Source organism: Adiantum capillus-veneris, chromosome 22 (assembly GCF_014529385.1).
Source record: "Adiantum capillus-veneris isolate H3 chromosome 22, ASM1452938v2, whole genome shotgun sequence".
Taxonomy (NCBI): domain Eukaryota; kingdom Viridiplantae; phylum Streptophyta; class Polypodiopsida; order Polypodiales; family Pteridaceae; genus Adiantum; species Adiantum capillus-veneris.
This window is the reverse complement of record NC_140952.1, coordinates 115,980,721-116,052,809: the sequence shown is the minus strand read 5'-3', so window position 1 is coordinate 116,052,809 and position 72,089 is coordinate 115,980,721. Positions and strand designations below refer to the sequence as shown.

The 72,089-nt window shown below is 42.9% G+C and overlaps 1 protein-coding gene and 1 pseudogene across 2 annotated transcripts; both read left to right on the top strand.

The window, feature by feature from the left end:
- The first annotated feature begins 25,077 nt into the window (after positions 1-25,077).
- LOC147430073 (uncharacterized) lies at positions 25,078-29,251 on the top strand. 2 transcript variants are annotated; one of them, XM_086496257.1, is made up of 5 exons: positions 25,078-25,547; positions 27,673-27,795; positions 27,951-28,026; positions 28,248-28,381; positions 28,891-29,251. In XM_086496257.1, exons 1-5 carry the CDS (start codon positions 25,176-25,178, stop codon positions 29,089-29,091), a joined length of 906 nt encoding a protein of 301 aa, XP_086352383.1. In that variant the 5' UTR covers positions 25,078-25,175; the 3' UTR covers positions 29,092-29,251. The 2 variants fall into 2 exon arrangements, with proteins under 2 accessions (XP_086352383.1, XP_086352384.1); XM_086496258.1 differs by having other exon boundaries at positions 25,089-25,547; positions 28,894-29,251.
- A 12,078-nt stretch (positions 29,252-41,329) lies between these two features.
- On the top strand, positions 41,330-48,525 carry LOC147430072 (callose synthase 11 pseudogene; annotated as a pseudogene).
- The last annotated feature ends 23,564 nt before the right edge of the window (positions 48,526-72,089 follow it).

Here is a 72,089-nt window from a genome sequence, read left to right as displayed (position 1 = left end):
TGGGGTTTTGCATCTATGAGTAGAAAAACGCTCCACTGCCACACACGGACTAGCAAACGCTTTTATCACCTCATAAAGATCTCGACCACCACAATAACTACTCTAATCTACAAATCCTCACTTAATCTACCTAGTTGCAGACCCTCGGCAAGACACACGCTTCCTGGCTATCCACTTGATCTCGGAATACCCTCTTCCGGATCCACTTGAGAAAAATGCTTTCTTTAGCCAAAACTAAAGCAAGCAACCATCACACGAGTGTTAGTAGAAATACCTACCTACGTCCTCGTGTCCCCGGCAACGACGCCTATGTTGCGGGAGCAAATCACACCACCCATAAAGTGCACGCAACACAACCTAGATTAACATAATGTCAATCGAGGACACATAGGAAATCTCTTTAGCTTGTCAGGATGAGACCGTCCTACACATACAACACTCTGGAAGGCCAACTAGACCACAATCTAGAATCTCACTACTCTCAACTACACCACCCAACCCACATGCACACAAATGAAAGGAAACTCACTAAATCATGGCAGAATCGTATGAAACTCAAGGAACACCATCCCCTCACTAGGATACACTAGTGTATTCCAAAGCCTCTACACTCAAAACCCTCGCTCTAAGGCTGGGTTCAGACTGAACCGGCGAAAAAAAGAAGTCTTTGTAAATCTGTCGCTGCCTAGTGTGAACAGTGTGGAGGTGGAACAGTGAAAAAGCAAAGGGGGTTGAGAGAGGCCATCAACTATTCTGGGGGGGGGGGTCGAAAGAAAAATGGAGGGCCCGATGGAAGAGTGCCTCAACTTCAACCTTCCGCCCCCTAGTCTAAACCCACCCTAAGCGAATCTGTGAAAAAACGCGTATAAAGACAACAAAATTCTGAAATGCCAACAACTGAAATCTATGAGTACTATGTGTAGCTTATGTCGCCACAATTCTAATGACTGCTTGCACGTAGAAAACAGAAATCATTTGATATACTTATAGCCGCAAATAGCTCGTAGATGCACGAGCGGGTTCGCTCCGTTCCACGAGGAATGCTTGGCGTTGTCGCATAGCTCTTGGCGAGCCTAGCACGATGGTGAAGTTGGATCTATAATGTGATGAATGAGTGGGGAGTAGCGCCAGGATGAAGCTCACACTCTCTCTCTTTTCCTCTCTCACACACAGTAGGCAGCAGCGCTAAACTTCAATTATGGCTAAGTGTCCTTACAAAAGTGACCTAGGTACCTTATATACTAAGGCTACCTTAGGTTAACCAAAAATAGAGTTTGAGGGGTCAAATGGCTTGGTATTTACAATCTGGAAGTGCCATTGCACCCTGGCTTCTACAACTAGACTACCTACTTATTACGGATGATGTTTATAACCATAATTCTTAGCATTCTATAACTCTCAGAAAATAAGTCTTTGTTGAGTTATATATAGTTGTTGACCCAGTGGTCAACAACTCTCCACTAACTTCTCAAGTTTTACATGCCTCTCATTGTGTAGGCCTTGTGTGAATTTTCTTTGCATGTCATGCAAAATGCCATCACTATATGTAGCTAGTATAAAAGTGCTTCTTTGAGATTAGAGGTTGGCTAAACTATTGCTAGTAGGGAAATGTTTAGGGAGTTTATACACAGCTATCTGAAATTGGAAGCCCATCATTCAACATGGCATCCATTTTCAAATGGTAAGAAAGAGACTAAGGCAATCAGGCAGTACCCTCTGGTTGGAAGGTTATGAATGGTGGAAAAGAGATTTGTTGAAGCATCCTCTCTCTCTCTCTCTCTCTCTCTCTCTCTCTCTCTCTCTCTCTCTCTCTCTCTCTCTCTCTCTCTCTCTCTCTCTCTCTCTCATGCCTTTTCTCATCGTTGGACAAGGTTGTGAGGCTCCTTTTGCTACCAAGGCAGCCCCCATGGTGAAGGCATAGAGGCCATGCGGGTGCATCTCTCTCTCTCTCTCTGTCTCTCTCTCTCTCTCTCTCTCTCTCTCTCTCTCTCTCTCTCTCTCTCTCTCTCTCTCACACACACACACACACACACACACACACACACACACAAGTACGAGTACCACAACCTCTTAGTGCTCAAAATCTTTCCCCAAAAACATTAAAAGGCATGGAACTTCTCCATCCTACGTGGGATACTCTCCCTTTGTTGGTGGTTGCCCTTGGGACTTAGTCCTCATAGAAGTCCCTTCCTAAGAAGAGTGTGAATCTTTCTCTACCTTGGGAAGCAAGCCGCACATTATTCCCCCAAACTCTCTGTACTCCTCTGCGTCGCTGCACTTTGCTTTCAATTCACTCCAAGCACACCTAGCCCAACAAAACTCACCCCCACCCCCCCAACTATTGGATTAATCTTGGTGGTTGCCGCTCGATAGTATTCTCCTTATGATGATCACGATTTGCCTTGAAGGTAGCAAATTGGGCATTTATAACCAGGTGAGGGTTGATCTATGCCCCTCACTTAGCCTTGGCTCTTGCGTTTCCTGTGTGTGTATACGAAAGAGAGTTTTTGAGGGCTTGAACACTTGCTTATTGTGTGGCTATGAAGATGGTTGAACACAAGGAAATCACAGGTTGGCACTAGAATTTTTTTATTTTTTTTTTGCAAACTACATTCTCTACAGTACTTTGCACCGCCTCAAGGTGGTTAAGATGTTGATAATCCTTGGCATTCATAGCTAATGGTGATTGGAAATTACAATTTGTAGGGCTTGTTAGCAGGTCGCCGCCGCGACGGACGTCTGCAACATAGCTTTTTGGTACTAACATAATGTCAATACTCAGGGAAGTGACTCAGATGGGGCACTGAGACTCTTTGAGATCGTCAATCTCAAGAAGTGAACCTTAACAAGAAAACACACCAACTCAACAAGCAAACCAACAGTCAATGATCAGGGAAATCTGCCTATGTTCTTTCTCACATCTCTAGGTCATCACGCCATTTCGGCACTCGAACGGACTCGAAATGCAACGAAACTTCAGGAGGAGGTCTAGGACACCTAGGGACACTATCCTAGCAAGTCTGATCGCAATCCAACAAGGTATCAAAATCACAATCCATCATGAAAAAGGTCCTGAAAACTGTAACAGAACATACCAGAAAGGTCTCCCTATGGTCTAGGAACACTCTCCTATGGTCAAAATGACTATAAACAATGATTTAAGCACTCAAATCTGCATTTACAACTCACAAACACGTAGTCGCGAACCCCAACAAAGTGACAATGCTTACATTCAATTAAAGACTAAAGAGAGAGGAACACAATGCAAGTTTTTGAATCAAAAATGGATTACCAAATCATTAGCTGCGATGATTACAAGTTGAAGGAGCTCGTAGCTTGAGCATACGTTTTCAGAGCTCCTTCCTCTTTTAAAAATAAGCTTGTCTTTCACATTAAGTTTATTGACATTTATACCTAGGGCATTCTAAATGGCCAGTGGCCAATTCACATGGACCTTTATAATTGTCATGACAGAATTGCAACTCAAGGAATTGATTCACTACTCTGGAATTAGGATTTACGCAGAGTATTGCTACACTAGCTCGGCAAAATAATAGACTACAAATGTGGTGTCCAACTTCGTGGCCGACCAATTGGGTGGCCGTTCGATCTGTCCTCAAACATTCCCCCCTTCCTAAATCTTGTCGTCCCTTGACACGACCTTGTGCAATCTTGTCATAGGGTTGTCTTCAACTTTATCTACAAGGTTTGGACTTCAGCTTGGGAAGTACTTTGTCGTTGATGACACTCTCCCCTTCCTTGAATGATTCATATCTGCCGTGAAGAGTTCTTTTGATGTTTCTGTCTTTGTCATTGACTCGCAATACTTCACTTGCTTCAGCACTATGGAACTCCTTATGTTTTGTTGTTGGGAGCTTTTTTGCTAAAGTTATCATTGTTTGTCCGTTGTCTTTGTATGACATTCTTCGTCTTTCCATTGATCGTTGTTTGTCTTCAAGGTTGTTCTTTAGCTTTGGAAGTGCTTTGGCATTGATGACACTCCCCCCTTCCTTGAATGATTCATATCTGCCATGTTGTTGATACGTGATTTGATCTTTGATCTTTGATTTTTGAGGCAACTTTTCTTCTTGATGTGCATTCGCCTCTTTGTTGCCAGTCTTGGCCACCATGAAGATGGATGTTGATGTGTCTAAGCTTTTAGAACTAATCCTCTTTGGGCGTGGACTTTATGATGGACTTGCTTTCAAGGTCCACTGCAATTTGAGTTTTCCACAATAGGTAGCCAATGTTGAAGCACTGTGTGTTGTTGTGGATAGCTTGCTTGCGGAATTTGTCATTGTTTGTCATTGTAGGCCATTCTTTGACTTGCCATCGTTTGAGGGAGGTTTGTTGTTGCCCTTCAAGATAAAAGATGCTCTTGATAAGCATATGGAGACCTGCAGTTGTTTCTCTCTTTTACGAATGACTTGGGTAGCCATTTCCTTATTGTTGATGTAGAAGGAATACATACAAGAAGTTGATGATGAAGGTTTCTAGATAACGGTCTTAAAACCTAGATGACCAAAAGGAAAAAACTCGGTGGGAAAAAAGTGCCTTTGGTATAAGCTCTTATTGGAGGAGCATTTGGTCTTGAAGTACCTGTCATGCAAGGTGAGTGCTTGGGAGAAACAAAGGAAGAGTGCCTAATGCAAGTGCCAAATATGGGACACTCTATATGCTTATGAGAAGTTTTCAAACAAAAGCATGTAGTGTAAGAGATGGAGTTGAATGGTGCTTCAAGGAATAAATGTAGCACATGTGACATCAAAGGATGTTTCAATAGCTTCCACGTTTCCAAGAAGGGTTTTTGATGTAGAAGCTTCTCCACTCATTCCTCACTCCGTTGAGTGCATGAGTGTCTTTTGAACTTCCTTTTTCACATACCACTATACTACAATGACTTCGACTCTTATGCTCACCTATACCAGCATGAGCTACAACGTAATTATGCTCAACTCTTTCAGCTTGAGAAGTACCTAGAATAGCTAAGACGCTTAGATCACATATAATATTACATGAAAGTTTGGGACTAACACCTTGCCATGTATGTTTAATGGCGACTTGGACATACCTGTTCGAGGCCAAAAACCCAGTTCCATAAGTTCTAGAATTTTAGGCCTCTTCCATTGTTTTGGTCACTGGATGCCACCATTTTGTAGAGTAGGTTGGCATATTTTGGCTCCTCTTGACTTTCTTGTCGTATGTTCACACTACTTTGTCAAACAAGTTCTTCAGCTGATGTAGAGACTGATGGAGCCTTTGCTTTATCTCCCATGAGAAGCGGTTGAATCTGTGTGTGGGTTCTTTGTGATTGAGTTTCCATGAGCGATTTTGGAACCCATCTTGTTTTTGGTCCTTTTGTGACCGTCTTTTGCATTCGCTCCTTTTGCTCAATGACTTGATGGACACTAGGCTTTGGTATCCATATTTGATGATTTCCTTTGTATAAGCCTTGATTTTGGAGTTGATGACGAGGTATCCATCTAGAGATTGCAGTAGTATTGGTTGCAATTGGCTTCTCTTGGATGTTGGTTGTCTTTGCTTGCCTTTGGGTAAAAGCTTGTGCTGCATGATTTTTCTTGGTTGTCCAGATTGAGCTACAATTTTTGGTAACCATAATGAATTGTCCTTGTGCATTGAGTAGCTTCACTGGAATCATTCACTGCTTCACCTGTTTGTGTTGGGTAGCTTGATTTAAGTATGACTTTAGTACCCATACTTGTCGTGTTGCTTGTTTGAAAGTTCTTTTCTTCTGGCCTTTGTTATTGTTCTTTCTCCTGCTAGAGTTGTTTCTGTTCCGTTGATAGCACGTCTTGTTCCTTGTAGAACTTGTTGGTTGAGGTGGGTAGGTCCAAGCTATTACTTTAGGCTTTTTGGCCCAAACACTAGCATTTCCTTGGAAGTAGCCCTGAGCAATGATTGACTCATTTGATGCTACCCACCCTGTTACCTTTTGTTGTTGAGGCTGAACTTGTGCTTCATGTATCCAAATTAGGTCTTTGACTTAGATGTGCTCTTTGGATACTAGCACTTGGTTGACATTCTTCGGTTTCTTCTATATGCTTTTTTGTGATGGAAACTTTGGTTGATAGACCTTTTGTTTCGGTTTCCATTGCATAGCCGATGGTTTGGCTCTTGATGTAGAGGATTTGCGAGAAGTTTGATGGAAGCTCGTTGAGGGTAAAGTCGTCTTGTAGGTTGATATACTTGAGTATGTACCTTAGCTTTACCCTTTTCTGCTATGGTTGGTTACTCCTTCTTTGCAGTGACTTGAGGTGCTTTTGGAGGTTTTGATGGTGTTGTTGGTGAAGATTTTCCTTGTGGTTGAAAGAAGATGTTCCTCCAGCTTTTTGTCAAGACCATACTCTCCTTGATGGGATGGGATTTGATTATTTGGAAAGTATCATTGTACTCCCCAATACTCAACTTGAGTACGGCTTCTGCCATGCCAAAGCTAGGAATTGGCATTTCTGAACTGGTGTACACAATCTCCTCTAGCTCGGTGATTGGTGGCTTTCCCATCATGACCTATGTTCAATAAGTCATTAGATTCTCTGTTGCTTCTGGATCTATCACAGTTGAACATGTGATTTGTTTGAGTCCCGTTTCTCCACATATGTTGAATTTGATTGTCATAGAAGACAGCCGATTATTCTCTCATAGCCTTGTTCTTCTCTTGATCTTGCGTTTGTTGAACATTTGACATTGAAATTGGAAACTTTTCTCCATCATCTGGTTTCATTTGCACTTTTTTTGGAGTGGACTTCTTTGAAACAGCTTTTGTCGATTCTTTAGGTATGTCAATGATGACATATTATCGTGGTTGCTCTGCTTCCTTCGTTTGCACTTTGGCACCATTTTTGGTTGGGCAAAACTGATTCAAATTCAAAGAGATTTGTGGAGCAGGCTACAAACATCATAAGCTATCAACACACCAAAAATTCAGATCCAAAAGTGGTGGAACATGGATCGCGATCCATGTATCTATGAGAAATTTTTGGAAAAAAACTTTTCAAGTCTGTAGCAAAGACCATTGTGAACAAAAGTCCCCAACAAATTTTGTAAAAAAGGTCCACAAATTGGGTCAAAAGTGCCAAAAACAATTCAAGGTGAAAACCCTAAAATAGATATGTGAATTGACTTTTGCTTGACTTAAAGTGGTCCAAATCACATAAAAACCACATAGCAGTGATCAGTGGACCAAGGGGAAGTTGTGTGCCAAGTTTCAATATAATCTGACACAAAGGTATATGGATCACAATCCATGTTCCTTTGTCACAGACTAATACCAAACTTGCACCATAGCTAGAGGACATCGCAAGGAGTTTAGTGGTCTTTTCAAAAGTGAATTTGGATACCAAAAACCAACCAAAAGCCTTGAACTGCCAAGTACTTTGACAAAGTGACAGAACTGACCTAACTTTCAATCGAGAGGTCCATTTTCAAAAAAATTCATGCCATAGGACCTACTAATCATGCTGATTCTGATGGTACCAAGAGAAATCAATTTGGGCTCCAAACATGGATCGCGATCCATGTACCCATAGTGATAGCTTGACCTAAAACTTTCCAGATCAATAGTGCATACACAAGAAAACATATCCCCAAGTTCAGTTTTGGAAAAAATTGAGCAAATTTGGGTCAAAAGGGAGCAAAACAAGTGGCAGACAGAAAACTGCAATGCAGACCTTGTATGTGCATTTGACTTGTCAAAACAAGTCCAAATTCAAAAAGATTTGAGATTTAGCTTGTGGACATAGAGTGCAATAAGCCCCTAAGAGATCAAGTCCAGATGTGGTTGAACATGGATCGCGATCCATGTACCTCAACCTCAAAATTTGATGAAAATTGGTATAGAGCCTGCACATGACCTTGTCTACACATTGTCAAAATTTGGAAAGAGTCAATACTAAGCAAATAGGAGGCTTATAGGAGGCTTGGTGACTGCCCAACACTCCCTATCGCTTGGTGTTGACCTTGGTGTTAAAGCCATTACAAGCGATAGTAAAGACCTTGGGACATGATAACCAACAACGGGACCCTGGGGTGATGTGATTACAAGTCAAAAAGGAGAGTCAATACTCGGAGAATAGGAGGCTTGGTGACTGCCCAACTCTCTCCATCACTTGGTGTTGACCTTGGCAAATGGACGTCAGCCCAGTTAACGTCCACGGATATCACCTTGTTTTGAGTCAAGGATCGGGCTTGTTGGTCCTATAGGTGCTTGGGTGATCATGAACCATGTACCTCAGCATAGTGGGGGTATCTGCGTTGAAGATCTTGTAGACATACTTGAGTACATCCCAAATCTCAAGTTTGAGCTAAAAATACCTTCTTGAGACCACGATACAAGCCAAAGTTCTTGTGTTTTGGTCCTAGAACTGTTTTGAGTGCTGTTTCAAGTGCAGTTCACTAAAATTTCTCTAACTTTTGATAGACAACTCCAAATTGAGTCAGGTATAGCCAGGAAATCCAAACTTTTAGGGTACCTAGAACTAGTTTCTAGAGATCAAAAAGTCACAAATTCCTGACTCTTGAGAGACCTTACCAAGGGCAAAAAGGGATAAGTTGCACTATGCCAAAGTGGGCTTGTAAGAGACTATCTTGAGAATCTTGAGTGAGCCTTAACCATGCAAATCATTCACCGCCAGGGTTCTCTACTCCACTCAGAGACATGAAAAACACAACAATGCTGCAATATCGACACCAATGGGATTGGGAGAATCCCTAGAGGATATGCATCCTCTGATCAACAAACCAAACGTGAGATTCATCAAAGCCAATGAATCCATGAGAGTGCTTACAGATTATGCTCATGAGGGCTTGTACAGGTCCATAAACGAGGACCAAAATACATCTTCTATAGCTGGTGTGTAGAACCCTATGCTGAGGAGTTGACCACCCATAAGAACCTCTACACATTCACGTATACAGATGCCCATGAAGTTCAAGTTTTGATGGTAGATAAGTATGGAAGAGAGTACAAAACTTGTTGATAGAACGATACACATACAAGGGTACTCCTACTTGCTTCCAAACAAAAACGATGCCAGAGTACACATTAAAGGATTCCACCGGGATTCTCTCCAAGACGAGACGAGAGAACGAGAGACATATTTCCACAAGACCATGAACTAGTTAGATTGGTGACTGGACCACAACGATTGAGACCATATCAAGTGGCTCAATGTGTCAAGACAAATTACAATGGGTCAGGGGATTCACATGCTCATGTCTCTCTCTTCAAACAAGTCTTGAGAGTTGAACAGATTGCAATTTCCATACGCAGTATGAGGGATTTGGGTTGACATTGGAAGGAACAGCTTTTTGACTTGGTTCCAACCACTAAATAGAGATGAATTCCAAAACATAGCACAACTCTTACAAGAGTTTGTAGAGGAGTTCTCAAAGAGGAAAATCAAACACAACACAGTGTCCCAGATCTACACTTTCAAATAGACAAAGAACGAGAAAGTGAAGGAATCTTTGCTTCACTTCAAACAATACATAGATAGATGTCCTCTGAGAGAGCTACCGCAAGATGAGAGATTATCAGTTCTCTTCATAGAGGGCTTGGTCAATAAAACTCTCAAAAAGGACCTGAAAGGATGCACGACATTTGATCAAGTCACTAGAGAAGCTCTATATCTAGTTGACAATTGCAAGACCTATGGAGAGGTGAGTGAAGATACAAATAACACGACCAGTACTGCCTCGTCTCCAAAGAGCAAATCAACAACAAAGAGAGATGTTCAAACTCCTTGGGAACCAATCATTCATCAAGTGGTCGAGGGGGTAATTAGAAGAATAAACTAAGGCTACAAACAAAACCTGATTGTACAACAACCTCAATTGAGGAGATGCAATACTTTTGGAGGGGATTATCTCACTCCATGATGTAGCACTCAACCAAAACCGCTACATATGCTAGGGCAACAACCACCTCTTCAGAATGATGGTAGAGTAGTAGTCAACTATGCTCAAGCAACGTATGTTCCACAACCCATGAGAAACCAGTACTCCATGGATACGAATACGCTCATGTTCATAGCCAATCAGGAGTATGGTTCAAAGAATATTCTCACCAAGCAAGAACAATCATTAGCTAGATCACCAGCTGTGAAACGAGAAGGTCCATGCTATGAGTGCGGAGGTGATCATTGGGCATGAAGTTGTCCAAACAAGGGTCCACAAATAAAAATATTTGTATTCTGTGAACGTTGTGGGATAGACTATCTACGCCAAAACTATGCGAAAACCCAAACTACAAGGGGAAAGCAACAATGAACATTGTAGGCATGATGCCTTCTTCAAGCGAATCCGAGGTAGATTTTGCCATTCCTTTAAAGGTGATGACTTGAGCTCAAGCTCAAGAAGCTGCCAAAAACGCAATCGTTGAGAAGGAAGCCACATTGCCTGTTCAAACAAAAATTGAAAACTTATAGGTGAGAACAGGAAGAAAATCATGGAAATCCAAACGAGACAAAATGAAAGCGAAGAGGCTGAAGGAGAAAGCTGCTTTGGAAACTGAACTGAATCAAACAAAAGAACAACTTAAACACGAGCAAGAAAGCAAGAAAAAAGCAAAGGGACCTAAAGAGTCAAAGGCTAACTCGGGAGGTTTAGTCTTGGTCGACAAAGTCTTTGAACCTTTGGATGTGATCTTGAAAGCTTATGATGCTAGGTTAAAGACCAATCAAACCCAAGAGGATAGATGGTTGACGTATCCTCATCCAGGGTTTGAAAAAGAGAGGTTGCAAATATGCAAGGAGCTCATCCAGAAGGCCCAAGCTCTTATGGAACCAGCTCCAAATGCTCCAAAAACATAGGTGCTAATCCACGAAAAAATCCAAGAATTGGAGAGCCGTGGTATTGTAAACAAAGAGGAAGATCCAGGAGTTGAGGCACCTTTAGATACAAGGGAAGTAGCCAATACCACAAATGATGGGGTGGGTTCACAAGCAGTGATGCCTACTTCGGAGGTAGAAGAACCATGGCCACAATCCTTATGGGAATCAATCAAAAACCAAAAAGATGATAGTGCTACTTTATGATCGTCACAGATCCTTGAGATAAACATGGATCACGAATTTTCCCCAGGGGATATAAGATATTTATATGGGGATGTCGGGTCTGTCGCATCTCAAGAGAGTAAACCACACTCTCTATAGACTTTGCCATCTTTCATAGGAGAACTTGAAACAAAATCGGAGGTTAAAATGGTACCTTCTCAGTGGAAAGCCACACCAAAAATGATGGATACCAAGAGCTTGCATGGATTGATGTCTTCTCCTATACACTGCACACTTTATCTCTCAGAGCTATTAAAAATTAGACCGCATCTATGGGGCCAAATGGGCAAAAACTGGAAAACATGGGGTTGAAAATCCCTTCACATGACCAACCGACGAACAAAAACATGGATGACACCTCGCCTAAGAAGCCACAGACAAAGCCAGTACTAGTAAATAAGGTGGGTGACTACTGTGAAGGAGAAGAAGGAAACACCACCTTACCACTTGAGTACAACGGAGTAAAGACAATTGCTATATTAGATAGTGGGGCGGGAATTGCCATTGCAACCAAAGAAATATGGAAAAAATGGGGAAAGCCTGCTCTTACGAGAACTCAATAAAACTGCAATTAGCGGATGGATACGTGGAGAAACCGATTGGAATATTAGAATAAATCATTGTATCCTTGTGTGGCATCAGGTATGAGCACACCTTTGCCATGATAAATTTTGACGAGAGCAGCAACTTTGATATCATATTGGGCTGACCATTCATGCGTCAACTCAAAATGGTACATGACTGGGGCTATGACTATATCTACCTGAGACACAAAGAGGTCACTACAAAGATCAATGTCAAAGATCATAGTTACAGAGATGTAGAACGAACCCCAGGGGAAGAATTAAACTCCACAAGTGGTTTCGAAAGCAAAGCGCATATTTGGATGTACGGAGCTCCTGAGAGTGGAAGTCTTAGAAAGAAAGATTGCATCCTAGAGCGTCCAATAGAAGACGAGGCATATGTACCAGAGCCATTTCGAGAGGAGTTATCTGAGCCCTTTGGACGTGATCAAATACTGGCAACTCTTGATGTGTGTGTGAATGAGGTGACCCTGACTAAATTATGTGATGAGGAAGGATATGATATAATTTCCTTGTTTACGATATAGGTGTTGAAGGAAGCTAACAAAACTTGTGAGTATGAAAGCAAAAAAGTTGAGACAGATAGCTACATCATGGACAAACTGACTTCTACTGTCTGTTGTGATAGTTTTGAAAATGTTTTGTTTTTGGCTCTTTTGACCACTTTTTGTAACTTTTTCCATATAGTTCTTTTGGGAAAAGTGTTTATCTACCTACTGATCAAATCTCAGGCAAAAAAAAAAAAACAAAACTTTTTCATGAGGTACATGGATCGTGATCCATGTTTGGAGCCCAAAATGACTTTTCTTGGTACCATTAGAATCAGCATGTTTACTAGATGCTAGGGTATCAAAAGTTTTCGATTTTGACTAGTTTTTGTTATTCTGTCTTGCAAGTTTTTATGTCTGTCTTGCAGTTTTTGACTAGTTTTTGTATTGGCTATTTTGACCAACTTTTTTCAATTTTTTGACATGGTCCCTTTTGGCAAAGTTGCTCCACTAGTTATCACGAATGTACTTGTTAAATATTAGCCCCAAATGTCAAAAAGGTACATGGATTCGCAATCCATGTTTGGCAGCATTTTTTCATGAATTTTGTTATGTAGGTTCTCTATGCCCTGTAGAAGCCAAATCTCACTACTTTTTGAATTTGGATCCCAAAACCTCAAGATTTGCCCAATTTTGTGTCTAAATCCCTGTTTTTACTGTTTTTGCCCTAACAATCAATTTGATGTGATTTTTGAATTTTTCTTTCAAGCAAACTTGATCAGAGTAGTATCCCACTGATGCTCAATGTCACTGATCACTTTTCACCAAAAATGGTCTCTGCGGTACATGGATCACGATCCATGTTCCTCCACAAAATCTGGCCAAACTTTCTAGATTGCTTTTAGAGAGTCTGCTGATGCCTTTGATCCACAAATTTTTGAATTTGGATCACTTTTGAGGTCTCTACCATCAATTTTTCATAATTTCAGAGTTATGGTCATTTCGGCCAAAATATGGTTTTCAACTTTTTTTCCCTCAATCTTTTAGCCCAAATTTGATGGTGGTAGTTTCTACTTACCCTACTCCTAAGTACTAAAATGAAACATGAAATAAAATCATACAAAATGGTACAAAATAAAGTTGAAACGGAAAACGGAACAGCACTCTGAAAGCATAGAGAAAATCGGAGAATGAAATGCTTTTGGTTATCTCATTCACAACCCTCTTTACTTCTCAAGAATAGATCTAGCAAGTCCCCGACTTCTAGACTCTATCAAGCACTAAACCCCGTGTCTAGCACCTTCACTGCTAAGGCGTAAATGGAATGGAAGACAAATCTTCAAAAAAGAATGCTCTAAATATGCACTAGGTCAACCACCAACTAAGGATCATATCCCTGGCAATGGTACCAATGTTAGCCGGTTGCCGTGACGGACGTCTGCAGCATAGCTTTTAGGTACTAACATAATGCAATACTCAGGGAAGTGACTCGGATGGGGCACGGAGACTCTTTGAGATCGTCAATCTCAAGAAGTGAATCTTAACAAGCAAACACACCAACTCAACAAGCAAACCAACACTCAATGATCAGGGAAATCTGCGTATGTCCTTTCTCATAGCTCTAGGTCATCATGCCATTTCGGCACTCGAACGGACTCGAAATGCAACGAAACTTTAGGAGGAGGTCTAGGACACCTAGGGGCACTATCCTAGCAAGTCTAGTCGCAATCCAACAAGGTACCAAAATCACGATCCATCATGAAAAAGGTCCTAAAAATTGCAACAGAACATACCAGAAAGGTCGCCCTATGGTCTAGGAACACTCTCCTATGGTCAAAATGACTATAAGCAATGATTTAAGCACTCAAATCTGCATTTGCAGCTCACAAACACGTAGTTGCAAACCTCAAGAAAACTGACAATGCTTGCACTTGAATTAAAGAGCAAAGAGAGAGGAACACAATGCAAGTTTCTGAATCGAAAATGGATTACCAAATCATTAGCTGCGATGATTACAAGGTGGAGCAGCTCGTAGCTTGAGCATACGTTTTCAAAACTCCTTCCTCTTCTAAAAATAAGCCTCCCTTTCACATTGAGGTTATTGATATTTATACCTAGGGCATTCTAAATGGCCAGTGGCCGGTTCACATGGACCTTTACAATTGTCATGACAGAATTGCAACTTAGGGAATTGATCCACTACTCTTGAATCATGATTTACACAGAGTATTACTACACTAGCTCGACAAAATAATAGACTACAAATATGGTGTCCGGCTACGTGTCCGACCGGTTGGGCGCCCGTTCGATCTGTCCTCAAACAGGGTTTGGATTGCTGGTGTTTTTCTGTACAAAGTATGTTTGCGTCCTTTTGTCCTCTGACATGATACAAGTCACGCTGATGTTTATTAACCAACTCTCTCTGACTTGGTATTGTGTTAGGTAGTTTGTTTTACAAATAGTGAGTTATGTTTCATTGGTAGTTTTGTGTAAAATCTTATGGTTTGGTTTCGTGAAAGCCCTACATAAGCATTACATAAAGCTATTTTTTGATGGCCAAAATGGGCTCATTGGTTACTCGTTACCGCCGTGATTCTGGTAGGATTCTGTCATAAAAAATCTATTTTAGAGAAGTAAATGGGGTGGTATAATATAACCTTGACACTTGCAGGAAAGGTAATGGGGTATTGGGTACTCCTAACCCCAAAGGGCGATTGTTATTTGAACTCTATTTTGTGGACTGTTGTTTGCATACCTTGGAGTAACCTTTGTTCCATCTAATACTGAGTTCATATCAGGCTACCAACATAATGAAGCGTGTCACTTTTTATGTTGTTCACTCAGGTGCGATAATTTTTTAAAACTGTATTAAGGCTTAGTTGATTGGATTTAGTACGGCTTCTTCTCATTTGGCATACAAACTGTCCTAATAACTAATATCTAATTCTCCTAAATGATTTTCTCATGTTAAACTGATCATTCAATATGGGGAAGTGCCAGGGGAGAAAAAGATAGAATATTGGTTACGCTGGAAGACCGGCCACAGTAGGGATCCAAAGGATGAAAAATAGGGATCCAAAGGGGGGGCCATTTGGAAAAGAGCAATGTGCAACATTGGGCTTTAAAGACCCTAAGGTTCACCCCATTAAGACTTCCAAAATGCTAAGGTTCCAAAAGTCAAAGGTTGTGTCCAATGGTCAAGTTTAGAAAATTGGATGCTTTGTGTGTGTGCAAAAAAGTCTTCATGATTCCTACATAGGAGGGGGTGAGCCCTGTAAGTAGGGGATGAGAGAGAAACACACACACACACACACACACACACACACACACACACACACTCACAAGCTTCCTTTACACAAAGGGAATGAGGGACACATGTCAGCTCTCTAGCCCAGATGCCCACAAGGTGCACTCGAATCGTATTGATGGCCATGGAGGTGGACCAATGAGAATTATGCTAGAGTAAACCTAGTTTAATTCATTTAAAAACACTTAATAAAAGAACCAATAAGAATTAAGCTCTCTAGAAGACTATTGCAGAGTCTCCCAAGGGGTTCAATGAGCATTCAACGGCCCAATGGCTTGCCTGATTTCTATTGGCCAGGAGACAAAGGGGTGTAATGAGAGTTTAGTTGCATTAATTAATTACCTAAATCTCTCACAAAAGGGGAAAGGGGGACACATGTTAGAAGGCTATCACTTATATTGGCTAAGCCTGGAGAGGTCCAGTGAGATGCCAACAAGAGGATTTAGCAAGAGGGGTCGACCAAGAGAGAGGGGGCCTGATTTTTCAAAGGCATTACTCCACACACACTCACACTAGCTCATGTGTGAAGCAAGAAGACTCTCTCTCTCCTTCTCAAGCTTTAATGGAAATCTTATCACCTACTCCAAGCTTGTGAGAAGGGAGGCCTACACCAACAACTCTTGGCTTTGTGATGCAAATCCAACCAAGAGCCAAGCTTCAATGCATGCTCATATCCTCTACCATGCTAATTACTAAGCTATGCTATGCTAATATGAGTGATTATGTGAGGAGATGTACTTCTTCCTCATAAGACTACTCCTTCTTCCTCTCAATCTACTCTCGTACCCCGCTAGCTCTCACCATCTTTGAAGGTGTGTGAGGTCTTGGGTCTGATACCGTGAGGGAATTGATGTTGTGTTTTATAAGTGTTTGCATAGTGATTGAAGCTTCCATCTTCATTGCACTAGCTAGTTATTGAAGGACCACAAAGAATTGTATTGTGAAATGTCTCCCTTGATGGGGAAAACCTATAATACAAAGCCTTTTGGAGGGGGGACCGGCTCCATGTAAATCCGGTCCTCAACTATTGTCAATAGCTTAATTGCTCTCTCTTTTGAAGTATTGTTCATGCCTATCTAGCTAGGTGTTATGATTTTTATTGCTCTCTCCACCCAAGCACTCTTGTTATGCTCATTAGGAATCTATTCTGATGAAAAGCTCACTACGTTGATGCTATTTTTCGCTACACACAAGTTACGAGGCCTTTAAATGTTACATTGGTAGCACAAGGTTTCTCTTTTCTTGCTCAAGAAGGGAGGTCCTCAAGCTAGCTATAAATGATTGGTATTATTAATTGCTATTGAGTATGTAGAATAAGGATTTTTCAACCTTGCAGTGCGCTTGCCTTCGTGCAGATAATGAGGCATCACCGTCAAGAGATATAGTCTTAATAGTGGAGTCCTACGGGGCTTGCCTACGGCTTTTTGCCTACGGCTTAACCACTATTGAGCTATTAGAAGCTTGACAGGAGCTGGTGTTGTTGTGGTGTTGAAAGACCCTCTCTTCTATTCCTTGCAATTAATGGTATTCGAGCCACGCGTACAGTAGCTTAAGTGCTTTTCTAAAGGGGTAAAGAGGAGTAGCAACTAGGGCTTGAAGTGCCGAAGTACACCTAAAAAAGTTTACACATAAAAGTTGTTAGAATGGCTCACAATAGTAAAGAGAGTGAAGTTAATGCTGATAGCTTTGATTTTGCTAATGAGGAGGCTACTAATGATGCCCCTATGCTTGTTAACTACCTTGTTTCTAGGCTTCAACAAGCCATGGGCCAATCCATCCCTTCAAAGTGAAGTGCAACGGCAGCTTCGTGCTCGTGGGATTCTTCACGATTCCCACCGTGATGAGAGAGTACCTAGGAAGCCTCCTTGGGAGACTCCCAAAAGAGGCCTCTCTCCGATTTGAGAAGAAGAAGAGGATCCATACGAAGGGTTCAAAAATTTGCTTCTTGATGACGCATCTCCTTCTCAAAGGAGAACTCAAGAGCCCCCACAAAAGGAACAAGAAAGAAGTGAGTCTCCCGTCACCTCGGGGAAGACGGCTCCACGAAGACAGCGGGCAAAACGCTCTCCATCACCTCCTAAACGGAGAAGACCATCGCACACTTCTCCACACCGTATTTCAAAGAGGGATGAAAAAAATCAAGAGAAGAAAAAGGCAAGAAAGAGATCACCCTCTTCTCCATCTTCTCATCCTCTTCCTCTTATGAAGAAAGTGATGGTGTAGACAAAAAGGACAAAGGCAAGAAAAAGGCGAGAAAGAGGTCACCCTCTTCTCCATCTTCCTCAAATTCTTCATCTTCAGAAGAAAGTGATGGTGCAACTTTTGAACCATAAAAAAGAAGAGGCCATAGGAAATCCTATACCGCGTGGAAGAGATTGTCCAAGCTCAAGAAGTTCAAAGAGGGAGAAAAGAGCATCTCTTTCCTTACCTACGAACAAAGTCTTGGCCTTCATCCAACAATTCAATGCGGCGTTTGGAGATGAGGGCTTCACGGAGTCCTCTAAGCTATGCCATGTAGCTATGCACTTTCAAAAGTCCGCCTGGCAATGGTGGTCTAGCCTATGGGCCAACGGTGAAGCTCCACGAACATGGAAAGCTTTAAGAGCTTCCATTATGAAGCAGTTTTTGGCCACCGATGCCAAAGAAAAAGTACGCACCGAATGGCGAAGCTTGCTGCTCTCTCCCTAAGAATCCATTCACAAATATGTAGAAAAGTTTAAAGATTTACATCTCAAAGCCACCATCTTCAAAAATATGGATTTTGGAGAACAAAAACAATAATTTTGTGCAGGCTTAACTGAAGAAATGGCGGAGTATGTCAACTCTCAAAGGCCATGCACTATATCTACGATTATACACCATACTATGGTGGCTTCTCGAATCAATTTCCAAATGGGGGCTAAGAGAAATCTTAAGCCCATGGAAAACAAGGGTTCCAATGAGCCTAAGGGAAAGGACAATGTACAAAAGTCTCCTAAGGGCAATTCCAATAACAACAAAGCTAAGGAGAAGGGAGTTTACAAAGGCAAAAACAAACTCTCTCCTAAAGAGCTTGAGCATTGTCGCAAGGATAACCGTTGTTTCAAGTGCGGCGAGCAAAAGCAACAATTTTGTGCGGGCTTAACTGAAGAAATGGCAGAGTATGTCAACTCCCAAAGGCCACGCACCATATCGGCAGTTATACACCCTACTATGGTGGCTTCTTGAATCAATTTCCAGACATGGGCTAAAAGAAATTCTTAGCCCACGGAAAACAAGGGTTCCAATGAGCCTAAGGGGAAGGACAATGTCCAAAAGTCTCCTAAGGGTAATTCCAACAAAGCTAAAGAGAAGGGAGTTTACAAAGGCAAAAATAAACTCTCTCCTGAAGAGCTTGAGCGTTATCGCAAGGATAACTGCTATTTCAAGTGCGGTGAGCAAGGGCATGCGTATCGTGCTTGTCCCCAAAAGAACAACCGCCATGAGCCTCCCGGAGCTACCTTGGTCAAAATCCAAGAAGAGGAAGCTCACCACAAAGGATCTCCTCTATTCCATGCTTGGGGAAAGGTAAGAGAACGTGATGCTTTTATTCTCTTTGACCCTGGTTCTACTCACAATTTCATATCCATAGAGTTGGCCACCAAGCTAGGCATCCAAGCTTATGAGATGGGAGATGTCCTACCCGCAGATGGTGCTTTCAAGGGGCAAGAAGATTCAATCACTCCCTTAACCAGGAAATTGAGGCTCCATGTCCAAAGCTATGTGGACAAATAGAACTTCTTTATCTCTCCTCTCAAGCATGAGGATGTAATCCTAGGGCGCCATGGTTTGATCGCATGGCTGCCAATTTTAAATTCCCTAAAAGGAAAATCTACTTTAGGTTCAGGGAAAAAGATATGTACATAGATGCCAAAGAGATGGGTAACACCATACCCATTATACATACACAAGCTTTCAATAAGTCAATAAAGAGCTCTATTTCCGTGTACATGATTTTTGTTAGGGATTCTCAAAATGAACCTAATGCTTTAGCAAAAGAAAATATAAACAATCACAAGGAATTAGAGTTATCCAATTTTCTCAAGGGGTACTTTCAAGATGTTTTTATTGACGACATCCCTTGTGAACTACCTCCTAAACGAGGCAATGATGACCATGCAATTGAACTTCTTCCAAAAATTTCACCGCCTAATAAACCTCCTTATAGAGTTTCTCAAGCTCAACAAGAGGAGATTATGCGGCAAGTGCATGAGTTAGTTGAGAAGGGCATGGTGAGGCCTAGTTCATCTCCATTTTGCTCACGTGTGCTATTAGTGCAAAAGAAAGATGGCACATATCGTATGTGTGTCGACTATAGAGCACTGAATAGGATCACTATCAAGAATAGGTTTCCCGTTCCACAGGTAAAAGACCTAATTCATAAGCTACAAGGATCCACCTACTTCAGTAGGATTGATCTGAAAAGTGGCTACCATCAAAGAAGGATAGTTGATCAAGACATTGTGAAGATCACATTTTGCACTACATTTAGTCTTTACGAATACATTGTCATGCCTTTTGGCTTGACCAATGCACCAGCCACATTCAACCAGTTGATGGAGAAGCTATTCAAGCCTCACCGAACCTTTACCAGAGTGTTCTTTGATGTTATCATCATCTACTCTAATTCACTAGACGAACACAAGCAACACCTCCAGGTAATCTTTCAAGTCTTAAGAGAGAATAAACTTCATGTTATTCGAAACAAAAGTGAATTTTCTTACAAGAGATTCAATATTTAGGTCACATTATCTCTCAAGATGGCATCCAAATGGATCCATCAAAGCTAGAGGTAATAAAAGGATGGCCTAATCCAAGGAATCTTCATGAACTAAGAAGCTTTATAGGTATGTGTGCATAGTATAGACGCTTCATAGAAAAGTTCTCACAAATTGCGGGACCATTACATGACCTGACAAAGAAAAACGTTAGGTATACATGGTCTTCCAAGGAGAACAATGCTTTCGAAAAGCTTATTTATCAATCTGTGCTTACATTGCCGGATCTCTCAAAGCCATTTGAGGTCCAATGTGATGCTTGTGGTGATTGACTTGGAGCTCTTTTTCTCCAAGAAGGGCACGCCATAGCCTATGAAAGTCGAAGGCTCGACCCTGTTGAGCAAAGTAATGTATGAATCTCATGCTCCTCCTTATGGAGGGCATAGAGGGATTCAGTCTACCCTAAAAGGGATTGAAACATATTTCTATTGGCCTACCATGAAAGCAAACATACAAGAGTATGTTTCTAAATGTGTGGTATGCCAAAAGACGAAGTTTGATAGAGGGAAGCAACCTGGATTGCTTCAATCATTGCCAATCCCTAATTCACCATGGGAGAGCATATCCATGGATTTTATCTTTGGATTGCCTAAGTCTATCCATGGGAATACGGAAATATGGACGATAATAGACATGTTCAACAAACAAGATCATTTTATACCTGTCAAAAAGACTATCAAATCCCATCAAATGGCAACCCTCTTCATATCACAAATCTTCAAGTACATGGCTTGCCAATGTCCATAGTGTTGGATAGAGATCCTAGAATGACCAGTAGTTTCTGGAAGGGTCTCTTTGAGAATTTAGGGACAAGGCTAAATTTCTCTTCGGCCTACCACCCGCAAACGGATGGCCAAAGTGAAATAGCTAACCTAACAATTCTTGGTCCACTAAAAGCCTATGTAACGGAAGTAGATCAAAGGTCCCAATGGGAGAAGTACTTACCCTTAGTGGAGTATGCCTACAATAAGACTGTATATACTTCCACGGAAAAAGCACCTTTCGAGGTAATTGAGGGAAGATCAAAAAGTCCCCTGCTACTTAAGGTACACGAGAAGATGTTTGTTGTAGATGAGTATAGCCAAGACCTACAAGAATCTTTCCAAAAGATTAAGGATGCTATCTCTATCTCACAACAAAGGCAAAAGGCTGCTGCTGATAAGCACAGAAGACCCCAAGCCTTTAAAGAAAATGATTGGGTCTTGCTTAAATTTCCCAAGGCTCAATTAAGGCACATGACGGGCAAGAATCCTATCAACTCATTGATCCTTGATGTCGTAGGGTAACATAGGGATCCTCTACCCGCTAGAAAAAAGGACTAATGAATAGACTTTATCTTCTCTACCCCATAGTCGAGGACGACTGTGATTTCACAAGAGAGGTAATTTCATAATAACTAATATCTAATTCTCCTACATGATTTTCTCTTGTTAAACTGATCATTTAATATGGGGAAGTGCCAAGGGAGAAAAAGCTAGAATATTGGTTAAGCTAGTAGACTGGCCACAATAGGGATCCAAAGGAGGGAAAATAGGGATCCAAAGGGGGGGCCATCTGCAAAAGAGCACAATGCAACATTGGGCTTTAAAGACCCTAAGGTTCACCCCATTAAGACTTCCAAAATGCTAAGGTTCCAAAATGCTAAAGTTCCAAAAATCAAAGGTTGTGTCCAATGGTCAAGTTTAAAAAAATTGGATGCTTTGTTTGTGTACAAAAAAGTCTTTATGATTCCTACATAGGAGGGGGCGAGCCCTGTAAGTAGGGGATGAGAGAGAAACACACACACACACACACACACACACACACACACACACACACACACACACTCACAAGCTTCCTTTACACAAAGGGAATGAGGGACACATGTCAGCTCTCTAGCCTAGATGCCCACAAGGTGCACTCGAATCGTATTGATGGCCATGGAGGTGGACCAATGAGAATTATGCTAGAGTAAATCTAGTTTAATTCATTTGAAAACACTTAATAAAAGAATTAATAAGAATAAAGCTCTCTACAAGACTATTGGACAGTATCCCAAGGGGTCCAATGAGCATTTAGCAGCCCAATGGCTTACCTGATTCCTATCGGCTAGGAGACAAAGGGGTCCAATGAGAGTTTAGTTGCATTAATTAATTACCTAAAGCTCTCACAAAAGGGGAAAGGGGGACACATGTCAGAAAGCTATCACTTATGCTTCTTCAATCCTATTGGCTAAGCCTGGAGAGGTCCAATGAGGTGCCAGCAAGAGGATTTAGCAAGAGGGGTCGACCAAGAGAGAGAGGGGGGCTGATTTTTCAATGGCATTATTCCACACACACTCACACTAGCTCATGCGTGAAGCAAGAAGACTCTCTCTCTCTCTCTCTCTCTCTCTCTCTTCTTCTCAAGCTTTAATGGAAAGCTTATCACCTATTCCAAGCTTGTGAGAAGGGAGACCTACACCAACAACTCTTGGCTTTGTGATGCAAGAGTGGTGGTGGCCTTTTGATCAGAATGATATGTATGCTAATATCTATTTAAGGTCTAATAAAAATTGAAAATATATAAAAACCTTACTTATAATTACTTCCATGAAATTTTGGGATAGTAATTTTTTTTACAAAACAATAACCAAAGAACTAGAATACATGAACACTTTGGACAGTGGTTTTAAGTTAAAAGAGTTGTAAAATGGACATGGATAGCAACTGATATAGTCCATTGACACTTGTAAAACACATTCAAGGCTAACATATTTGTTTTGTCTTGTTTGGATGGATGCAGGTGAGGACTCTATCCTTTCTTGATTTTTTTTTTGGCTTGAAGCAAATGATTGTTCTTGACATCACAGGCTCTTACTACTTCTTGGAACATACTTTTTAGATCAGCTATTGTAGTTTTACGCTAGAATGAGACCTCATTCTTATAGCAATGTACAAAAGTTATTTTAAGATTGAGTTGTTTTTGTACTAATCATTGTCACTTGTCTAAAGCCAGCTGTCTTTTGAGCTTAAAAATTCATTTATGTTTTATTATATAAGTAAAACAACTACACACACGTCCTATACATAAGGTTTTCCCAACCCTTTGGGAAAATCAGGACGCTGGCTTTAGAAACTAGCTTGAATTATACTGCTAAGATGGACCCACTGTATATAATTCCTTTTTAGGTTGACTGGTGTTAGGTGGTCCCTCGTAGACTATAGTTCTGGATACCTGCTCACGGCTATCATAGTCTTTGACTTTGCCAGTTTAAGGGTTGTAGGTCCAACCAACGGTACTAATCATAATTTTCTATTAATTTTCACAATCACAAAAATTATAAATTGACTGCTCGCATGAGAGTTATCCACAACCCAGAGAAGCATACAAGGATTTTGGAACAAATTAGGTTTTACCTAAAGGACCATCCTCCAGAAAAAGCCTTGGCTGTTAGGACTAGACCCTTTTTGGACAAGGCTGTGAAGCTCCTTTTGCTACCAAGGCAGCCCCCATGGTGCAGGCATAGAGACCATGAGAGTGCATCTCTCTCTCTCTCTCTCTCTCTCTCTCTCTCTCTCACACACACACACACACACACACACACACACACACACACACACACACAAGCACTGGTGTGTTCGATTGTGAGAAGGGTTGGGGTTGAGGAGGGTTGACATTTTGCTATAGGTTCCTTAAGTCCCTTAGGTGAAAGCCATGTAAGTGGATTACTAAGGCTATTAATATACTATAACCCTATCGACTCCTTAAAAAACAAAGGAAATTTAAACCGTGTAATTAGTATACTATAACCTTATCGACTCCTCAAAAAACATAGGAACTTTACACCGTGTAATTAGTCAATGCAGACAGTAAGGTTAGAAAGGTGCCTCTCCCATGCTGATGTGGGCAGGATTTTGCTAACGCAAACAACGCTTTGTCCTGTACATGTCATGCACTGTAACTATGTGTAAGCATGCTCAACTTTGCCTATTTTGGTAGAGTTAGCCACTGTTGCCCAGCGTGTATGTGCCCAATGTCTCTCTCTTATTTCTCTCTCCAAAACAATGCAAGTCGATCGGCAAAAAGAAAGAAGAAGACAACGAGTTGTTGCAAGCAGCTTTCCATCAAGAAGACGAGTTTTCTGTTTTGCTGATATCAGAATAACCTTGCCAATCCGCTCCTCTAACTATATTTAAGTCCCCTATCACAGTGTCGCATGAGCCCACGACCATCTTTTGCTGGTGTGCCCCTGTCTTGGTGTCACAAAGGTAAATAGTAAACTTCCTACCTCTATCACCCTTGAATCAACTTCAGCCAAGTGGTAAGGGGTTTCCTACAACTGCTAGTGTTAAAGGCCTACCGACTGCTTTCTTGCTTTCTATTTTGGGGTTGGCCATGGCATTGCCTCCACACTAAGTGGCATGGAGTCTTTATGACTCGGGTGCTTGGATCGATAGCCAAGCACACTCGTGGAGAGCGTCTAGAGGAGGTTGAGTGGTGGGTGAAAAAAGGTGCCACGGGTGCTACCCCCCTGCATTGAGCCCACCACCTCTCTCTTGCGAGTCCACAACCTTAACCATCTCACCTACGCATGAATCATGATAACCATGGCGAATAACATGTTTATAAACGTAAACACGGACACCACCCCCTTGCCTTAATTTACTTTTGTTGGCCGAGTTTACCTGTGGCATGCCCTGCGTGCCTTGACATAAACCCATGGCCGGCCATCATTAAAGTCCGTGTGCCACTTAGTCTTGATGGCATTGCAATGTTGGCCGGGCTGTTAAGGCCGCCCCTTTGACACGAACTCAAGCCCGATGCCCGCCCAACTCTGCCTCGTCACCTTGAGGCTTGAGCTCGCCCGTGTGCGCGTGACACCAGCTTAACCCGCTTCTTCGAGATCCATTCGTTCAAAGTTCCCGCCAGAGAGAGAGAGAGAGAGAGAGAGAGAGAGGGAAGTAGGTATGGCTCCCCCAAGTAGTGCTGGAGCTCCGACGGGCTGCTTCAAATGCGGAAGGCCTGGCCACTGGTCTCGTGACTGCCCCTCCTCTTCTTCTTCTGCCTCAGGACCCTCGTCCGCGGACCCCCTGTCTTCGCAGCAGCAGCACAGACAACAAAGTGGCGCATCTGTGGGCACTGGTAGGCCCTCATCAGGACCCTCCTCCACTTCCTGGAAGTCTGGAAAACCTCCTCTCAAGGCCGCTTCGGCCGCAAAGCCTGTGCTTCCCCGCAAGCGCCCCAAGCTCACATCAGATCTTCTCCTCTCCAACGAAGGCCTTGGCTACGTCCTCGAACATTTTCCCCGGATGGTCAGGCTCCAAGGCCCTGGTCATGAGGTACCCCCTCCTCAACCCACATCTATCTTCCTCGCATGCAAGACACACATATTTCATATTTGCTGTATGCGGTATCCACTGCATTGTCGGCATTGGCACATCTCTGGAGGTCATTCTGCTAAATTGTGCTGCTGAGTGACACTAGCTTGCTGTTCTATTGTGCACCATCAAGCATAGGCAAAAAAGCTGTTTTGTGCTGTTTGACATTGGCCTTAAGGTTTGGGCATGTGCATGTAGGTATATGCGACAATGTCAGAGGAGTATGAATAGACTTAATAGAATTTTGACCCCTATACAGAAGCTAAGCAAGCATTCACCATCCATGTCTGGAGTTTGTGTGAATGAAAAAGTATGGGCTCTAGATAAATATTGGACTAGTCATGAGTTGGGCAGTCTGTGAGATTGACAAGCGGTCGGGGAGGCGACCGGCTAACCTAGTTGCCAGTTGCCTCCAGAGTAAAGCGGAGAATGTTCTGATCCAAAAATGGTCGATCAATCATGCTTTTTGATTGACCATTGGTTTTTGTTAATCAACAGGGATGTGGAGGTCGAGTGCTTGTGGCCCTAGCACTACCACTAGCATAGATAGCACTGGTTGAACGGAGGGCCTTTTCAACTAAAGGTATGGTTTGAAACCTGCAAGGAGGGGGGGGGGGGGGGCATAGATTTTCTTGTCAAGTGGGAAACTGGGAACCAGTTGTGCCACATCAACAGGACAGCAGTCCCAGAAGTACCAAAACCAAAACTAACTTGTCTGGGAGATGAAGGCGTAAAAAAATTTTGCAATTAAAGACCTGTTATCTACTTGTTACCATGATAGTGAGTGCGAGCTAGGAAGGTTCTTTGTTTAAAACCATGATAATGCTGGTACATCGATTAGCATTTCAATTAGTGGAAGAGAATTATTAGAGATCTCCCTTAATACATCTGCACTCGAGAAAAATATTTATTCAAGCCTCATGCTTGAGCATTGGTGGAGTTGGGTTAGGTGGATTTTATGACTATTTATGTCTGACAAAATAAAAAAATGAGGGTGAATTTGGTGCCATTGAAAGGCATGAATTTTCCCAATGCTGGTCCGGCCGTTAGGGAGAGTGTCATAAAAATGAAGTTAAATACAGTGCCATCAAAAGGCATGCTGATGTGGCCTCTAAGGAGAGGGGATGATCTTCAAAAGGACACATCATGCACCCCAGTTAGTTTTCTTAATAAATTAAGCTCTGCGTTGTCCTTGCATTGAAATTCATTGTGATAGTGCCCATGAGAAAGTGCATTTTCAGGCTTCTGTTCCCTGTTCCCTTTTCAACTTCTTATTGTGAACCCTGAATCCCCATCCCATGTCTTACGTGAGTATCCGTAACAGTGAATGGCAATTTTCCATTTCATGTTCCCAGTTCCGATTTACCGTTCCTGGTAACTATGGGCGGGGAGGGGGGAGTGCCACAACCAGGCTCAAAGGTTTTCCCTCTCGTAGTCCGAGACTTACATGCTGCAATAAAGCTATATATGTATGAGTGGGAAAGTATTCTGATGGAATCCTAGTAAAGGAAGACTCCACAAAAAGATATTTCTCCAACAAATACCTAGCATTTGTTCTCGGTTAACAGTATGGCTTCTTTTAGTGCTAGGTTTCATTATGGCTGAGTCTGCCCTTGATCTCCGGAGTCATGACAGAAACTCAGTACGCAGAACTTTGTGTTGATGTATGCTCATGCGTGTGTGTGCGTGTGGTGTGTGTTGTGTTTGGGAGCATATGTTAGTACCTAGTTCTACACCCACTATTGGGCACTGACGACGTTAGTGGGGATGTTGTGGTATTTAGTCAATACTATGCATGATGGAGCTGATGGTTTTATTGTCTTGTGAGTGACTACCATGGGTCTATACCTTGCACTTTCCTTTAAGGGTGAATCTGGGCTTATCCTGGATTCATCTAGGTATATAGTATATCAAGACTTAAGATATAATATATTTCATACTTGCTTGTGATTTTCATGCTCATATGCAAATGCACTGCTATGTCTGCTTTTGCATTTGTAATTACGGTACAGAGCTTGGCTTTTTAACATCATTTAAGTAGCACCAGACTCAAAACAAGTTAATCCAATATGATGGTAAATTGCAGGTTGATGACCTTAAGAGCTTTCTTGAAGCCTATGTCCACTGGCATTCTCTTATTTTGCCATACTTTTCTTTCAATCAATTCGTGGAGAAGGTTGCAAAAGTTGGCGCTTCAAGGCGGGTTCGGGTGATCTCCTCAAGCTCTTCGATATAATGCCCTCCCTGTTTGCTTGTTTGTTGTGTATGTGCAGGTGTGCACATTTGCAGGGATTCTGTGTGAATTTTATTCCACTCGATTCAGATACATGTTTTTGCTTTTTGACTCTTATGTGATTGCAACAGATGTGCGTGAATGACTTAAAAGACAAGGTCGCAAGGGGTGAGGATCTCAAGCTCACTCCAGAAGAGAAAACTCAAGGTCAGTATTCAAGTTGAACCCATGTACTTGGTGATTTTGTTGGTACTTCATTTAGCCATAGAGAAATTGCCAACATAGGAGGCTTTCTAAAGGCGAATGCAATCAGCACCATCTCCTTGATCTGCATACAATATAGGAATGCCTACTTTTTGTCAACGGTGCTTCAGGTCTTAGGCTAATTGTTCATACATAAGATAAGTTGTCTTCCTGTTATAATCCAGATCGAGCTGTTGATGACCAAGACATCTCATTCGAGAAAGAGCTGCCTATGGATGAAGGGAATTGGGACGATCAGACTATTCCAACAGATGTAAATGATGATGTGTTCGATGAGTTCTACAAGCAGGCTACTGATGTACTCCTCCTGACTTTGCAATTTTTTTTGAGCATGCATCTAGCTTACTGAACATGCTTATAGTCTGTGGAGTACTGTGTTCAATAGGTCAATATAAGTAATGTGCTTCTTAATGGAAGCCTCTAGCACTATTATTCTATCGAATGATCAGTCAAAAACTGATATAGCCTATGAAAGGAGAATCAGAGGTGTATTCTACTTCATATGGAGAATCAGAGATTTATTCTACTTCATATGTAAGTGTGAGTTGAGCATTATGTGTGCCTGTGTATGTATATAGTAATGAGAACAAAACCTGGTTCTACACCCTGTCGGTAATGTTATAGTGGCTACCATGGAACTTAGTCAATATTATGCATGATGGAGCTGCTATTTACATTGTCTTGTGGATGACTGCCGTGAGTCTATTACTTACAATTTCCCTAAAGGTGAATTGGGCTTTTTCTTGATTCATCTAGCTATACATTATTGAGGTAATGATGGGCCTTATTTCTGTGGTTATGTTCTAGCAGCCATGTGAAGCTGCACTGCTAACTATGCCATCAAGTGCAAGCACGCCCGAGTCAACAACTGCCAATGACCATAGCACAGACTCTAGTCTGCTGGCATCAAGCAGCATTAATGAGGATCAAAGAGTTCGGATGGAAGCTAATCGCCTCAAGGCATTGGAGCGGGCCAAAGCTCGGGCTGCTTCATTGGTGCCAACATGATGACAATCAAGAATAACTCACTCTACAGCAATGGCCCTATGCCCATAATAAATCCCATCAGGACACTAATTATCAATACCAGAGCTTAGATTTTGTCTTCCCATGTAAATAATTGAAAGCTTTTTCTAAGAAAGGGTTTCAACAGGGTTTTTGCAGGTTATATTTGTTCTCTTGCTAACTGTCCTTGGTGTCTTGCATTAAAGCTCTTACTAAAACTGAGACTTGAGTACATACAGTCTTTGCAAGTTAGCCCCTAATTATCGCTGAGGAACCTCCAATTTCTCAATGCTAAACTCTGTTGGACTGTACTTGCGCCGTATTGAGAGTTTGTATCTGTCTCTTCCACATGTAGTCTCTAGCAAACCCTCACAGCCAACGAAAACCTCTCTTTGCCTAAAGAGAAGAGACAAGTCTCTTATTTATGATTGGAAATGGGTAAAAGCCCATTAACAGTGTGCCATTGTAAGGTAGCAAATTTATGATTTATAAAAAAAGGCCGTCTGGCTTTTTGTGGGTGCAAATCAAATTGAAATTTTGTGGATGTTGCAGATATATTTTCCCTTTTTTAAGTTTTTTCTTATGTATAACACCATAAAGATCATTGTGATCTAGACCATCTTCAAATCTTGTTGGCACATTTCAAAAATATGTTATTTTGCAACATCTAAGGTGCTCTTTACTCAAATGTCTGTTGGATCTACCAAAATTTTACATGTTGTGTAAGGATTACAATGAAGACTGCCTAACAGGGTTGAAAATTTTCTACCATGAATCCACCTTAGCGAGAAAAGGCTGAGCATAGTTTTGGATATGTAGCCAAAATGTGCAAGGAAAAAGAGATGCCCCTTTTAACCTCAAAGGATTCTAACTCCTTTTATTTCTACAATGATACCACCAACCTTTGGAACTAAACCAAGATCAAATGTATGGTTATATTGAAGAACACATGAGAAGAAGACATGTTTCCCCATTGAAGTTATGGCTTGTTTGTAAGATGGACTTTATGCTAGTGCCTTGCCACTATCGCAATCCCCTAAAAAAGAACTAGGCCCGTTCATTTGCATGGATCAATTTTGTCATGGGCCTCATTGGAAGCCATCAAGATTGGTTTCACGGAGCCAAATTAGAGACAATTTTGACCACATGTAAGTGACAATCCACTCCCAATTTAGAGAAAAAATTTGGAATATTCTTAGTATCTTGTTAATGTGTCATGTTGCGATTTGTTGAAAAGCTTACCATTGTTGAGCATCAAGCGGCCTAATGTTCAGGAAAAATGTGTAGCTTACCATTCCTGAGCATCAAGCGGACTAATGTTCAGGAAAAATGTGTCTCAGCTTAATATCATGCCGTTTTCAATTTCAAAAATGTCGGTTGAGGGCAAGGGGAAAAGGAGAAATTCCACCTGAAAATAGAGAAAAATAGCGTAAAAACCCAAAAAATTGACCTATTTTTCTAAAATTTCCTCTTGACAAAATCAAGAAAAAGAATTTTCTATGTGTGGAAAATTGATTTTTCCCGAACACTATGGTCGAGGTCTAGCCACTGTTCGGGAAAAATCATTTTTCCAAGCATTCAAAATTCCTTTCCTTGAATTTTTAGAAAATTAGTTTACTTTTTATGGTTTTTACACTATTTTTCTCTTTTTTGGGTCGGAATTTCTCCTTTCCCCCTTGCTCTCAACCGGCATTTTGGAAATTCAAAAGGGCACGATATTAAGCTGAGACACATTTTTCCCTAACACTGGGTCTAGCCTTGCGAGGCAAAGAATGTGGGCCGTAAATTTTTTGTCCTTTCCTGGCTGGAATTTCAGCCCTATGTGTCAGATTTTGGACACATCAGTAGGTCCATAATATCATTCTTAGACAGATCAGCAGCGCCCATAATCATTGCAAAACTTTGCTTGTGCGCATTGTCCTTTGCACTGCAGGTTTGTGCCCCTCTCGTGGACCTTGATAGCTGGGAAAGGACCCTTTCCCTTAGAATTTGTGCTCTCAAATTGGCTCTTGATCTCTATCTAGTTCGCCCAGATTCCAAATAAAGGTCAGTCAAAGACCTGTGTCTCTAATGCTTCAAAAACCCTCAAAATTCAACTTCTCCAAATGGAACATTGGAAAAAAGTTTTAAAAAAAATCGATCTTGGTATCATAAACTTTGCCTTTCATAAGGAGTTTGGTGCAATGTCTAAATAATAAAAATTATTAGGTTTGAAAAGTCTCCCCCAAAAATATAAAATATGATTAAATTTGCAGAAAATGTCTCTAAACTGGCTCCTCTGTCCTATTACTCATACAATCGTAACAAGGGGAGTAGCCACTAATGACATATCCTCTTTAGAATAAATACCCTACTAAGATGAGGCCTCACTATCAAAACCATATAGCAAAATATGAAGACTTATGTGATCCTTTTGGCATCTCTTAATCAAAATTTTCGAAGCCAAGTACAATGTAGATTTGCACCTTCAATTAAAGGGATGTGATGTTACAGGGACATGCTTTAATGTTATTTCAGATCCCTGTGAATTGAATACTTTAAAAGGACCTTACTTCAGTTTCCTTCATGGTTTGAGACTCTAGAGTTTAACGCTTTTAGAGTTAGCGCTATGGAGGACTTTATTTCAGCCTTCTTAGAAATGAGCACTACAAATATCGTAGCTCTCAGGGCATATGGTGCACTTGTTGGCATCCCAAGTGACCTCTTTTGGTGATGAGGACAAAGGGCCCTGCATGTATGACATTATCAATGGTATGCGATCCCACTATGGTTGTTTATGATCGGGATTGATGTAGTAAATGAGAGTTGGCACATAGTGTATAGGGAAGTGCCATGCTTTAAGGACATGATCAATCCACAAAAGGAAGTAAGCCCAAACCTTTGCAGAAAACTTCGAGCTTCTCACGAGGCAATGCGTTTGTGAACATATTTGTAAGGTTGTCCTTTGTTGGCACATAAGCCAAGGTGATCTCTCCTGTTGAAAGTCTGTCCCTGACATAGTGATTATGCACCTCAATGTGCTTTGTCCGATCGAGAATCATGTAAAAAAAGTATAACAATTGTTGGTGCATCAACACAAATTATTTATTGAGATATTCTACGTTTTATCATTTGAGCTAAATGGGGATCTCATTGACAAAAACAATGAAAAAATTTCCCAAATATAAATGTAAGACATTGTCCATAAGTGTCATGGATGTGACTGGTGCATTAGTCAAGCCAAAAGAAATGGCTAGAAAGTCATAATGCCTAAACTTGGTTTGTAACAACTATAGCTTGGCTGAACATAAAAGTGGAGACATAGGTACAACCTTTTTTCCTAGTGACAACACATGAGTGCCATTGACATCAAAGTGAAGAGAATTATGGTGATATTTCTTTTTTGGGAGATGGACAAGGCAATAAAGCCACTCATTTCCCATGACTATATTATAGGAAAATTCATAGCTTGGAGGTCTAGATTCATCTTTTTAATATTAATCTGCAAGAGGATTATTGAGAATCATAGTGTCCTAAATGTCCTTAAAATCATCTTGCATAAGACACACTATATAATTGTGAGTGCTCTTGGTATGAGGTGGCTTCAAATGTTTCACTGGTCCAAAATTGAGAAAATTGTGCATGGCTCCATCATCAATAATAATTTTGAACTTCTTTCCATCGATAAAGCCAGGCATCTTGACAAGATCATGTGTACCCACCTTGTTTCTCCCACATTGAAGCTATCAATAAGCACTCATGAATCTCCTCACAATGAAAGACTTCGACCCGAGAGAATGTTGCAAAATTTTCTAGCTACAAGAGCTTGATGGTATGCACAACTTTCTCATTGCCTTTATCCTTGTTCTTGGGCCTTATCTTTTTCCTAGGTCTTGAGCAAAGAATAATCATGATTTGTATGCTTGCTTGACAAACAATGAAAGCACAAACTTTCTTTCTTTGCTCGTTTAAAATTTGCAAAGCAAAGAGAGAACCTCTAGGCTCCTTGGCCTTCTTGGTAGATGCTATGTTATGGATAGATCGATTAAAAGAATCAAAACTGGCCCCTGCACGTTCCATGAGACGATCCCATGAGGATCGTCTCATGGAACGTGCAGGGACTAGGTGGGCCCCAGTTTCAGCGACAACGGGGCCGATTGCGTCAGGAGCTTCAGCGTTGCCTTGTGGGAGGAGAGATTGATCTCCTTATGCTTCAGGAGCATCATTTGTGTGACAACCGCATTCGGCGATGTGGTCAGATTTTGCGTGGACGATATGATACCTTTTGGTCAGCTGCTTTTGGACCTGGAGGCATCCAGGGTGGGGTATGTATGACTATTGCGGATTCATTGCAGCAGGCCATTGTGGGCAGAGGGATTATTGTGCCAGGCAGGGCTCAGTGGATTACTATGCAGGTTCAAGGTGGCCTTGTGGGCTTCCTGAACATCTATGCGCCCAATGTGGTGGGTGCTCCTGCAGAGTTTTGGTCACAGATTGTTGAGTCTTTGCCGCATACCGATCATTGGTGTATAGGAGGGGACTTCAACATGTTGGAGGACCCTTCTGACAGGATTGGTGGCAGCCATGCTACTGTGCATGGAGTCGAGTTGGCAGCTTGGGAGAGGTTGTGTATGACTTTGAGGGTCTCGGATACATGGCAGCACTCTGGTTTTGTGAGGTCCCCAGACAGTCTTGCCTTCTCTAGATCGGACCGCAGAGTGGGAGGAGTGAATCTATCGCGGATAAATCGCTTCTACACTAGTGACCACTTCAGTGACTTGGGGGGATCAGTGGGCATCCTGGCAGGGACATCCTTCTCGGACCATGCACAAGTGATCCTCACAGTGGTAGACAGGCAGAGGAGTGGGAGCACGATGCTCCGCATCCTAGAGAGGGTCTTGTTGGACTCAGCACTCAGAGAGAGGGTAGAGGCTCTCTGGACAAAGGGCATGGACAACCAGGTTTCACCTGCAGACAGAGTGGCCTCAGGCCTAGCTCAGCTTAGCCACTTTTTTCTTCAGGAGTCTCTGGCTCGCCGGGCTGCAGCGAGAGAGGCGGAGCAGCGTCTCAGACGAGGCATTGCTCACTACAGAGGATGCAGGAGCAACATCCAGACAGTCCATGGTTGGAGGAGCAGTTATAGCAGGCTGGACAGGAGCTTGCTAGCACAGAGGAGAGGCGTCATGAGTTTACCTTTCCCCGACAGGCATCTCAATGGACTCAGGTGGGTGATAGAGCGATTGGTGCTTTTTTTGAGACAGTGGGACCTCGGCATTCGCATGCCAAGGTCATTCAGTTGAGGAGGCCCGATGGGTCAGTTGCTTGTGAGCCCGAGGATATGCGTGCAGTTGCTACTGACTTTTACTGTGAGTTACTGTCGGCTGAGCCTCAGTTAGAGCGGTAGGATGCATGCAGGGAGCAGGTTTGGGCACAGATGCCATGTCTTGTGACAGAGGAGATGCGCCAGAGGCTTGAGATGCCACTTCAGCTTGAGGAGCTGCACACGGCTCTTAGGACCCTCCCTCGTGGTAGCTGTCCAGGTGAGGATGGGTTGACTCCCAGCTTTTTCTTGGAGTACTGGGACTCGCTTGACCCAGATATTTGTAGTGCTTTTCAGTACATTTTGCACACAGGAGTGATGCTTGACAGCATGAGTGAGGGCCTAATCTACCTCATTCCCCAAGGAGGGTGGCTCCTTGGATGAGATTCGACAGTGGCGCCCCATCACCATCCTCAACTCAGCCTACAAAATTCTTGCCAAGGCTCTGAGTTTGAGGATTCAGCCACTTCTAGAGAGCCTTATACATGGGACTCAGACAGGTTTTGTCAAGGAACGCAGTATCCTTGACAACATCTTTACTTTCTGGGAGGCTTCTGCCCTGACACGGCTCCGTGGTGAGGACCTTGTGATTCTTCTTCTCGATTTTGAGAAGGCATACGACAGAGTTAACTGGGACTTTCTAGAGGGCACTCTATGCAGGATGGGCTTCTCAGATGCTTGGATCAGAGGGGTGTCAGCTTTGTACAGACAGGCTCACAGTCAGGTGCTTTTGGCAGGAGGGAGAGGTGAGCGCTTCATGCTCACACGCTTGGTCAGACAGGATTTTCCTCTTGCCCCCTTTCTCTTTCTGTTCTATGCGGAGGCGATGAGCAGATTTTTGGTGTCTCAGCAGGTTGGTTTACGGGGCTTAGCACTCCCTATTCGGGGAGATGAGCTATTGGACGCTGAGTTTGCCGATGACTCAGCCTTGTACTTAGATGGCCAGGAGGCCAATCTTCACAGATGTGAGCAGGCTTTGGAGACCTTCTATTGTGCATCGGGCGCACTGATCAACTGGAGAAAGACAGTGGCTTTCTCGGTTGGTAGTGCTCCTGTGCCAGATTGGATGCCAGGAGAGGGTTTTAGATGGATTCCCCCAGGGACTGCAGTTCGGTATTTGGGTTGTCAGGTTGGTTTGGACTTGTCTCCCGAGCAGCAGATTGCTCCTCTTCTCTTGTCCATCAGGAGAAAGCTGTTACATTGGAGCTCAACACGACTTTCGCTGGCTGGTAGAGTCGTAGTTGCCAACCAGGTGCTGTTGGCGACTATGTGGTACATCACTTCCTGCTGGATCTTCTCGAGTTCTTGTATCAGCCAGGTAGAGAGGCTGATCAAAAACTTCCTTTGGTCAGGACGTGACACTCAGATAGCCCGAGCCAAGGTGGCTTGGTCGGTCATCACGCTTCCTTGTTCTCAGGGAGGGCTTGGGATCACTGATCCAGCACAGCAGAGCAGAGCCCTTCTTGGGAAGTTCATAGTCAGAGGACTTCTTCCAGGTGAGGAGCCCTGGAAGGAGATCTTGCTACAGAGGCTTCGTGCCAAGGTGCCTCAGTCAGGAGGCCCTTGGCAACCTTCGACCAGATGGATCTTTACAGAGATGCGCCGAGTTGGTTTGAGCAAGAGACTGGAGGACCGCTTCGCTGTGAGTTTGCTTCGATCTTGGGAGCTCTTACGGCGTGGCCTGGAGCAGAGACAACCGACGTGCACGGAGGAGCGCCTACGGCAGCCCCTCGTCTGGAACCCCATGGTTAGCACTCAGAGAGGCCACTTGGTTGGTAGTCGACCTCATGTTTCCTGGGGTCCCATGGCAGCAGGTCCATCGCTCTCTCTAGGTGACTGGCTAGAGTTCACAGGTTTGTCAGAGGAGGTGCAGGGTTTCCAGCTATAGGGCATGAGAGGGGTGCAGAGCATGTGTCAGGACATCTTAGAGTCAGTTCCAGCAGAGTGGCTCATGCCTCTCGAGCCAGTAGCACCCCGGTGGATGGGAGCCTTCACATGAGTGGAGGTTCTCATTTCAGTCAGGGCCTGCTCAGAGACTGTCCCAGCCCTATTCTTCGAGCTTCAGGGTGGGGGATGATTACAACGAGTTGTAGTAGAGGCCCCGCAGGTAGCAGAGTGTTGTTTCCAGAGGATCCGAGTTGTGGGCATATGTGGAGGACTTGCATCATAGACCCTGACCCAGCAGCTCTTGAGACTGGACACTGGAGGCTATGGGCTTGGGAGTGTTGTCCACTGACACGAGTACAGTGGGATCCTGGTGAGTGGCTATGGAGGGACCCCTTCTCTTCTGCAGACCACCCAGGAGTCCCCTTCTTTGAGTACACTGTTCGGCTTGGACGTCATATACTTGCAGCACAGAGAGAGGCCCGCCTAGCTGCAACACGTCATTGGCAGGAGGAGGGCCTCACAATCGAGTTCTTGGCAGCCTTTTGGCAGAGGCTGTGGGACTCCAGACAGCCGAGGCGTGTCACTTTGTTTCAGTGGCTGGTTGCACACAGAGCTACAGCAGTAGGGAGCTGGCTTGTGCATAGTGGTCTCTTGGCCGCATGTGCAGCCTGTGACCAATTGGTGGAGAGTCAGCGTCATTGTCTTTGGGACTGTCCCTCGGCCCAGCAGGTGTGGCTACGAGTTCTTCGGCTGATGCCTACTCTCTCCACGGCTAGACAGTACACTTGGGTGGCAGCGGCTTGGTCCACTCTCATGGGCCCGGCACTTCAGTTTGAGCTATCTTCCACCAGCAGGATGATAATGATACAGGGGGGGCGACCTACACTCCAGCCTGCTACAAAGCTTACTCCACAGGAGTGGTGCAGTGAGAGAGAGGAGTGTTGGGAGCTCATCAGTGGCCTAACACTTTGGTTCATCTGGCGGGCCCGATGTTTCCGCATTTTTGAGGCTCGCTCTGTGCCACCAGCAGAGACTGTTCGTGACTTTTGGCTAGAGCTGATCCATACCCTCAGAGGACAGCTAGAGGGACTACAGGGCAGCTCCGACCGCATGCGGGGGCGCCACGAGGCTTTCCTTCGACTCTGGAGCCCTGGGCCTTTCTTCACCAGTGTCCAGGGTGTGCTCAGATGGCACTACCGACCACCTGTGTGGCTCTTCCCTCCTCCCATCTCTTGATTTAGCCTCATTGTATATATGTTGTTCTTTCATTGGGAGAGTCTCCCCATCATGTTTGTTGTAGCCCTCTCTTGCAGAGGTGGTTGTAGCCCTACGGGCAGTTTTCATTAACTAATAGAAGGATCTTTTTCTCGGAAAAAAAGAATCAAAATTGGAAAAGTAATTTTAAAAAAAAAGATTGGTTTATTTGCAAATTCTTCTCATCAGTATCATAAATCAAAGCTTTTGAAATAGCGTCCTCTAGCATCTTGAGATTCAAATGAGTAAGTATGGACTTAATATTTGAATGTAAACCTTGAAGATCTTGAACTTTTAGAAGCTTATATGATTTATCAAGTTTAAAAATAACATTCTTGTACTTGGAGATATAACTGGTGAAAATAAGAACCATGCATGAGACAATTTTTCTAAGTCTTTCAATTTTTGTCATCTTCATTACTCCATATAGGTCCTTTCAAAACCTAGTCTCGAACTGTGCCCACGTCTTTGGCTCTTGATGTGATTCGATCAACATCCAAGCTAGGAAACTTGGGTACCAAAGGCTCTTTGGCCTTGCCTTTCGGTGCCACATTATATTCTATTAGGACGACAAGCATGTAATTGGAGCTGTGATAAGCGTATCTCTATCGTGCTTCTCCTTGGAGAGAAGGAGGTTTAAGATCCCTCATCAAACACAAGTATTCTCAAAGTCTATAGTACCAGCACACTATGCACAATATGAATTTGAAAAGACCTCTTTTGAGCATCTACCATCTTGTGTAGAAGCCATAGAGAAATTGGCTATTAACTGTGCTATAACTCCTCCACCGCCTTATTTAATTTTGTAAAGTTGGCATCCAACAACATAGCACTATCCTTAATCACTTGAGTACAATCCATAATATTCTTGAAATTTTGCAAATTAGCTAACCATGATGATTGTTGAAGTTGTCTTCTTTGGTAGCCTTTGGCATGGTTTCATCACTTGGAGGAAGACTAAGGTTTGAATGTATCTCCATAAAAGTGGCAATAGGCTTGCAATCCTCTAGGCCAAATCTATGCGGTGATGTCTCAACGTACTTTCACTAACATAAAGCAATATCACCATCACATTACTTAAGCTTATGCTCAAATAATGATGCTAAAGCCCTAAATATGACATTTAAAAAAAGCATCCAAACCGGCCTTAAAATCTCCCTCATTGGGTCTAGTGAACAATGTGCCAATGACAGTGATTGAGAACACATCATCCCACATGCTTGACATACAAAATGCTCTAGGTTAGAATGGATTTGAAGGTCTAACTAGAGTGTACATCTATCTTGTTTGATAGTAAAGTGTACAAAAGGCTTACAAGAGCATTGAAGTTTGTGTATTACTTACCATAACAATTATAATGTTATAGATTATAACAAACCTGAGAAAAGCTACTAGAAGGAAGGTGAACATGTCTTGAGATACTTTGGACCATACGAAAGGGGCAAGGGACATTTGTTGGCTTTTGTGACTTAAACTGGGCTAGAGATATAACTAGAAGGTAACAAGTGACAACTTATTGCTATTTGTTTAGGTCTAGATTTAACTTTTTAATGAAAGATAAGCACTCATTGCACTTTTTCCCCTCATGTTAGCTTCATAGACTTTTTGAAAGACATGGAAACACTCCAGGGGAAGCCTACATTATTAATCCATGACAGCCAAAGTTGCATATGGATGTTTGTGCCTTTCAGTTTATTCAAAGCATGTTGAGGTATTGTGTCACTTTGTGCATGTGCTTATTCTCGTTGGAGTCACGAAATTCTAACAGATAGCAATTGGATGCAAGGTCTTGGAGAAGCATATTAATTAACTTGCATTCAACCAAGATAGTCATTCATGCTCAAGGTAAACATTGAGTAAGGGTGTTAGACGACAATGCTTCACCCTCATGTAGCTACAAAGGTGCTAATTCTCTACTTTGTGAGGCCTCATATGAGAAGCAGCTTTGTAGTTTACTAGACATGCATCAAAAAGTGACCAGGGTTGATTCACTATCAATCATTAGAAGCAAGATCACAAAGCTATACTTGGCCTAAAAGAACAGCTTCTGGAGAGAGCACACTAAGCACAAGAAGTTTTGGACAAATTCTCACAATATTTCCCACATTGTGACTTACCTCAACATCATGAGCTTCTGTGAGGGAGGCGTTGCATACCTAGCTAGGTATGCGGAGCCTCTCGAGCAGAAGCTCATGCTGTTATGCATTGTATGAAAAACACTGAGAAAGACTCCATGAGAAAATTTCTAAATCTTCTTGTGAAGAGAATAATCCTCAATTCCTCCACTTCTGAGTTCCGCACGAGAGTGCTTGGTACTTCGATTCCCAAAACTGCCTTTCGTGAAAAGAGAGAGAGAGAGAGAGAGAGAGAGAGAGAGAGAGAGAGAGAGAGAGAGAGAGAGAGAGAGAGAGAGCTTTGCTATGCCAGTAGACCTATATGATTGATTTTTTGATGATTCTTGTATTCTTGCATATAACCATCACTCTTAATAATGAGAATGTACATGGAATGTCAAAGCACCATAGGTGACTTGTATTATTTGGTGCTTTCAAACATAAGGTTTCATATGAAATCTATGTCAACCACAAAGCCACGTTACAATGTTGTGAAATTGAAGTTAAACCTTCTTTTGCCAAGGATCCTTCCCAACGGTATCTTCACAGCAACTGAAACACTTCACCCTATGCCCCCCTTACAACTTCATGATCTCCGAGTTGATGTGCGAAAAATTCCGTCAAAACTTGCAATTGTGGTTGTTAAGTATCACTATCATTGGATATCATGCCATGCAACATAAAGACACACAAGAAGACGCCATGAATAATGTCGAGATGTGAGCACTTAAAATACATTTTCAAGCATCTCCAAACTTGACAAGTGCAATAGAAGTTGCACTCCCAAGTTTGATGACGTTCAGATTTGATAAAATCTGAAGATGGACCAAGTAAGAAGCTACATATGGTTGTTACTAAAATACTACTCAAAGAAACCCCTACATTCACACTTGCACGACAAAGAACAAGCCCGGGAAGTGGGTTGCAACAACGATTTAGATGCAAGATGAGAGGGTAGAAGAAGAAGATTGTTTTAATGTCATAGGAAACTATCCCAAGAGACCTTAAAGATCTATCCGACGAGGAGAGTTGAACTCAAGACCTGTTATTCAAGAGGGAAATGGCATAACCAATCTACCACACTTGGGTGACAGAAAGGTTATGGAGAGAACACAGATAATGCTCCCATGTTTTCATGCATTGGATTTAACAAATGAACACCGGGATACAACCGCAACCTAAGGGCCCTAAAACACGTTTTCAAACTAGTAAAAACATGTTTTTTCCCAAAAAAATTCAAATGGCTGATGAAATATCCTCACATTTATGTTCTAATTTTTTTTGTAAGCGTTTAGGATGAATAGATGGCATATCCATATGACATGCCACCTATCCTTTGGGTAAGGGACAAGAAAGATACTCCCACGGAAACTCGACATTAAGGCCTCAAAAGGCCAAAAGAGATTATGTAGGGACTCTTCACATCATGTGCACCATCGATAGCTTCATCAAAACGTGGGGTGGGGGGGTGGGGGGGGGGGGGGGGCGGGGGGACGAATACAAAGATGGAATAGTGTAAGATGCTTGAACAATTTCCTAAAAATTTGAAAGTTCAAGAATTGTCGAGACTATTCCGATGAATGCCGAACATCGGTGTGCATGGCCTCTCCTTGATAATTAAAATCGAAAAGAAAACCAACGAGCATATAGAATTTTAAAAATAGTAAAGGTAAGGGCCTAAGTTACAAAAGTATACAAGGTGCCTTGCAAGGACGTGCAAGGCTAAAAATACCACGCTTGCAAATGAAGGAAAGTGAAAATACGAACTACTCACAAGCTGCAAGCCAACTGCCGAAGTAGTCCCAGCAAGCGGACCTCCCTCCTTGCTGGACCTCTGTCTCTCTCTCTCTCTCTCACACACACACACACACACACAAACAGAGGTGGCCCCTGCTCTCAATTGAGCCCTTGCATTGAGAAAGGTCGCATGCAGCAATGGCTGCCAGCCGAAAGAAATACATCGACAACATCCTCCCCTTAACCGAGCCTGATGAGTCACAGTCTGCGAAAGCTGATCAAGGAGAGCTTAAGATAGCGCAAGTTCTGAGCACCTACTCCGAAGTTCAGAAGGCAATCAACACATTGAGATCAGCGGGCTCTGCACTACATGCAAAACTCCCATCAACTTACCAGACACAGATCAGCGTGAATGCAGATCTTTTTGATTGCCTAGAAACCCTCTTCAAATTTCAGGAAGACAATGTGCGCAACCAGCGCGAGCACGTCATTCTCCTTCTGGCCAATCATATGCTGCGCTCGGAGCACGAGCTCGATCTCCGCATCAAGGAAGCTACCAAATTCCTGTATAATAAGGTGCTTGAAAACTACAAGAAATGGTGTGCTTTCTTGGGTAGAAGGCATCATGCTGTGATTGATCCTGCCCTAGAGTTTCTCCAACTTGCATACCCTTGCCTTTACCTCCTCATTTGGGGAGAGGCAGCTAACCTTCGCTTCATGCCAGAGTGCCTCTGCTTCATTTTTCACAATGTGGCCTATGAGCTCAATGAAGTGGTACTGCCACCACACACCAGCCTCAGAATTTACCCCTCGGCCGAGGGCGAGTCGCATTTTTTGCTTGGCAAACCAGGAAATTTCTTGATGACCGTAGTTCAACCCATCTATAATGCAGTGAGAGCAGAGGCACATGGCTCTAAAAATGGCACTGCTGCTCACTCTTCATGGCGGAACTATGACGACATGAATGAGTTCTTTTGGTCTGACCACTGCTTTACGCAGCTACGCTGGCCCTTTGTGCCCGAAAGCGACTACCTCAAAAACGTACCCGAAGATCACAAAGATTACAGCAAAATTATGTCGACGGCCCAACATTCCAGGGATCGACTCAGTCCGTCAGGGGAGTCTAGGGATCAACTCAGTCCGTCAGGGGAGTCTAGCCATCTAAACAGCCCATCGCAAACGTCATCGAAGCTTACCAACCAGTGCCATACTTACCAAAAACAGGCAACTATGAAGAGGACTGACAGCAGAAGGGATGGAGAAAGAGAGAAGAGAAAGTGGAATTTGGTTCGCGCAAGCAAGAAGATTGGCTTCAAAGCGGGCTTTGTTGAGCAGAGGTCATTTGTGCCCGAAAGCGACTACCTCAAAAACGTACCCGAAGATCACAAAGATTACAGCAAAATTATGTCGACGGCCCAACATTCCAGGGATCAACTCAGTCTGTCAGGAGAGTCTAGCCATCTAAACAGCCCATCACAAACGTCATCGAAGCATACCAACCAGTGCCATACTTACCAAAAAGAGGCAACTATGGAGAGGACTGACAGCAGAAGGGATGGAGAAAGAGAGAAGAGAAAGTGGAATTTGGTTCGCGCAAGCAAGAAGATTGGCTTCAAAGCGGGCTTTGTTGAGCAGAGGTCATTCTGGAATATATTTCACAGCTTTCATCGCCTTTGGATTGCTCAGTTTCTCACTTTGCAAGTCTTACTCACTCTTGCCTTCAGTGATGGAAATCGCAAACCATGGATTTCAGTCACTGACCGTGACATTCAGTTCAGGCTCCTCTACATATTTGTCACTTGGGCAGCCCTCCGAGCAGTGAAAGCTCTTCTTACCATTGTCATGCAATTCACCTTGATCTCTAGAAACCATAAGCTACTTGCCCTCCGTATGGTCCTCAAGCTTTTAGTATCCTTTGCATGGATCACCGTCTTCTGCCTCATGCTAGCTTGGGTCCATGAACAATGTGTCAATGATAAAGGATGGTCCGCAGAAGTAAACTTATTGCTACTACAATTTTCATGGAGTGTTGGCCTTTTCTTGCTTCCCGACATTCTCGCATTGCTACTTCTGCTCATGCCTTGGTTTGCCAACATCACAGAGAGATCAAATTCAAAGGTCCTTCATGTCCTTGCATGGTGGTTTCACACCCGCACCTACGTTGGTTGTGGCATGCACCAAAGCCTCATTTACAGCCTTTCTTATACCCTCTTCTGGCTTTTGATTTTCATCACAAAAATTCTCTTCAGCTATTTCCTTCAAATTCTGCCCATGGTAGAGCCAACAAGGGAGCTCTTCAGACTTTCTCATGTACAATTTGCATGGTTTGAATTCTTTCGCAACCACAACAGGTTTGTAGTGGCATGTTTGTGGGCACCAGTGATCTTAATCTATTTTATGGATACACAAATCTGGTTCTCCATCTACTCGGCCATTGTTGGTGTCGCGATCGGGCTCTTCTCTCACATAGGAGAGGTCCGAAATCTGCGTCAGTTTCAGCTACGCTTCCCCTTGTTTGCGAGTGCAGTTGCATTCAATTTGCTGGAAGAGAATCACCATTTGAGAGAGATCAGAAACGTGATAAAAAGGTGTGTCATTAGATCTGGCTTGGGTAGTCAATTTGGCCAACTGCAGCCACAACAAGCACCAAAATTCGCACAATTGTGGAACTCCATAATCGAGTGCTTCCGAGAGGAAGACTTAATCGACAATGAGGAAGTGGAATGGCTAAAGATATGGGCACCATCCAGGGACACTCAGCACAAGGTGGAGCACCATTGGCCTTGTGTGCTCTTGTCAAGCGAGATTGTAAATGCACTCCGTCAAGCCAAAAACTGTAGAGATGGCGATACAAGGAAGCTGTGGAATAAGATTAGCTCAAGCCAGTACAAGAAAACTGCTATTCAGGAAGCATTCTACAGCCTCAAACACTTACTTGAAGAGGGCATTTGGGTGAAAGAAGCCGAGCCGGAAGAGAGAAAAACTCTGAAGAAAATCATTAAAAATTTAGAAACCAGCTGTCACGACTACGAATTCCTTGAGAAATATAAGGCAGATAAGATAGAAGATGTGATCCTCCATGTACAAGTACTGTTAGCGATACTTTTGCAAAAGGATGCGCAAAAAGATGCTCACAAAAGCAGGATAACGAAGGCCCTTCTCAACCTCATTGATGGACTCGTAAGAGACCTTCCAAAGGAACAGTCACACAGTAACGGAGGCAATCAGAGTGGACAAAATACAACACGACCTACGCACAACCCCACTACCCAAGATTCTGAGACTAGAGAGGATCAACTGCTAGAAGCAATTCAGGTGCCCGATTTAGAGAACCAAGACATCCTCACCCAGCTACATAGGCTTACCTACCTCTTAAAAACAAAAGAGACCATTGTCAAGGTGCCAAAAAACACTGAAGCCAGTCGCCGCCTTGCATTTTTCAGTAATTCCCTCTTCATGAACATGCCCCGTTCCTCTTCAGTGAAGAAGATGATGGCTTTCAGCGTCCTCACTCCTTACAATGATGAAGACGTCTTGTACACTGAAGAGCAGCTGTTTAAAAAGAATGAAGATGAGATTAATATCATTTCCTACCTCCAACAGATCTTTCCTGATGAATGGACAAATCGACTGGAGAGAGTGCAGCGAAAAACCAAAGTCCGGACCCCAGAAGACACAAAGGAAAATGTACTAATAGATAGGAAATGGAATCAACTGGAGAGAGTGCAGCAAAAAACCGAAGAAGACCCGACCCCAGAAGACACAAAGGAAAATGTACTAATAGATAGGAAATGGGCTTCTTACAGAAGTCAAACTTTGGCCCCAGAAGACACAAAGGAAAATGTACTAATAGATAGGAAATGGGCTTCTTACAGAAGTCAAACTTTGGCCCGCACTGTTCGGGGCATGATGTATTACCAGCATGCCTTGGAGTTGCTAGCACGCCTAGGAGACTCTCTAACCTCGAATTCTGCAGGAGGTGATGAGAAACAAATCTCAATTCAAGCAATTCAAGCAAAAGCTGTTGCTTGTTTGAAATTTACCTATGTCATAGCATGCCAGGCATATGATGGATTTAGCAAATCAGATCACCGAGCTGTGGAAATAGACAACCTCCTGCGAGAATACCCAACATTGAGAATCGCTTATGTAGCAGAGAGAGGAACTGGGGAAACGAAGACCTACCACTCTGTTCTAGCCAAATACGATCGCGGCAGTAACAAAGTAGTGAGCATTTATGAGATAAAGCTGCCAGGCCCTTTCATCTTGGGAGAAGGGAAGCCAGAAAACCAAAACCAAGCAATCATCTTCACCAGAGGGGAGGCACTGCAAACCATAGACATGAATCAAGACAACTCCTTTGAAGAGGCTCTCAAGGTTCGCAACTTGCTTCAAGAGTTCAATCAAACAAAGGATGAATGTAAGAAGCCCCGTATCCTTGGCATCAGAGAAAATGTCTTCACAGGCTCTGTCTCTTCTCTGGCATCCTTCATGTCTGCGCAAGAAACCAGCTTTGTCACACTAAGTCAGCGAGTGCTCGCAAAACTTCTCAGAATCCGGATGCATTATGGGCACCCAGACATGTTTGACAGGCTGTGGTTCTTGACAAGGGGAGGGGTCAGTAAAGCCTCCAAAGCAATTAACATCAGTGAGGATATATATGCAGGTTTTAACTGCACTCTTAGAGGAGGGCATGTGACTCATAATGAATACATTCAGGTCAGGAAAGGACGTGATGTGGGTTTGACTCAGATAACCAGATTTGAGGCCAAGATCTCAGGTGGGAATGGCGAGCAAATGCTGAGTAGAGATGTGTATCGCCTGGGCCACCGCCTAGATTTCTTCCGCATGTTGTCTTTCTATTATACAACAGTGGGTTTCTACTTCAATAGCTTGCTAGTTGTCTTGGCTGCATATGCCTTCCTGTGGGGTCGAGTTTACCTGGGCCTCAGTGGGATAGAATCACCCATTGTCAATAGGTCATTCAACAATGCTGCCCTTTTGGCAGCCCTTGATGAGCAATTGGTTGTGCAAATAGGTGTATTCAGCTCTTTGCCAATGATTGTGGAGAACGCGCTGGAATGGGGTTTCACAGCCGCTATTTGGCATTTCCTTATCATGCAGTTGCAGCTCTGCTCTGTTTTTTATACCTTCTCTTTGGGAACAAAAGCATACTACTTCGGCAGAACCCTTCTCCATGGAGGTGCCACATACAGAGCCAGTGAGGGCAGCTTCATAGTACGAAGGGAGACATTTGTCACCATTTACTGCTACCATTCCCGGAGCCATTTTATCAAAGCGGTGGAGTTAATCATCCTCCTCCTTATCTATGCAAAATACAGCGAAATTTCTCAAAACAACAAAGTATACACGCTGATGACAGTGTCATACTGGTTCCTGGCACTTGCATGGCTACTGGCACCATTTCTATTCAATCCATCAGGGTTCGATTGGTTGCAAACAGTGTATGACTACGAGCACTTCCAAGAGTGGCTATGGCGGAGACAAGGGGTTTCAACAAGGGCAGAGGAAAGCTGGGAAGTTTGGTGGAATGAGCAGCAGGACCACTTGAATGACACAGGATTTTGGGGGAGAATTACTGAGATTCTGATGAGTGTTAGGTTCTTTTTGATACAGTATGGAATGGTGTACAGGCTCAAGATTGCGGCCCACAACAAAAGCATACTGGTGTATTTGGTGTCATGGACGTGTGTGGTGGTGGCCATCATGGTGTACATTGTTGTGGCGAGGGCAAAGGACAAGTATGCAGCAACAAAGCATATATATTACAGGGGGATACAATGCTTTGTCATACTGTTTGTGATTATTGTCATAGTGCTACTAGTAGAACTAACAGAGTTCCAATTCGCGGATTTGTTTGTTAGCATGTTGGGGTTTTTACCTACAGGGTGGGGACTACTCTGCATGGCAGCTGCATTTAAGTTCATTTTGGAAGAAACTCCTGTGTGGGAGGTGGTCGTAGAGGTAGCCCGCCTGTATGAGTTGATTATTGGGCTCATTGTGCTTGCTCCTGTTGCTGTCCTATCTTGGCTACCTGGCTTTCAAAACATGCAAGCCCGCATCCTCTTCAATCAGGCCTTCGGCCGTGGCCTTCAAATTTCCAAGCTCCTTTCTGGGAAAAAGGCCACATATCGAGGCTCTTACTAAGGTACTTTGATACACTCTCATCATCACTTAGTGCAAGTGGCAGTAAACTTGTAAAGCTCATACCTGTAAATCAAAGTTACGAACTTGACAGGTTCAAAGTTTGTAACAGAATTAAACAGGTCAATTCTGCTACCAATACAAGATCTGTAATGCATTACTAAGGAAAGGTGCCTGGTAATGTAGTCAATTCGCCAGATGTTTCTGCTCATGCTTGCAAGGCATTGCATGATAGGCACCCAAAACCCAAATAAAACAATTTCATTATGCTTTTGCTTAAGGCTACACCTTTATTAAGCCTCTATAGAAACACTACCATGAATTGTTTCTCTGACTATGGTGCTCCACGCACTGATGTGCCTCATGTACCTCAGTATATGGCAATCTTGTTATGTTCTGCATCCAGCTCCAACCACAAAAAAGCAGTCTAGCAAAGTATCCACATATATCCTGAGACCAACAATGGCACCATATAGTGATGTCTCATAAGCTCCCGGTTTTGTTGATGCAGGAGATTGCAAAAACTGTGATGACATCTCTGCTAAATGATGCTTACAAGGCATTTTAGAAATTGATGTTTATTTAAACAACCGTTCTCCTTTTTCTGCATAGTGTGTCTTTTAACGTGCGCCACAGCGTCCAAAATTCAAGTCTTATGTGCTATGTTTTCTCATGCCATATGACAATCCGGTGTTAGCTATGTTGGTGAAATCGAATAAGAGTTCTCTCTCTCTCTCTCTCTCTCTCTCTCTCTCTCTCTCTCTCACACACACACACACACACACAGAGGAAGAGAGAACCAGATCATTTTGAAACACGTAGCAAACGGATACTAACGCAAACTAAGACCGAACTACACTGGAGCTCATCAAGCTGTAACAGCAACTCCTCTGCACTAAGAATTTGAAGGCATTGCTTTTGCAACTCTGGTCTCAGGAAGAGCTGGAGGCTGCAGAGGTGGCGGCGGAGGCCATAAAACACCCAAATTAGGGTTCTTAGTTCCGAGTCGGGACTAAATGACACGGGCATGGGGGCATGGGATCTACGGTGAGACCATCAAGCACCGTAGATCTTGTCGGCGCCGCCAAAAATAACCAAGATTACTTTCAGTCACATTTGGTAAAAGAGTAATCTCGGTCCCATACCATCACAAAAAACGTGCGGGTGCTCGTGGATAGGACATGGGAGTCGCAAAGGTGAGGTCAAGGGTTCGAAGCTTGGGTGCGAAGTAATCTTCGTACAAAGTACTGAGATTACTTTTTGTAATATCAGGTACCTAGGATTACTTTGCCACGATCTATGTCTCTCCTTCATCCGTAGATCCCACCGCATGAACGCCCGTGTCACTTAGTCCTCAGGCCTCTCCATAGAGGCAACGGGCGTCACTTAGTCCCTGGAGGCCTCTCCACAGAGGCAACGGGCGTCACTTAGTCCCCAGGCCTCTGCATGGAGGCAAAGTAGCTTGGCCTCCAGCATTTTCTAACACGTATATTAAATGAAGGCAAGGCAGTGGGATCAGCAGCGAAGAACTGCGGACACAAAACCAGTGGCGCACGCAGACATAACAAGGACAAGAAAAATAAACATGGACATGAAAAGTAAACAAGGACGTAAGGGGGGGTAAACAAGCCTCGTGCACTTGCGTGGTTAGCTCATCGGCCTCCAACCCTGCCTGGGTTCAAACCTTTTGTTGCCGTCGTTATTGACTTTTTTCTGTGCCCTTCCTTCGCCTCAAGATCCACGCGCTTCAGCTCTGGCCATTGATCCCACCGCTTTGGGGTCATTAAGACCCCGTGTCAAATAGTGTCGTGGGTCGCTTGGTGCTCTCTCCTCGATCGTTGCCTCTTTACGTATGTTCTGAGTTCAAAACTTGTGTCACTCATGATATGAGGCCATGTCTCTATTTGACACACCAGAATATTCAAGGGATCAAGGGTGGGGGTGCATCTTGCAAGTGCCGGTGAAATCGGTTAGGATGCGCATGTTGTAAATTCAGGAATTTTGGAAAATTCAGATCTAGGGTTTAGGGTCTTCAGGTCTTCAGATCCAGAGCCCGATTTCATCCACTCTCGTCAAGTGTACCCCCACCTTTGATCCACTCAATATTCGTAGTGTGCCATATAGAGAGGAGGGTGAGATGACACGTATGGTGAAAGATGAAAGTTTTCTCTCTTAGGGGACCCCCACACAAGAGGGGGATATCTATTTTGAGTTACCCCCACAATTTTGGAAAATTTAGATTTAGGTTTTAGGGTCTTCAGGTCTTCAGATCCAGAGCCCGATTTCATCCACTCTCGTCAAGTGTACCCCCACCTTTGATCCACTCAATATTGGTAGTGTGCCATATAGAGAGGAGGGTGAGATGACACGTATGGTGAAAGATGAAAGTTTTCTCTCTTAGGGGATCCCCACACAAGAGGGGGATATCTATTTTGAGTTACCCCCACTGAATGCACCTCAAAGAGATGCAATTGCAAAACAATGCTTTTACCCCTCACCCTGTGTGTGTGTGTGTGTGTGTGTGTGTGTGTGTGTGTGACACAAAGCACGTCACATCAATCCCATCCCTCCCCCTTTTATGATTACCCCCCTCCGTGTGGGGGGTACCTTATATGTCATGAGAGAGCGGGTTGCTCTGGCTAGGGTTTGCCGCTTGCCCTCTACCTCGTGAGCAAGGAGGCTCTTGGGAGCAGGGTTGCGCAAGCAAGGCTTCAGACAATAGTGACGAGATCCGAGGAGTGGTGGACGCTAACGCTTGTGGGGCAGGGGTTGGTCTCGGGTGGGGGATCTTGGTTGCCCATCTACTACGACCTAGCATTCTCCTTGCCACCCCACCCTTTTTCTTTTGGCAAATGGTGAAGGAAACTCCACCAATCATGACTGCAAGACGAAATCCCATATGGAGTTATGGTGGTACGTGCAAGAGGACCCACCGTTTGGTGGAAATTGTGGCCAAGTTTTGTGGATTCTTTGTGCACTAAAGGAAGCATGGGGTTGATGCTCATCTTGGTTGTGTTGGATGTAGTAGTATAATGGTAAGTTGCTGATGGTATCGCATGTTGTATCTTGGTTTCACTACTGTGTTGGTGGCTCGCTAGAGGAGTGGCCGTTTTATGGTTGATGGTATCGCATGTCGTATCTTAGATCCGTTGTTTTAATGGAAATGGCCTATGAACATTGAGAATAGTGGAATTAAGAGAACTATAGTGAGCATTTTTATGAGACTACTTTGAGAACATAAAGGGTGAACTTAATTAGAGGTAGCAACACAATCATTATACTTAATTAACTTGGCATAAACAATATTTTTGTAAGAGAGAGAATTAGAGAACTTAACAACAGCTGAGGACTGGATTTATGTGGAGCCGGTCCCCCCTCCAAAAGGCTTTCGTATTATAATTTTGTTACCATATACATGTGGTAGTGATGTGTGTGAACACACTAGGACCTCCGGGGCATTTTTTCCCTCTTTAGGAGGTTTTTTCCCCCGTGCATTGTATATACACCCATCACTCTAGGGCTATCTATCTTTCCAGTACACACTAAGTAACACACTCTCTATTGTGTGCCTTGAGCTTCCTTCATCTTCTCCAAGCTGTGTACGTTTCTCTGCAACCCTAATTCCAACAATTGGTATCAGAGCAGGTTGTGTCCTCCCGGGCTTAGTCGCCAGCAGCTCCAGCACACGCCGCTCACTTTCTCCGATTTCAACAAGGTTTGGCGAGCATTCGCAGGTTGACAAATATTTCGAGTAAGCTTGTAGAGTAGAGTCTGCTCAGATTTCTGATTCGGGCTCATTTCGGCCTCTGTTTCCACTACAGGCATGTCTGCACAGGCAATTTTGTCATTTTGTGCAGAATTTCTGTCAGTGCCGTTTTCTGCATAACAGGTTCCTTACAATCTTCCACGGTTTGTGTTGTATAGCACGTGCTATTCCCGCTCCGTTTCTCCTCTTTTTGGGCAGGTTTCACATTAGGTGCAGCATTTACCATGGCTAACAAACATAGATGTGTTCAAGATGTTTGCTGCTGAGGACAGGTTGGATGGGAACAACTACCCCTATGTGGGCTCATATGATGCAACACGTTCTTGTGTCAAAGAGGGTCTGGAATATTGTGCAGGGCATTGATGTACATCCTGGTTCTGAGGATGTAGGCGATGTTGAGGATGTTGCAGGTCTTGCTGCAAGGATTGCTGCTATTAGAGTTGTTTTGCCTATGGCAGAACAAGCCCGTTGGGATGTAAACGATGCGCAGGCTCATGCATTAATTGCATTTTCTCTGAAGCGCACCATTGTTCCTCACATTCATTCAGCAAAATCTGCCAAACAGGCTTGGGATATTCTAGCAGGTCTTTATGCAAGCCACAATGAGGCTAAAATTGCTTTGCTGCGTAAAGAGTTGGAGTCGAAGATTATGCATGAGGAAGATGATATGGATACTTTTCTTGCTGGTGTCAAGGATATCAATGAGCAACTTATTTCTACAGGTGCAGTCATTTCAGACAGTTCCCTTGTGCAGACTGTTCTTGATGCCTTACAAGATTTTTACCAGACTTTTGCTAGTATTTGGAGACTTATGACCCAAGGAAATCCAGAAGTTGTCAAGTTTGATGCATTATGCACATTGCTATTGCAAGAGTCACTTTCCAGAAAAAACAGAACTAGATAGCGTGCATTTGAACATGATTTTATTGCTTCTCAAAGAAAGGGTGGTAACAACAATGTAGCCACTTCTTATGTTTCTGCTGCGAGTGGCAAAACTTATGTTCCCAATGCTTCTGCTGGCAGCACTTCGTCTGGAAATTCTGGTGATAAAAGAAAAAAGAAGATGTGTTTCCATTATTGTAAAGCTAATGATCACTTGATCAAGCAGTGTCCTAAGTTGAAGGCAAAGGAGGCTAAGAAGAAAGAGGATGGTTCCACTGCAAATGTTGGTTCCACTACAAATGCAGCCATTGTTGAGTCTTTTGTAAAAGGAGACTGTAATGCTGATGTTGATGCAGAATGGGCTTTTAGTGCAGAGTGCACTTACAATACTGTTGTCCATGATACATGCATGTTAGTTGCTGCAGATTCACATGTGTGGTATTTCGACAATGGTGCTACAAAGCACATTACCTCACATCGTGAATTGTTCACCTCTCTCGAGTATGTCCCTCATGGGAATTCAGTCACTTGTGCCAACAATGCCTCTTATCCGGTTCAGGGAACTGGAAAGATTGTGCTTACTACTGCAAATGGCAGTCTTTTCACACTTGTTGATGCACTTTATGTACTTGGGATCAAGAAGAATCTTTTGTCTGTATCTGCTGTTGCTAGACTTGGACTTATAGTCAAATTTATGGATGACAGATGTACAATTCATGATCTTAGTTTTGGTGATAAAATTGTTGCATCTGGTCTTTTGTGCCTTGGGTTGTATAAGCTCACTTTGTATGACAAGTGTGGACAAAATTTTGCAAATGCAGTTGTAGATTCAAGGGCTATTTTAGATGCAAAGCTTTCGCATGCACGTTTTGGTCATCTAAATTTTGTCAGCTTGCTGCGTTTTGTAGAAATCTGATATGGTTCTTCTTTGCCGCCTCTTGAAGCACTTGTCAAACATGTTCGTGAAGGTTGTATTCTGGCTAAGATGTACTGTTCGAAGTTTCCAAAGGATGGTTCTGTTCGGGCCACATGCAGCTTGTAGCTTGTGCATAGTGATGTTTGTGGGCCCATGCAAACCTCGTCCTTGAGCAATTACCTTTACTTCGTGACTTTCTTGATGATTACTCTAGGCATGCATGGGTATTTCCGCTTAAAGCGAAGTCCGAAGTTTTTATGTGCTTCATGTTGGGGTATAGGCGCCTGTGCCTTACCCGGCCGCCCAGAGTCTGGGCGCCCACTGACTTGTATACCTTATACATAGCATAAGTGTATAGGGGGTTGCTCACTCTTTGAGTCTCCCCACCCACATCGTGTGTGTCTCCTTCTCTCTCTCTCACTCTCTGTCTGTGGTGCTCCCCGATCCCCTTCAATTGGTATCAGAGCTATGGTGACCGCGGAGAGCACGACGGCTTTGAGAGCTTCGAGGCGATAGCTCGCTCGCTCTCGACGGTGGAGTTCGATCGCGGAGTTTCACGGAGAGCGATTTTAGCTTGAGGAGCATTGTCTTTGGAGCTTAGGAGCTTGGTGTGGTCAAGCTTGGTCGAGGAGGCGGTTGCGGCTTCCTTGGTGAGAGGAGCTTTTGAGCTCAGTGGAGCTCGTTAGAGAAGTGCTCGGCGGAGGAGAGCTTGACATTCGAGTGCTTGGATGCTGTTGTGGCAGAGCTCTTGTGTTGGAGCTTGCATTGAGAGGACATTGCATCACGCAGAGTGGAGTAGGAGCAGGTTCAAAACTGTGTGCAGCTCGTTTTTGCCATTTTCGGGCTCTAAAACGCAGTTTTTTGCGTAGCTCCGTCATACAGAGTCAGATCTACATGATCCAGGAGTCTAGGTCAGGTTTTTGGCACGCTCCGGACGCGATGGTGATGTCTATTTGCTGAAATTATGCTTTGAATTACAGCAGGTACAGCAGCAAGTTTATTTGTGCACTCTCGGGTCCCAAAAACACTGTTTTTGGCATAGCTTTCACACCCGGACTCGGATACATATGATCCAGGAGTCTACCTTGGGGTTTTGGCACGCTCCGGACGCGCTCGTCATATCAAAATTTTAAAATTCTGAACGCTGAATTTTCTGCAGCAGCAGTTGTTTATTGTGTGTCGAGGATTTCACACATGGTTTGCTCTCAGATGTGAGAGTGATATTTGCTGCAAGTTTCCTCACAGGTGGGAGGATACGATGTATGCCTTATGTGGTTTGATGCTCAGGGAGACTAATGTGATTGCATTTTGAGCTCGGCAATGTATGCCTCGAGCATGTTTTTTGGCAGTCATAGGTAGAGCAGATATTTGTGTACTAGATTTGCAGGTGTTTGCAATGATGTATGCAAAATGTGGAGATTGGTGCATGCATTTGGAGTGTGATTTGACGCGCTTTGGTTGCTCATGGTTTTGAGCGTGCAGTCAGTTTGGTTACTGGTTTTGTGACCGTTTTACTGACGAAACTCTGGCGAAATTTTCCCAGGAGTTTTATGCGCATCATTTATGTGATCTAGGTAGAGATTGCGGGTTGCACTCAGCATTTGTGTGCGGTGTTCTCTGCAGGTGGGAGATTTGTGCGTGTGTATGTATCGATACCGCACAGTGTGGGCTTGGTGATTAGCTCACAGATTGCAGTGTGATACTAGAGCAGGCGAGGCTTGTATTGACATTGTGGGAGCTCTATTTTGGAGTGTGTCTCACAGGTTTTACATTGTGTTTCTGGCCATATTTGTAGACAGTTTCCAGGTGTTGTTGGTGAGGTGGTTTTGCTTTCTAGTTTGCTACATTGTGCTCATGGCAGAGACAGGTGATCGATCAGATTGTGACCTCTCACAGATGCGCGTGTTTGATGGGTCAGACTTTGCGGCATGGAGAGAGTGTATGCTTGATGCATTGACACAGCGAGGGTTGCATCGACCATTGAGTGGTGATGTAGGTAGACCTTCAAACATGTCTGACGATCAGTGGCAGGAGCTAGAGGAGATGGCACTATCTACGCTCTCTTTGCACCTTGCGGAATCTGTATATGCTCTTGTTATGTATGAGACTACTTCGAGAGCACTTTGGCGCAGATTACATGATATGTATGATAGATTTGAGTCATCACGGACTCGTGTGAGACATGTACATTCACGAGCACGCCGACAGGTAACGTGTTGGTATTGTGGTCATTCTGGACACGTTAGACGGCGCTGTTTTCGTCGTATGCGACATTGTAGGAGACATGGCAGTCTCAGAGATGTATGTAGTGATGCCATGGACTCAGTTGCTTTGACAGTTGAGGCACATGTAGTGTCGGAGTATACTAGTGGCGGGGATGTCACTTTTACCTCGAGCTATGCACGAGATGCTATACATGTGGATAGTGCACTCCCTTCGCAGTGGTTGCTAGACGCAGATGCTATGTTTCATGTCACGCCGCATCGTGCATGGTTTTGTAGCTATTCTAGCGGGATGCTTGGCAGTGTACGTTTGACTGATGGATCGGTGCATGCGATAGCAGGTGCAGGAGATGTGACACTGTCATTATCGAGTGGTGCATCTTACTTGTTACGACATGTGCGCTATGTACCAGATTTGACAGTGAGTTTGATCTCGATTGGTCAGCTTAGAGATTGTGGATGTCAGATTTCGCTACGAGAGCGAGATTTTGTGATGCATTTGGGTTCGCTAGTGATTGCGAGAGGTGCCAGGAGTGGTACAGGTTACCCATTGCATGTGGATCATGCGAGAGACGGTGTTGTCTCTGTGATCAGGCAGCCAGGTAGAGAGCGAGAGAGCAGGCGAGTCTCTTTTGCTTGTGGGTTGCAGGATGCTTTGCATGGAGTGCAGAGCAGTGACCTTTTTGTGCAGGTTGCGTCTACGGATGCACAGGTAGAGCGGGACAGCTCTAGTGAGTCACAGCAGGATGAGTCATCAGAGGTGATGACAGAGATGACTCACATGGATGTTGAGATGTCGACTATTGTGGAGTCATTTCTTGATATGCTTATGCCAGAGCTTGATGCAGATTCAGGACATATGGATACACTTGGTACACATGTGATATGTGGTGGGCACGAGGAGTCACTCTAGAGCTCGGAGTCAGAGTGCCATGGTCTCTATGATAGGGGACAGGATTGCCATGAGTTGAGTTCTGAGTTGGAGGTGGCAGAGGTTGCCAGGGTTGCATCAACGTTCGGTGTCCTTATGTACGAGATGTTGATCTCGAGGCCCGACATAGCAGCTGCAGTGGGAGCATTTGCAGCAGGGTTGATCAGTCGTTCGATGACTGATCTCGGCATAGAGCATAGGGGAGGTTTGCAGGTATTGGATCGATACTTGCAAGAGTGCATGAGCTCTTATAGACTATTTGCAGAGCTTGGAGCTAGCTCTGTGTGGCTTCCGGAGCGGGATGTTTGTCTATCAGTAGAGCTGGATGCACACGATCACAGCCAGCCAGTGGGCATCGGTTGAGAGCGGTTTTCTCTCACCTTTTTTAGTCTTTAGACTAGGTTCCCTTGCTTAAAGGCACAGTCGCCTTTAAGTGGGAGGTTGTTGGGGTATAGGCGCCTGTGCCTTGCCCGGCCGCCCAGAGTCTGGGCGCCCACTGACTTGTATACCTTATACATAGCATAAGTGTATAGGGGGCTGCTCACTCTTTGAGTCTCCCCACCCACATCGTGTGTGTCTCCTTCTCTCTCTCTCACTCTCCGTCTGTGGTGCTCCCCGATCCCCTTCACTTCAAACAATTTCTGGCTATGGCTGAAAATGTCTCGAAATGTACAATGGGCACCCTCCGTTCCAATCGAGGGGGGGAGTATATGTCTCATGAATTTAATGCATTTCTAGCTAGTCGTGGGATAAAACACCAATGTACAATGCCTTATACACCTCAGCAAAATGGTGTTGCTGAGAGGAAAAACATGTCACTTACGGAAATGGCACAATGTATGGTCAAAAGTTAAGCTTTGCCGCATTCTTTTTGGCTTGAGGCCATCATGTGTGCCAGTTATGTACTAAACATGTGTCCTATGAAAGCTTTGCAATCTATTACTCCATATGAAGCATGGCATGCTAGAAAGCCTTCTATTGAGCACACGCGTGTTTTTGGTTGTTTGGCATATGCTTTGGTGCCACAAACACAACACAAAAAATTGGATGATAAGGCTGTCAAATGTATTTTTGTTGGTTATAGTGCTGAAAGCAAAGGTTACAGGTTGTATCATCCGCAAACAAAGCGTATTTTGGTTTCACGGGATGTAGTGTTTGTGGAAGATTATGTTCAGCCCTTGCTGTCATGTACTAGAGACAGTAATGTAAGCTCAAATGACATTTATGACACTTTGTTGCCTCTTTTTAGTGGTGGAAATACGAATGTAAATTCCAATGAGGCAGATGTACATGATGTACTTGATGAGGAAAGGGCTGAAAATGAACAGGCTAGAGGTATGCCAAAATGGCTGATGCATACATTGCATGACAGTGAATTGGATGCACCTTTGTCTAGTCGTACTCGTTCAGGCTCTCGCCATGCATCTTATGCATCAGATTGTTATGCTTTGGCTGTGTCTAGCTTACATGATGTTGAGGAGCCTCTGTCTTTTGATGAAGCACAGAATTCAGAAAATTGGATGGCTGCCATGCAATCAGAATATGATGCACTTCCAGAAAATGACACATGGACTTTATGTGATTTGCCTCCTGGCAAAAAAGCCATTGGTATGAAGTGGGTTTACAAGTTGAAATGCAAGCCGGATGGTGAGATCGATCGCCATAAGGCTCGACTTGTTGCAAAGGGTTATGCACAGCAAAAAGGCATAGATTATGAAGAGACTTTTGCTCCCACTTTTCGTATAACTAAACTGTGCGTTTTCTATGTGCATTGGCAGCTCATTTTGGTTGGGATGTACATCAATCAGACATGGTTACTACTTTCTTGAATGGTGACATATTTGAGGAAGTTTATGTAACGCAGCCTCGCAGTTTTGTCAAGAAATGACAAGAGGACAAAGTGTGCAAATGTAACAAGGCTTTGTATGGGTTGAAGCAATCTCCTCGTGCTTGGTATGAAAAGCTGACACTCATTTGGTGAAACAAGGCTTTCGTAACAGTCCAACAGAAAGCACATTGTATGTAAAGCGTGAGGGTGATGTACTTCTCATTGTGGTTCTGTATGTAGATGATTTGTTGATCACTGGACCAAATGAAAGACCTATTGATGAATTTAAGGTTGATTTTAATGCTACTTTCAAGATGAAAGATTTGGGGCTGTTGCATCATTACTTGGGTATACAGTTTAAGCAGTATGATGGTGGTATTGCCTTGCGTGTCAGAAAAGTTACATAGAGACATTGCTATGTAAGTTTGGATGAGGATTGCAACCTATTGCCACTCCCATGGAAACAGGTTTGAAATTGAGTTTTCATGACGCTGGTGATCCTGCTAATGTCACTCTTTACCAAGTTGCTGTTGGATGCCTCATTTATGTATGTAACACGAGGCAAGATATTTAGTTTGCAGTCTCACAAGTCAGCAGATTTATGCATAGCCCAGGGTGTCAAGAGGATTTTTCGCTACCTTAGTGGCACTTTACATCTTGGTTTGTTTTATCCCAAGGGGGGATCATTGCCGCCAGACTTACATGCTTTTTCGGACTCAGATTGGGCTGGTTGTTTTGACACACGAGTGTCCACAAGTGGTTTTTGTTGAGCAAGAAGCAACCTATTGTGGCCACTTCTAGTTGTGAGGGTGAGTACAGGGCAGTCTTCACATCTACGGTTGAGTGGTATGGCTCAAACGCCTTATGGCTGATTTGGGTGTTGGACAGGACACTGCCAACACTATCTACACTGACAGTCGGAGCACATTGGCAGTTGCGAGGAACCCAGTTTTTCATGCTCGCACAAAGCACATTGAGGTGCATTACCACTATGTCAGGGAGAGGCTCTTAGCAGGAGAGATCAGCTTGGCTTATGTGCCAACACAGGACAACCTTGCAGATCTTTTCACAAAGGGATTGTCTCATGAGAAGCTTGAAGCTTTCCGCAAAGCTTTGGGCTTACTGTCCTTTGTGGACCGATCATGTCCTCAGGGCATGGCACTTCCCTTTACTCATGTGCCAGCTCTCGTTGACCACATCACTATAGGGGGGATTTGTTACCATATACATGTGGTACTGATGTGTGTGAACACACTAGGACCACTGGGGCATTTTTTCCCTCTTTAGGAGGTTTTTTTCCCCGTGCATTGTATATATGCCCATCACTCTAGGGCTATATATCTTTCGATTGCGCACTAAGTAACACACTCTCTATTGTGTGCCTTGAGCTTCCTTTGTCTTCTCCAAGTTGTGTGCGTTTCTGTGCAACCCTAATTCCAACAAATTTCTCCCATAAAGAGAGACTTGATACAATACAAGCTTTGTGTTCCTTGAGACCTTGATGGTGCAATGAAGATAGAGAGCTTCATGCACCACAATTATGCTTGTAGATGAAATTATTAACTTATCCCCAGCCTCAGCCCCAAGATCTCAAACCCCTTCGAAAGTGGAGAGAGCTAGCAGAGAATGAGGGTAGGAAGGAGGAAGAAGAAACATTCATATGAGAAAGAAATAGTTACTCTCTTATCATCACTCTTCTAGCTTAGCATAGCATAATAGCATAGTAATGAAGATGGAGAACATGGAAAGGTTAAGCATTGAAGCATGGCTCTTGGTTGGATTTGCATTCCATAGCCAAGAGTGTTGGTGTCGGCTCTCAACTTCTCAACAAGCTTGGAGAAGGAGATGGAGTTCTTGCACTTGGCACTTCACACAATGAGAGTGTGTGTATGTGTGTGGGGTGGGGGGGGGGGGGGGGGGGGGAAGAGTATACCCCCAAGCTAGCCCCCAAGTTAGCCCCCAAGTTGCATGCCTCTTTTTGGCCTTGCTTGAAGCTCATTGGCTATCTCAAGCCTAGCCAATCACAAGCCTGGGTCATAACTAGCAACAGGGGTAGTCCTTGGACAAGTGTCCTCCTTTTCTCTTTGAGAGAGTGGAATTGATACATGCTTAAACAATTAATTTAATTAGCTAAATTATCATTGGACCCCTTTAGAGGCCAACCAATAGGCTTTATGCACCTTATGAGAACAGCATGGAGAGGATCTTGACAAGTGTCCTTTTTGCCTCTTTAGATTAGGCTTGCCTTGAGTGAGGGTATGTGTGTTCTCTCTCATGATCCTACAAGTAGGGCTTGCCCCCCCCATGTGTAAGGATCCTTGTTGACTTTTGGAACACGTCAAGGCCCTCACACACCTTAGTCATGAAGCACCTTAAGCACCTTAGTCATTAAGCACCTCAAGCACCTCACCTTAAGCACCTCAAGCACCTTAGTTAGCAAGCACGAAAAGCACCTCAAGCTTGGGACGGGTTTCCACCTCAAGCACAACCCTAGCTTTCCTAAGGTCCTAGGTCTAAGGACTTTTAACACTAACCTTTGGAGTTCTTTAATGAAGCTAACCCTAAGGTCTTTCAAGCTCCATTAGTTAGCATTGCTCTTTGACAAACCATCTCTCATTTGGACCATTGACTTTGGCCTCGTGTAGAGATAGATCCATAAGCACATGTCTATATTCTAACTCTTGTTCTCGTATATTCTCCCACATTAAATGATCAGTTTAATATGAGAAAATCATTTGGGTTAGTTAGATATTAGATTTTATGACATTACCTCTCTCTTGAAATCATAGTCGTCCTCGACTATGAGGTAGAGGAGACAAAGACTTAGTCATTAGGCTATGTTTCTTAGTGGGTAGAGGTTCCCTTTTTACCCTATGACATCATTCCAAGATGGATGACTAATCCATTTGGGGCTTGCGATACTTAGATGCCGCAAGCACGTCTGGTTTTGAGTCCATTTCATTCTCCCAAAGTAGAGTGAAAAATTCTACTTGGTATTTGATGATGACGTTGAGTCCATTTCATTCTCCCAAAGTAGAGTGACAATTCTACTTGGTGTTTGAGAGACGTCGTCATCACAAACATGATTTTAAGCATGCATACTAATTAAATGTGTGCAGAAGAAAAAAATAATTAGTCTTATAAGACAAAAATATTGATCATTTAAAAGAAACATGTACATTTGCTTACTCTAATGTAGCATTGTAAGCATTGACAAGGTTCATACTATCATTAAGCTGTATTCCTTGCATCCATCTAGCATCTCAAAAGGATATTTGAACTTAACAAGATACCATCAGATAATCTTACCATGTCGTAGTACCTTGTCCTCATGTTAAAGGATAGCTTTGAGTTGGAGCCCCTCTTCTTGATCTTCAATCTCTGGTGGATCTTCAATAATTTGTTCTCTAGGTGGCTCTCCTTTGTAGGGCTTAAGTAGGCTTACATGAAAAGCATTGTGTATGAACCAATGGTTGGGCAACTTGAGTTGATAAGCCTTGTCATTGATTGTCTTCAAGATTTGAAAAGGACCATAGTATCTTTTTGCTAGTTTAGCAAAAAGATAAAAGGACCATAGTATCTTTTTGCTAGTTTTGATGGCCCGTAGGATTTTTGGTCGTTGTTTGTCTTAATTGAGCCTTGGAAAACTTGAGTAAGACCCAATCATTTTCTTTGAACGTCAAGGCTTTTTTGTGCTTATCAACAAGATTTGAAAAGGACCATAGTATCTTTTTGCTAGTTTTGATGGCCCGTAGGATTTTTGGTCGTTGTTTGTCTTAATTGAGCCTTGGAAAACTTGAGTAAGACCCAATCATTTTCTTTGAACGTCAAGGCTTTTTTGTGCTTATCAACAACAGATTTTTGCCTTTGTTGAGAGATGGATATAGCCTCCTTAATCTTTTGAAAAGATTCTTATAGGTCACGGCTATACTCATCGACAATGAAGATATTCCCATGTACTTTAAGTAGCAAGGGACTTTTAGGTCTTCCCTCTATCATCTCAAAAGGTGTCTTTCCCATAGTAGTATGGAAAGTATTATTGTGCGCATACTCTACAAGGGGTAAGTACTTCTCCCATTGTGAGCGTTGATCTACTTCTGTAACATAAGTCTTTAGTAGATCGAGTATCGTAAAAGATTGGCTATCTCACTTTGGCCATCCGTTTCTGGGTGATAGACCGAAGAGAAATTCAATCTTGTATCTAGAGTTTCAAAGAGACCTTTCCAAAAATTACTGGTCATTCTAGGATCTCTACCTCTGACATAGATGTTGGCAATCCATGGTGTTTGAAAATTTGAGATATGAAGAGGGTTGCCATTTGGTGAGCCTTAATAGTCTTTTTGACAGGAATAAAGTGTGTATGCTTGCTAAACCTGTCGACTATTGTCCATATTCCCGTAGTCTTGGATAGACTTGGGTAATCCAAAGATAAATTCCATGGAGATACTCTTCTATGGTGAATTAGGGATTGGAAATGGCTGGAGTAATCCAGGTTGCTTCTCTCTATCATACTTGGTTTTTTGGCATACCACACATTTTGAAACATACTCTTATATCTCTCCTTTCATGGTAGCAAAGAGTAGGTTGAATGCCTCTATGCCCCGCATAGGGAGAAGCATGGGATTCATACATGACTTTCTCACGAAGGGAATGGGTAACACATAGCATATTGCCATGGAGAAGATAACCATCTTGCAAAGTGAATGGTTCTTCTTTCTTCCCCAATGCAAGGGCTGACATTATGTCTTTAAAGTCAGAGTAAGTAGCATACTCAACTATCATAGAAGATAGATCATTGTGAGTTTCTATAGACACCACATTGACTCTTGGTCGTCGTGAAATTGCATCAGCCACTTGATTATGCTTACCAGCAATGTGAGCAATATGAAAATATAATTGCAAAAGAAAATTTTCCCAACTCATTGGTTTGTCGGAAAGCTTGGTTTGCGTCATCAAGTACTTGAGACTTTGGTGGTCCGTTTGCAAAATAAATAGAGTCCCCAATAGATAGTGCTTCCTTGTGTGTAGGGCATGTAGAACAACTAAAAACTCTTTTTTGTATATGCCCAAGGCCCAGTCATTGGCATTGAGCCTTCGATTTTCACATGCTATGGCATGCCCTTATTGAAGCAATACTGCTCCAAGGCAATCACCACAAGCATCACATTGGAACTCAAATGGTTTTGAGAGATTTGGAAGCATAAGGGCTGGTTGGGAGGTAAGATTCTCTTTACGCTTGTCAAAAGCATTTTTCTCTTTATTAATCCATGAGTACTTAACGTTCTTCTTTGTTGAGTCATGTAATGGTCCTGCTATTTGGGAGAATTTTGCTATGAAGCATCTATAGTATGCACACATACCAATAAAGCTTCTCAGCTTATGTAGATTCCTTGGATTAGGTTGTGCTTTTATTACCTCCAACTTTGATGGATCCCATATGGATACCATCTTGAGAGATAATATGACCTTAGTATTGAATCTCTTGAAGGAAAAATTCACTCTTCTTTTGATTGATAAAAAGCTTGTTCTCCCTTAAAGCTTGAAAAATTACCTGGAGATGTTGCTTGTGCTCCTCCAAAGACTTGGAATAGACGATGATATCATCAAAGAACACTCTAGTAAATGTGCAATGGGGTCTAAAATTTTTATCCATTTAACTATTGAATGTTGTCGCTGCATTAGTCAAGCCAAAAAGCATGACTAGATGTTCATAAAGACCAGACGTTGTACGAAACGCGATCTTTACGATATCTTCATTCACTATCCTTATTTGATGATAGCCACTTTTAAGGTCAATCCTACTGAAGTCAATTCTATTGAAGTAGGTAAAGCCTTGTAGCTTATCAAACAGATCTTTGATCCGCGGAATGGGAAATCTGTTTTTGATAGTGATATGGTTTAGCGCTCGATAGTCCACACACCTGTGGTATGTACCATGTTTCTTTTGCAATAAAAGGACTCGAGAACAAAAGGGAGAGAAGCTAGGCCTCATCATCCCTTTGTCTACCAATTCTTGTACTCGCCTTATGATCTCCTCTTGTTGAGCTTGGGAAACTTGATAAGGATGCTTGTTAGGCAGTGAGCTTCCTGGTAGGAGCTCAATTCGATGTTCATCATCCACTCGTTTTGGAGGTAATTCCATAAGGATATCATTGATAAAAACATCTTGGAATCCATTTAGAAAATTAGGCAAGTCTAACTCTTCTTGATTCCTACCATTTTCATTTGATAAAACATTAGGACTTTTTATGGATTGTTTGACAAAAATTATGCACGCAAAAATTGAGCTTTTCATTGATTTGTCAAAAGCAAGAGAATTTACAAGGGGTATGGTACAACCAGGCTCATTAGCATCTATGTACATGTTCTTTTCTCTGTACTTGAAATACAACCTTCTTTCAGGGAACTCTACATTAACATCTATACGGTCAAACCATGGTGCCCCTAGGATGACATCTTCATGCTTGAGAGGAGAGATGAAGAAATATTCTTTGTCAACATAGCCTTGGACATGAAGCCTCAATTTTCCAATCAAGGGAGCAATTGCAGCTTCTTGCCCCTTGAAGGCTCCATCGGCTACAACAACATCTCCCATCTCATGAGCTTGAATGCCTAACTTGGTGGCCAACTCTATGGATATGAAATTGTGAGTAGAGCCAGGGTCAAACAGGCTGAAGGCATCATGCTCCCTTACCTTTCCCCAAGCATAGAAGAGAGGCGATCCTTTGCAATGAGCATCCTCTTTTGGAGCTTCGATTGTGGAAGCTCTAGGAGTCTCATTGTGGGCATTTCTTTCGGGACAAGAACGATAGCCATGTCCTTGTTCCCCACACTTAAAGCATTTGTGGTCCTTACGAAAAGCTTCTAGGTCTTCAAGAGAGAGTTTATTTTTACCTTTGTAAACTCCCTTTTCCTTGGACCGATTGTTGTTGTTATTGTTATTGGAATTGCCTTGGGAAGAGTTTTGAGCATTGTTCTCCCCTCTTAATTCATTTTTGTCTTTGCTTTACATGGGATTGGCCTTTTTGTCCCTTATTGAAAATTGATATGCGAAGCAACCACAGTGTGGTGGATTACTTCGGTGATAGAACCAGGCCATTGGTAGTTGATGTACTCAGGCCATTTCTTCAGGTAATCCCACAAAAAATTGCTGCTTTTGCTCGATGAAGTCTATCTTTGAGATGTAAATCCCAATATATATTTGTGGATAGACTTGTTGGAGAGCAACTTCAAACTCGACCATTCGGTAAGCACTTTTTCCTTTGCATCGCTTGCAAGGAATTGCTTCATGATGGAAACTCGTAGAGTTTTCCATGTCTTTGGGGCTTTCCCGTTGCCATGAAGGCTAGCCCACCACTGACGAGCAGATTTCTGGAAGTGCATAGCTACATGACGTAGCTTGGAGGACTCTGTGAAGTTCTCGTCTCCAAAGGCCGCATCAAATTGTTGGATGAAGGTCAATACTTTGTCGGTAGCACCAAAGGTGCCATCATAGGTGATAAATGAGGTACTTTTTCCTCCCTCTTTGAACTTTCTAAACTTTTGGGACCTTGTCCATGTAGGGTAGAATTTGAGGACCAGATTCATGTGGAGCTTGTCCCCCCTCCAAAAGGCTTTTGTATTATAATTTCTCCCATAAAGAGAGACTTGATACAATACAAGCTTTGTGTTCCTTGAGACCTTGATGATGCAATGAAGATAGAGAGCTTCATGCACTAGAATTATGCCGGTAACTTAGCTAGATGAAAGCATTAACTTGGCTAGATAAAAGCATTTACTTATCCCCGGCCTCAGTCCCAAGACCTCAAACACCTTTGAAGGTGGAGAGAGCTAGCAGGGAATGAGGGTAGGGAAGAGGAAGAAGAAACATTCATATGAGAAAAAAATAGTTCCTCACTTATCATCACTCTTCTTGCTTAGCATAGCATAATAGCATAGTAATGAATATGGAAAGCTTAAGCATTGAAGCATGGATCTTGGTTGGATTTGCATTCCATAGCCAAGAGTGTTGGTGTAGGCTCTCAACTTCTCAACAAGCTTGGAGAAGGAGATGGAGTTCTTGCACTTGAGCGTGTGTGTGTGTGTGTGTGTGTGTGTGTGTGTGGGGGGGGGGGGGGGGGGGGGGGGGGGGAGGATAACCCCCAAGTTGCATGGTCGACCTCCTCTTTTTGGCCTTGCTTGAATCTCATTGTCTCTCTCAAGCTTAGCCAATCACAAGCCTGAGTCATAACTAGCGATAGGGGTATTCCTTGGACAAGTGTCCTCCTTTTCCCTTTGAGAGAGAGGACTTGATAAATGCTTAAACAATTAATTTGATTAGCTAAATTATCATTGGACCCCTTTAGAGGCCAACCAATAGGCTTTAAGCACCTTATGAGGGCAACATGGATAGGAGCTTAACATGTGTCCTTGTTGCCTCTTTAGACTAGGATTGCCTTGAGTGAGGGTTTGTGTGTTATCTCTCATGCTCCTACAAGTAGGGCTCGCCCCCCTCCCCCCCCCATGTGTAGGGATCCTTGCTGACTTTTGGAACACCTTAAGCCCCTCAAGCACCTTAGTCATGAAGCACCTCAAGCACCTTAGTCAATTCATGAAGCACCTTAGTAATTAAGCACCTCAAGCACCTTAGTCAGCAAGCTAGACAAGCACCTCAAGAACCTTAATTAGCAAGCACGACAAGCACCTCAAGCACCTTAGTCAGCAAGCGCGACAATCACCTCAAGCACCTTAGTTAGCAAGCACAACAAGCACCTCAAGCACCTTAGTCAGCAAGCACGACAAGCACCTCAAGCTTGGGCCGGGTTCCAACCTCGGGTTCCAACCTCAAGCATAGCCCTAGCTTGCCTAAGGTCCTAGGTCTAAGGACTTTTAACACTAACCTTTTCAAGTCTTTAATGAAGGTAACCCTAAGGTCTTTCAAGCTCCATTAGCTAGCATTGCTCCTTGACATACCATCTCTCATTTGGACCCATTGACTTTGGCCCCGTGTCGAGATAGATCCATAAACACATGTCTATATTCTAACTCTTGTTCCCATTTATTCTCCCACATTAAATGATCAATTTAATATAAGAAAACCATTTGGGTTAGTTAGATATTAGATTTTATGATAGTTGTTTTGTTGCTAGCTTACAAGAGAAGTGGCCCTTTTATGGTTGATGGTGGTATCGCGGTTGGTGATATGGCACTACATGTTCATTTTCTTTATGTTTGTCTTTTGTTTATGGTTTATCCAATGTCGAAAAGTGTGCAATCTAGCTTGGAAGGTGTGAAACCTTTAGCTGTGAGAGTTCGTGATGAGAGTCACAAACACTTAGTGAAGAAGTGTTTGTGGAATTCACCAGCCCTCTTCCTAAAGATGGCTTAAAGTCTAAGAGAATTCTTGATAGAAAAATCACAAACCCTCTTTCATAATGTGCTTGGAATTTGCTTGGCAAATTTGTGATAAAAGAAGCAAAAATTCACAACCAATTCTACTTAAAAAGAGAAACTAAAAACACAGGTTTTAACCATGAAACCTTAATTCTCAAAGAAGCACAAATCCCATCCAAAAGCCAAACCTCTTTCATGGAATCTTGTAGCATCATCCCCAATACATGGTCGTAACTTCAAACTATTGAAAGGAAATCACAAACTTCCACCTTTACCGCAATCATTTTTGGATTTTGCAGAGATTTAAGAGCTTCCATATTGAATCCCACACACCATTTTGATGAATGAAAACCCTAATTCACTCTCACACAAGCTCAGATACAAGATGGCAGAGAGACGAGATTGCACTAAACAATCATAGAGCAATCATGAAGTGAAATACATAGAAGGGAAAAATTTTCGGTTTTTTCAGTCACAAGAGGCAGCCCCCTTTGTTTCCCCAAGTTCAGAATACTGATGTATCATTTTTGGGATTTTTTTTTTCCATTTTGACCAAAACTAGGTCATTTTTAGCTCATTTTTGATCCAAAAAAGATCATTTTTGATGTGAAAAATCCCAAACAAAGTCAAAATAAGACCCAAAGTTGTGGGATTACTTGCATAAGCATAAAAGGCATAGATATAAATCTTTTTTTGTTACTTTTCTGTTTTGGATCACTTTCCATTCAATTTTACAACGATGACACCTGTTAGTTGCTATTTTCAGTAGTTTTTGACTGCATCAATCTTTGTAGGCAAGATGAGTGTGCCACCATAAAATGCTTCAAATAAGTACATTATTGTTTGGTGGATACATGCATATACACGCGTATGCACACCAAATCCTGTAAACACTCTATTGTTTCGAAGAAAGCCATGTAATTCAGCATAGGATGAGTTGTAACCATGATGTAATAACACAATACCCTCTTTACTTCTCTGAATCTACACCCTTGTAAGAGGCCGGATGGTCGTGGGGGAAAAGCCCCCTTAACTTTTAAAGTCAAAACCCTTAGTTTTGAAAGGAGACTTATCATTAGCTGGAAGATAAAAAACGTGCATTGTGGAGGCCTCTTACTGCTACAACTTGTAATCTTCTTTTCTCCTGAGCTGGTAATCAGAATTCGTTTCCTAGCACATTGCGTTCCTTATCTCTTGCTCTACAACCTAAGTGTAATCATTTCCAATTCTACTGTGTTTCGTGACGTATTGTTTGTGAGCTAAATGCATTGATTTGGAGGTTAAAATGGTTGTTTTTTGATGTTTTGACCATGGATAAGTGTTTCTAAGCTTAAGGAAGACCTTTCCAAGTACTTCTGTTTCAGTTTTTTGTACATTTTTTGTGATGGATCGTGATTTATGTACCTTCCTATATGGTGACACAACTTGATAGGATTGAGCCCTTAAGTGTTGTGATACCTCTCCTTAAGTTTCGTGGCGTTCCAGATTCGTTTGGATGCCGAAAAGGCGTGATGACCTAGAGTGGTGAGATTGGACGCATACTGATTGTCTAACTAGGAAGTGGTTTATTTGATTTTTTCGTAGAACGAGTAGTCCCCGAGTTCACTTTGGTGAGATTGGCACTCTCATTAAGTCTCCGTGTCCCATCCCAAGTCGCTTCCTTGCATATTGACATTATGTTAGTACAAAAGAGCTGCTGCAGGCGTCCGTCGCGGCGACCCGCTAACATTGGTGCCGCTGCCGCGGAAATAGATCCTTAGGTGGTGAGTGACTCAGTGTACAAAAACAAAAATGTCCCTTCAAGCTTTTGATACCCGTTCCGCTTACACATAGACAGTGAAGCAGCTAGACGTAGATTTAGTGCTTGATAGAGACTGGAGTCTGTGACTAGCCAGTGCTATTCCTTAAGAGCAACGAAAGCTATGAGTGAAGTACAAGATAGTATTTTGTTCTTTGATTTTTCACATGCTTGGAAAGGGTTGTTCCACCACACACTTTGTTGTTATTTTTGTACTGTTAAGTTCAATTATGTTTGTAGATTTATTTCAGTTTATAGGAGTAGATTAGGAAACAAATTACACCATCATTTGGGGCCAAAAGGATCGAGGGAAAAACTGTCAAAAACCTTATTTTGGTGTTGAAGACCATAACTTTGAAAAGTTGAAGAAGTGATGGTCAGAGCTTCAAAACTGGACCAAACCCAGTAAAACTTTCAAGAAGGGGATAAAAACACTTGCCGAGAAAGACTGTGCTAAAAACTTTCAAATTGCATGTCCAACATGGATCGTGATCCATGTACCTTTTGGGTAAAATGTGCTGAAACTATTTCCTTTGCTTAGAACAGGTTCTCAGGCATTAGAACCTTGAGTTTGGTCAGAAATAGAGTGCTAAAAGATTAAAAAAATAAAAAGATTGGGGCGAGCAGAGCAAAATCTTAAAAAAAGGGAAAAACAAGGAAAAACTGAACTTTTATTTGTCCAAATTCAAAAAAGGATGAGAATTGGGATCAACTAGAAACAGGGAATCAACAGAACCAAATTTCTTGTACAGATGCTTCCCAACATGGATCGCGATCCATGTTCCAGGTAGACATCTGACAATAAGATTTGATCAGTGTATTCCTGATTACTAGTTGAACAACTTTTCCAAAAGGAACCATAGACAAAAAGTGAAAAAAGTTGGTAAATATACCATAAAAGGAGTTGTTTGCAAAAAACCGCAAAACAGACACAAAATCTTGCTTTTCACTTGGAAAAAATTGATCAAATCCAAAAAGACTTAGGGAATAGCATCATCATACCTTGTGTGATCAGCTCACAAAGTGTCAGTCCAAAATCTTGCCAAACATGGATCGCGATCCATGTACCTTTTTGAGATTTTGAGCTGATAATAGGCAAGCTGGGAAGTGATAACAATTGAAACACTTTCTCCCAAAGGACCCTTATCAAAAAATTTCAAAAAGAGGGCAAAAGGGGGCAAAAAACAGATCAAGGGAGAAACCACTGAAATAAACCCTAAAATTGACTTTTATCTGTCCTAAAAAGCTTTAAAGCATTCAAAAACCATATAGCCAGCATCACTAGGCCAAGAACTAGCTGTGGACAAAATTCAATGTATTTTGACACAAAGGAACGTGGATCGCGATCCATGTTTCTTTGTGTCAATTTGATACCAAACTGGTACCATAGCTAGAGGGCATCAGAAGAGTCTAATGGTCCTTCCAGAGTTGAAATTGGGTGCAAGAAACCATTCCAACAGCTCAGAACTGACAGAAGCTCAGGCAAAGTGACAAAATCAACTTAGCCTCCAATCCAGAGATTCATTTCTAAAAATTTTGGTACCATAAGACCTCTTAATCATGTTAAATTTGATGATAGCAACAAAAGTTCAATTGGCTTCTCAACATGGATCGCGATCCATGTACCTCTGAGTCAGAACAGAGACAAAAACTTACCATGCAAAGAGCTAGTCCATAACAACCTGGTGCTCCTTTCAAAATTGAAATTGGACCCAAATTGTTGGGGATGTGTAGGGAATTGTGTGCTACTAAAAAAACCCAGCTAAGTTTTGACGATTAGAAGCAAGAACTAACAAGAACAGCTGTAAGCTCACAGCTATCAAGAAAATTCTTGACAAGTTGCAGGTACTAGGACACACTACCCAACAAGCAAGATTAAACAGGAGATTAAAACTATTTAATGAGGTAACGCGGTTTGGATTTTGTATTACCAATTCTTCATGAATTTGTGGTTAGCAAGATCGTACCAGAATAGGAACCCCAACATCTTTGATCAAGGGAGTAATCACTTGACGGAAGAAAGTGTGAATCAGAGACCACTGCCGCCTTTGGAACCCATTTTAGAGGAGAGTTTCTCTGACACTTCATCTGAGAGATCATACAGCCTCATGACTGAAGATTCTAACAAGTCAAACCCTAAGGGAACAACTTTAATGGGTGTAGGTCCTTCTTAGCTTGCATCTTATGTAAAATTATTGTATTTGAAGTTTCAATTTGAAAATGTGCTTAAGGCCAAAATCTATAAGGATGGAATGGACCGCTACTGTGTTAAGTTTGAAAATAAGCCGAGCGAGTTCAGAGAGACCTTGTAGATGTTGATTATGACGGGGATAGATATTTCAACCGAGAGGGAGTAATGTACCTGGTGGTTCATAACCCTTTTATTGTGGATAAATGGGGAATGATCGGCACCAAGGACAAGGTAGATAGTGAACTGGCCGATGCACCACCCAAAATGGAGAAACAAAATGCGGTACTTAGACGCACCAATGAGACAGAGCACCTTAACACAGACAACACATATGTGGGGCTTTATAAGTTCAGTAATGGAGAACAAACACTCTATTACAGATGTGATGAGCCCCGCATTAAAAAATTGACAGACCGAAAAAACTTGTACGCTTACACGTACACGGAGGGCAGAAGTATTCAGGTGGTCATAACGGACAAGTATGGCCAAAAGTACTCTCCAATGGATCGAAAGGAGTTAGAGAGATATACATATTTTGGAGGACCACTCCACCAATATTATGTAAATCCAGAAGAGGAAAAAACCACGACTACACACGCCAGACCTGAGACTGTAATCGTGAGCCCCTTGAGAACCAGG

What these genes read in the sequence shown, in the direction of transcription:
- LOC147430073 (XM_086496257.1), top strand. Translation starts at nt 25,176, where the DNA reads ATGGCTCCCCCAAGTAGTGCTGGAGCTCCGACGGGCTGCTTCAAATGC. An exon ending in TCCAAGGCCCTGGTCATGAG is followed by an intron (nt 25,548 to 27,672) that starts GTACCCCCTCCT and finishes GGTAAATTGCAG; the next exon opens with GTTGATGACCTTAAGAGCTT. An exon ending in GCGCTTCAAGGCGGGTTCGG is followed by an intron (nt 27,796 to 27,950) that starts GTGATCTCCTCA and finishes TGATTGCAACAG; the next exon opens with ATGTGCGTGAATGACTTAAA.